This window comes from Mytilus californianus, unplaced genomic scaffold (genome assembly GCF_021869535.1).
Source record: "Mytilus californianus isolate M0D057914Y unplaced genomic scaffold, xbMytCali1.0.p SCAF_48, whole genome shotgun sequence".
Classification (NCBI taxonomy): Eukaryota; Metazoa; Mollusca; class Bivalvia; order Mytilida; family Mytilidae; genus Mytilus; species Mytilus californianus.
The window spans coordinates 1,155,579-1,227,667 of record NW_026262699.1 but is presented as its reverse complement, the minus strand read 5'-3'; the positions used below and the strand labels follow the sequence as shown (position 1 = coordinate 1,227,667).

Genomic DNA, 72,089 nt, shown 5'->3' with positions numbered 1-72,089 from the left:
AAACACCGGGTCATTAAAATGTAAATAAATACAACAGCTACAATGCATACATAGAAATTTTGTTTACAACAAAATGTATTTAAAAAAAATGAAAATGTGCGTAAACTATCTGTTTGGGTAATGCTGATGTTTATGCATATGTTAACCAAAATTTATGGATGAAGTGGCCATTTTAGGACTTATACGTTCTTTCGGGATGTTTATGACAAAGTGACATTACAAGGTACCTTTCTGAATTGAAGTAATGGCTTTTGTCATACTTCCTCCTTTAAAAAGGTTTGAGTAGAGGTGAGACACTAATAAAATATTAGTTGTTGTGGCAAACTGTGCAGGTCATTTGCGTGTATTTCAAAAATATCTTAAATTAAACACCATTCAATTTTCAATAGATAAACTAGACACAATGAGAGTCTTTGTTTTTGTAAGATGTTTTTCTGCCTTGTATCTATCTGATGGGTAAAACCCTTTTCAACTGATTTTAATAGTTTGTTCTTATGTTAACAGTTACACCATTGCCCAAGGTCACGCAGTGGGTTTGACGCCAACAAACTAGTTTAACCCCGTTCAATTCTATATGTGCATGTCCAAAGTCAAGAGCCTGTAATTCAGCGATTGTCTTTTTTTGCTGTTTACCATATTTGTTTTTCGTTCATTGTTTATTGTTTTGTTCATAAATCAGGCCGTTAGTTTTCTTGTATGGATCGTTTACATTTGTCATTTCAGGGACTTTTATGGCTAACTATGTGGTTTGGATTTTGCTCATTGCTGAAGGCCGCACTGTGACCTACAGTTGTTAACTTCTATGGCTTTTAATTGCTGGTTGAGAGTTGTCTCATTGCCAATCACACCACATCTTCTTATATTGATAAAGGAAAAACTAAGGTGATGTAAGATAAGATATTGAGGAAAAGAGAGAATATATAACATATGTAGAGTATAGTTAACTTGCAATTGAAAAATCGTACTCAACTATTTAACCGAACATCAAATACATAGCTTACTATTTGTCGTGTTTGCATTCGATTCCATTGTGACGGCACATAAAACTGGCAGTTCTTCATTGCATTGCCTGACATGTCTAGATACCTGCGGATCACCTTTTTGTGTGGAAACAGCAATACAGTATTTAGGTTCAAATTCTGTAAAGTAAGTACTTGTTATATTATATGCTTGGATGTTTGTTTTGGTGATTGTATATTTTGAAAGGATAATTTATTTCTATTCTCATTTATAGTATTTTACTAACAATGTGATATGCTCTCCTACGGATAAGCTTTCACCAGTAACATCCTGAACTAACTAACAGTTTCGAAAAAGAGTAGTATACTCATTGGAGGTCGATTACTGTTTTGCCATATTTGATACCGTTTAATACACTAGAATTTACTTAAGCAATCATCTGAGGTCTGGAGCTGGCATGTCAGTAACTACTAGTAGTCCTTTGTTAATTTATGTATCATTGTCATTTTGCTTAGTTTCTTTTGTTTCCTATCCTGACATCGGAATCGGACTCCTTTTAAACTGAGTTTTATTGTGCGTATTGCTGTGTGTTTGTTTATTCTACATTGGCCAGAGGTATAGGGGGAGGGTTGAGATCTCACAAAACATGTTTAACCCCGCTGCATTTTTGCGCCTGTCCTAAGTCAGGAGCCTCTGGCCTTTGTTAGTCTTGTATGGTTGTTAATTTTAGTTCATTTATATGTTTTAAAGTTTAGTGTGACGTTCATTTTCACTTAACTAGTACACATTTTTGTTTAGGGGCCAGCCGAAGCCTGCCTCCGGGTGCGGGATTTTCTCGCTGTGTTGAAGACCCATTGGTGGCCGTCAGCTGTTTTCTGCTCTTTGGTTGGGTTGTTGTCTCTTTGACACATTCCTCATTTCCAGTAAGGGGCCTCGGTGGCCGAGTGGTCTAAGTAGTTACTACTGTAAACACTAGCCAGTCAACACTGAGGTTGTGAGATCGAACCCCGCTCGTGCGGGTGCACTCGACTCCAATCTTAATTGACTAGGATTGTCAGTTTTCCTATCGAAGGTCGGTGGTTTTCTCCGGGCACTCCGGCTTCCTCCACCAATAAAAACTGGCCGCCACGAAATAGCCCAAAAGCGGTGCTTAAAAGTGGCGTTAAAACACCAAAAATCAAAATCAAATCATTTCCATTCTCAATTTAATTTGACAATCCTATCTTTATGTGTGTAATTCAGACTTCATATACAGGATTTTTTATGCTTTCTATAAAACTAACACTTGAAAAGTCATACATAGTGTGAATCAGTTTTGGACATAACATTTTTAATTGATAAATTCTCCTTCTTTAAAGAGACTTTTTTGTAAAAGTGTCATGGAAATAAAAGGTATACCATTATGGAACATTAATCAAACAATAACTGCGTGTACTGGGTCAATACCTCTGGTAGCTGACTGTTAATTTTCAGGGGTTTTATCAGCACTTTAGTCAGTGATTTGGTACTGTCACGATTTATAACGTTGATAAATTAAGAAATTACTTAAAAAAGAGTTCTAAATTTACTACTTTGAAATATTTTAATTGTCGTTTAGAATAGTTGTAGATTTATCGTCATACTTCATACTAAAAACAGTTCATAACTTATAACAGGTAGAATAACTATCGACAACTTCCCTATACATATAATTACCCCTAACAAGTTGTTCTTTGAATGCGACATCTTTTTTGAATTACGAAAATGTAGAAAATATACTCTCAGTCCTATCCATTCGATTATCATATTAACAGGAAACCATTATACATTTTACCTTATGCATAAAACGATCACTGCAATAATAACCACAACAACTAGTACGGCTGTTATAACCAGTGCTATCAGCAGAATATCTGAAATGCATTATATACATATGAACGTATATATCCCCTTGGTTATGTTAGTTGTTAATTTGATCAGTTACAATATATTTTTGTTAAAAACTGAAATAATAGTTACTGTAATAATAATAATAATAATAACAATAATAATAATAATAATAAAAATCTTTTAATTAGTGCCAAACATTCACCACAGTTGTATTAATCGATTGATTATAGATTTCTGTAGGGGTTGAATCCATGCAAGTACTGATCTTTTTATCACTTCAATTGTTTTTTTCCAATTTATGCAAAAAAAAAAACCCAAAGATGTATTTATTGGCTCCGCTAACCTAATAGATCAACACCATTTTGGAAAATGTAAAGAAAATTGCACTTTGTTTCTTATAAATTTGAAAAAAGAAACTCACTTTACATATTGAAAATATGATTATTTAAATAAAAATATGAAATAATAAATGATTATCCTGTGATATATACTATATATTGAAATTAGATCAATATTTTAGGAGCTATTTCCTATAAAAAAACATATTATGCACATTTCACATGACGTACAATTGATTTCACGTGGAAAGATGGTGCTTCAATACATCTATACAACAATATGGTTATAATGTAGCATGAATGTCAATCAGACAACTATCCACCAGAGGTCAATGACGTGGATGAAGGCATTTATATGTCACCGTACGGCCTTCAACAGTAAACAAAAAAACAATACCGTGCGGTCAGATATAAAAACCCCGACATAATAAAAAATGCTCAAACCAATAAACCAACGGCCTAATCAATGATAAACGATGAACCAAAACAAAAGATGACAGACTACAACCAACGGCAATCATTGATTTGAAAGCGTTTCAACCTTCTTCTTACTTGGAACAGTAATGGATCAGCAAAATTACAAAAACAATCTGTAGATATCAGTTGGACACAGGAAGATAGGCAAGAAGCCAATCTAAGTACCTACATGTATGTAAGAATACACCCATTTACTAATACTTATATCTTGTTCAAAGACTATGACGACTAATAGATAAACCATGTTCTACATAATTTAACTACACACATTTCTGCTTAACGTTAACTTTCAGATTTAAAATGTTCATTAAATTTTATTTCATTTTTAAGATCTGTAAATATAGAAATTGAATGCTGCTTTTTTGTGGAGATGAAAGCAAGTAGCAATTGCAATCTAAGCAAGCAGTACATCCGTTGTTTATTATTTTAATGTATTGAGAAGGTATATGATCAGGCCACTCTAATAGGCCCATTGAATATGAAATTTTAAGCTATTATAAATATACCAAACAACATCATTCAAATGTTAATAAGACCATAGTCTGTCGGACATCGGTTTTTATATCTTTATAATTTTGTCTCGCATATTTTCATTATCATAATTAAGGCATTAAACTTCTTACATTTAGTAAAAAAAATGAAATATGCTATAAAACAAGTCCCCCTTTAAACACCGGGTCATTAATATGTAAATAAAAACAACAGCTACAATGCATACATAGAAATTTAGTTTACTACAAAATGTATTTAAAAAGAAAATGAAAATGTGCGTAAACTATCTGTCTGGGTAATGCTGATATATATAAATAATTTATTTCAATTCTCATTTATAGTATTTTACTTACAATGTGATATGCTCTCCTACGGATAACCTTTCACCAGTAACATCCTGAACTAACTAACAGTTTCGAAAAAGAGTAGTATACTCATTGGAGTTCGATTACTGTTTTGCCATATTTGATACCGTTTAATACACTAGAATTTACTTAAGCAATCATCTGAGGTCTGGAGCTGGCATGTCAGTAACTACTAGTAGTCCTTTGTTAATTTATGTATCATTGTCATTTTGCTTAGTTTCTTTTGTTTCCTATCCTGACATCGGAATCGGACTCCTTTTAAACTGAGTTTTATTGTGCGTATTGCTGTGTGTTTGTTTATTCTACATTGGCCAGAGGTATAGGGGGAGGGTTGAGATCTCACAAAACATGTTTAACCCCGCTGCATTTTTGCGCCTGTCCTAAGTCAGGAGCCTCTGGCCTTTATTAGTCTTGTATGGTTGTTAATTTTAGTTCATTTATATGTTTTAAAGTTTAGTGTGACGTTCATTTTCACTTAACTAGTACACATTTTTGTTTAGGGGCCAGCCGAAGCCTGCCTCCGGGTGCGGGATTTTCTCGCTGTGTTGAAGACCCATTGGTGGCCTTCGGCTGTTTTCTGCTCTTTGGTCGGGTTGTTGTCTCTTTGACACATTCCTCATTTCCAGTAAGGGGCCTCGGTGGCCGAGTAGTCTAAGTAGTTACTACTGTAATCACTAGCCATCAACACTGAGGTTGTGAGTTCGAACCCAGGTGCACTCGACTCTAATCTTAATTGACTAGGATTGTCAGTTTTCCTATCGAAGGTCGGTGGTTTTCTCCGGGCACTCCGGCTTCCTCCACCAATAAAAACTGGCCGCCACGAAATAGCCCAAAAGCGGTGCTTAAAAGTGGCGTTAAAACACCAAAAATCAAAATCGAATCATTTCCATTCTCAATTTAATTTGACAATCCTATCTTTATGTGTATATTTCAGACTTCATATACAGGATTTTTTATGCTTTCTATAAAACTAACACTTGAAAAGTCATACATAGTGTGAATCAGTTTTGGACATAACATTTTTAATTGATAAATTCTCCTTCTTTAAAGAGACTTTTTTGTAAAAGTGTCATGGAAATAAAAGGTATACCATTATGGAACATTAATCAAACAATAACTGCGTGAAGTCGATTTTCCTTAACTCGATAATGATACACGTACTAGACGTTTTTGCTTTTGAATACAAAATTACTAGATATAGATGATTATCTGTTTATTATCAGCCTTTACTCTAACACAACCGCGACAACAATGATTCGTGACTGACTTGAATAGGTACGTTTATTGTTAATCAGAATCTTTAGTATTCGTAGAGTCATTGGATTCATGTAGTGAAACATGTGAAATAGGTTAACAGTTTTCCCTGCTCGCAATGCTGTCTGAACTCGTTTTTGTCTTCTTACTTGATTTCTTACTATCAGACGTTTACCGCAATGAGATTGACAGGTGTCGGAGTGCAGTTAAAGTTGCTAATCCCTCTGTATAACCTAGCATTGTTTCTAGTATATTGAGGTATCAAATGGTTGACACTTGTTACCACTAAAGTTTCGAAGGAAGTTACAGATATATTATATCAAAAGGCGACATAATTTTTGCGATGTTCAAATCTCGTAAATCGATTTCGAAGAGATAAATCGAGGTAACAAAGAAAACTCGGCGAGTACAAGAAATCCAAAAAGAAGCAAGACTGGGTGCGTTGACAGGGTAAGGCTCTCCTGCTATTTATGCAGGCACCACCCTCCTTAGAAATTCACACTGAGTCAAAATGTCACAATTTGGAATAGGACACAATGGGTATAGTTACCGGTCCGACGAAGTTCCTGGTACCCAAATATTTAAGAAAGAGAAATCGTGTCGTTGGTGAGTTGAGACACCGACTCATCGATTAGGTCAGCACCAATATTGATGGTGACCGTGAAAATTATGTTGTGTCGATTTTAATATTGTCCGAGTTTGATCAAGTACGAGATTGTTATAGCTCATATCATTAGGGAGCCAAACAAAAGCAGAAGGCATAAATTCCGAAACCGATGGTAATGACGGGAATAAAACTTTGAAATCATTATGTTTTCGAAATTATTCCACAACTTCACCAAAATAAGTAATCATTAAGATCACTTAGGGAAGATACAAAACTTCAGTTTGCATACTACTTTTAGATTAGGGAGCTATTTTAATTGAATTGATGTAAACGACAGAGAAGCAACACACAAAATAGTTCTTCTAAATAGTATTATGAATGTGCTTAAATTCTTATCATATATCAGTTGTCGCTTCTCAAGACAATTAGAAGAGAACTAGCGTTAAATTTTAGATTCTCAAATTGTTTTGGAGACGGTAAATAAAACTTTTATTTATAACCGATTGGTTAGTTTGTCCGATAGCAAATCAAATCTCGAAGGTACAGTGAAAATTGATTACTATTAATTTTTTTCATTTAAAGACACGCGAGCATGAAACTATGCAAAAACGCTCTGTCGGTTTTCTTAAAACCATACGGATGTTGATGTGAACAACAAAGACGAGGTTTCATAGTACGAAGATATTGGGTTAAACTCGTTATTACATTTATTTACGGAGTGAAAACAGAAAAAAAAGCAAGTAACTGGAGGCCTGTAAATAATTGTATCAATTGACAAATTATGATATAAATAGATGACAGAAGTGAGTTTCATGCCAACATAGTCATGTTGAAAACTCTTCATTAGGTACGAATACACTCGCGTCCAAAATTTGAAAAGACAAACGAATAAAATATGTGAGAGTATGCAAGCAAAATGGTCTAAATGAAGCATAAAAAACTGGCTAAGGTCAACTTTGCTTTAGTGGTTGCAACCTTAGGTAAATTACAAGATCACTATTTCCTGAACTTTTAATTTAGAGAAAAAACATTTCAGGATACTCAAGCTGTATGAGTATATGTCAACAAATGAAAACAAATGTTTATTTTTTCTCATAATTGTATAATGGAATTATTCATTGTTAAGAGTTGTCTAGCAGTAAAAAAAATCAAGAATTACATATAATTCTAGAATGTTTTAGTTTAAGATTGGTTTTAATCAGTTTTGTTTTTAACTGTTAAAATTCAAACAGTAAAGAAATTTAAAAGAATTTTCCAGTTTTATGGAAAATAAAGCTTATTTGCGTAGAGGCTTGATCTATACATATCAAAAAAGATAAAAAACTTAAAAGTTAGTACATTTCTTTGTATGTCATTTGAAAACTGATGAAATGGTACAAGATAAATGTTACGGTCACCATCACGAATTGCCCAATTAGTAGACCTATACGATATGTCTGTGTCTCAAGTCACTAACGACATTCTGTCGCAGTCTTATTTCTTTAGATAAAATACCAGAAGAGTGCTCTCATCTATAATTTAACAGATTGTGACATTTTGAATGAGAGTGGATTTGCATGGCGGTTAATTCATGTATAGAAGTTGACGCTTATCCTGTCATCGTATCCAGACTAGCTCCCTTTGGAGTTCATTCGCGTCCCACATTTTTTGTTTGTTATCTTTATTTGTCTTCTTAATCGATTTATGAGGTTTGAACACTATATCAATTCAATGCTATGGGAGCGATTTTTTGGATTTACGCCCATAACTAAACATTTGAAACCAACGGCATATAAATACATGAAAACACGAGGAGCTTTATGAATAAAAAGACCTACCACGTTCATGCAGGCGATTCGAAACTTGACCCAAGGTCAATATGAGACATACCTGTAAGAATTTACCGTGACAGATATTGTATATAACGATATTTCATTTCCATCTATCATTATTTTAGTACCGTTCATCAGGTCAAAAGAAGAAAACGTGAACCCGAGACCGCTGCCTGGTCACAAAATGTTGTTTCTGAATTTGTTTGCTTTTGATTTGAAATAATTGACTGTGATTAGAATAAGGTATCGTAATGATGATGCTAAAACACCTTATTGAAAATATGTAATTGTGTGTAGATTTTTGCACTAGTCATTTGATACCAAATTTGGATTTAAGTTGTGAATAGAAAAGTGTATATATACAGCTATACTATTTCAATTTACCTTTTAAGGCTTGGTTATTCTATTTATGACATTGGAGTGTACATGATTTTTTCTTAATCCTGTTGCAAATCACAGTTTCTGCAATCAGGATGTCACAGGCAAATTGCACCAATCGTAACATAAATTTAAGCAATCAGTTTGCTTTATAATATTGATAAAATGGAGAATGGAAATAGGGAATGTGTCAAAGAGACAACAGACCGACCAAAGGGCAGAAAACAGATGAAGTCCACCAATGGGTCATCAACACAGCGAGAAAATCCGGAGGCTGGCTTGCATTTATTTAATCTTTCATATCTTCTTTTTTTGTTTCCTGGGTGCCTTCTTGAGATTGTCTGTAATCATGGTAAATGTTGTTTAGATAAATTTAAAGTCAAATTTCCATGTGAAGTTAAAACTGTGGTATGCAACTTATAAAAAGGTTTATTTTTCTTGAGAGTAACACAGAGGCTTCATTTCGGACCTCTTATATACTGGCAATTTATTTTGGTCTCATAAAACATCTCAAATTTTAAGGATTTCTTGAATTTACGTTAATCAATCCAAATATTCCAAAGGAAAACTTGATTTTGAAGAATAACTTATTTTCATAAGTTTTATGAATACGTGAACATACTCTCAAAAGAACCAATTTATGTAAAAAAATACGTAGATATATAAAGTTACCAGCATTGAAATGTTGTACGCCAGACGCGAGTTTAGTCTAAAAAAAAAGACTCATCAGTGACGCTCGAATAAATACGAATGTGTAAGACATTGAGGACCCAAAATCTCAAAACAAAGGTTATGCCATATACATCTAGGGTTATCTATTCCTGCGGAAGAAAATCCTTAGTATTAAGAAAATTTCAAAGTTTACAATAGGTCGGTCATTAAAAAAAAAACGAAAAGAGAAACAGCTAGAGTACGGAATACATTAAGTAAAGATCACCATGCTTGAAAGTTACACGTAAAGCTCTTACTGTCGTTTACTGAATTTAGATAAGAAATGCGAAAGTTCACATTCGCGAAGGAAATTAATATTTATGCATGTACCTGGTTTCCTTGCTCAAGAAATAGTAAATAGAAAGCATAGGCACTGATACTCTAGATAAGAATACGCATTTTCGTATTTCATTCTAGACTAAAATCTAATGTTTAATAGTTGAATTCAGATGTCAAACTACCTACTTCGAGTGTTTTGATTCCGGATTCATTGCCATTTAATCCGGAATTTGTGAGAACGCAAAGGGTTGTATATAATGTAAATGAACTAAGACGTGTGTATGATAGATGGTCAACACAATGAATACAAATTTCCAAATAGTACCATATTGTAAAGATTTAGATCCATAAGGTTGAACTATAATAAAAAAAAAGAAGAACAATCTACATTCATTCCTGATAATGAAACTTTTCCGAAAATTTGAAATATACTGTCAATAAACACAAACATCAAGTATTTACTAGTGGACATTTTATTTGTAAAATTAATCTCTACTAAAAGTCTAACTTTCCATTATATGAGTATATTTATCTACAAATTTAAATATAAGCAGAGACTTAAAAAACCCCATAATAACCATAATAAAACGTACAGTATAACATAATTAACGTAGTAAAAAAAAAAGGATTATTGTAAAATGTTAATTAGGTTTTTTTGTGAGATGCAAGAACTTAAATTTCTGTGAAATGAAACTATATATGAAAGTATTTTTTTTCACTCACTACCGTTCAAAATTTAGATACTAACTTATGTGTACACATCTCTGCTTATTGGTGCTCATATGTTGCCTATAATTTTCATAAATGTATTCACTTTTCAAACCTCTTCGACCTAATACATGTATAACAATTTAATTATATTCTGTTTCAGTTTAAACTTAAATAATTTTGATGAATATTCTCTTATTAAATATCCTTTTGTTTATGTATCTTTCTGCTTTCAAAGAACTGTGTTTCTGACTTAAGATAAATATTTATAACAGAAATATCGTTTTGTTAATTTTCTTCTGCATGCTTTCCGATCTTTTCTCAGCCTATGATTGAAATTCAAAATATCATGTAGTAAACGTTCCGAAATAATAAGTTTATTCTGGGACATTATATATCATGTATATTAATAAACTATTCTCAGGTTTATTGTCACAGTTCACATTAGCACGTTGTATTAAATACTACACACACATCGCGTATAGGGATCGTCTCAAAACATGAATAATATAATTGTGTTATCATTAAACTTGATATTTAATAATATCTAATAATATGCGCATTATTAAAAACACGTATGCTTTGTCAAAAGTCAAATAGGTTTCAAAATAGAAATGATTTTTTGATTGCAATCTAGTCTTTTTTTTTTACTGTCCGATCTACAAATGAAATGTGTTGGAATATTCAATGTCACTTGGTAGGCCATCCACAGAGGGACCGTATCAAAGACATAGAAAACTATCTGTATTAATGATCGAAAATTTTTTAAAGGTTCCGAGAATTTTGTTTCCAAAGGCATCCGAATGGCCCATAGAAGCTACCAAAACTCTAACTCGAATAATTCTGCATCCTCTAGCGGCCTTTAGCAATCGGAGATTAGTCGGAGATCGGCGAAATATAACAACTGAAATTATTCGGGTTACCAAAAGTCACCAATTTAAATGCCTCATATCAACAGTAATGTTTTCAACGTAGGTTTTATTGATTAACTCGAGATCTATCCTAGTTCTCTTGATAATGTAAATATGAATATTATAAAAGCAATGATTTTGCATTAACCATAGTACGTTTTATTTGTTGTGATACTGTGTGTTTCATTTGCTCACTGCTAGCATAAATAGATTGAAAGTTGGCCCTCATCCTACCTAGTTTGGAGTATAACAGTAGACTTCTGAAAAATTTATTGTATTGTATTGTACAAAGAGCAAATTAATAAACTTTATTTAAATTGGTACATGTATGTAAACCTTTTTTTCAAGAAAAAGTTTTTTCCTTTAAAACAATTTGGCCATAATCTTTTTTTAGTTTATCACACAATTCTTTTAGTTTATTACACAAGGAACTAGCATTTTTGTCTATTCAATTTGATTATTTGCTAATATAATTTTTCATACTTAAATACTCTTCAATGTTTGTAAAAAGTCTTAGATTTTTTAAATAGATTTGCCTTAATTAATTATTGAAATTCGCAATCACCTTAATGGAATTGAATTTTTAATATTAATTTTTATATTTTAGATCTATTTGAAAAAGCCGAAAACAAACCTTGTGTCAAACTTTGATATAAACAAAATTTTTGACACCATCATTAATGACGGTTTAAATCAATGTTTGATTTTAAGAACATCTTACGGCTGACGAAGTCATATTTTCCGTTTATAAAATCCAAAACGGAAAGTCTCTAATCAAATGACAAAATCGAAAGCTTATACACATTAAACGAAATGGATAACAACTGTCATATTCCTGATTTGGTACAGACACTTTTTAATGAAAAAAATGGTGGATTGAACCTGGTTTTACAGCTAGCTTAACCTCTCACTTGTATGACAATCGCATAAAATTCAATAATATTGACAAAAGTGTGTGAACAAAATAAACAGACATAATAGGTAAAAATGTCAAAAATAAGGGTACAGCAGAGAACATTGTGTTATAATCTTAATCACTATAAAAACAAACAAATATGACAAAAAAAAAAAAAACAAACACAAAAACAAAAAGGCATAAAGACAAAGCACATTAGCAAAAACGAAAGACAAGAATTACAAAATTTTACCATAGCACAATTAAATAATGACGGGACGTATAAGTATAGAGCCACGTTAAATGGGTTCACTAAGTGCCCCGACTGCTACACGAAAATACAAACTGTTAAAAGTAAAATCAAATTAAAAACAATCAATAATCTTTTTCTTGTCATTATAAACAAATACATGAATTAATTTTACCACATTACAAGACTAAAAAACACTTATTAATGATCTAAGTTAAAATAAACTAAAAAAGTTAACATGGTAAATAAGTTAAACATTACGAATATGTTGAATATTAATATATATAAATATGAAATGATTATATCTTAAAATTGTCTGATTAAAAGCAAATACGGAAACAATGGCTGAGCATAGGAAACAACTGAACGAGTAATGTAAAACAATTTTTGATTCATTATTTTGAAATGTGACTTTTCAAACAAACAACACAGAATGATGCTGAAAATGGCAAATATATCATTTCCTGGAGACTGATTTGATTACGGCAATTATAATTTAACAAATTTATAAAAACTACAAATTTTGTGAACCGGAAGCGCTTTTCTGAATGTATTGTCATCAGGAACACTTAATCCCAAATATGTTAAAGCCAGGGATGCGTAAATAAGCTGAATATATATGGAATATAAAATAAAGTAAAATATTCGTTAACATTTCTTGAACTTCATTGTATCACAAAAATGTCTAACGTACTAAGCATTAGAAACATGAACAGATATGTCACGCTGAAAACATATGCACATGAATTCTGCTTGTAATGTCGTTCAGATTTTTACAAAGTTACGAGCAAATGAAGCAGCATTTCATATGTAAACAAATGACAGAAACACAAAATGCAAACACGATTTGAAAATGTTAACAAAATGAATAGGATATTTCGTTAAAATAACTTTGTTATGGTATATTGATGTACGAATTTGAGGTTAGATTTGTGGGACCCTTAGATTTTGTTTCGTGCAACAAGGGCGCCGCATATTTATTATATTTTAACGTCGTCTCTTTCTTGTTGAATCATTCATTATCTTAGCCAAAGCCCCTTTCAAAAGTCAACCAAAGTAAAAATGTATTTCAATTAGCATGATTAGCACTCGTTCTAGGTTTTTATATGGTAATAAATCACTGAATTATAAGGATTTTAACCTTCTAAATTGAACTTTAAAATCTGTTGTCTTTTTAAGTTATTATTAAATGTAGAGTTGCGGGTACTCTAAAAAAACAAATACTGCTTGCAAATCTTCTCTGTGTTTGCTGTTTGCATCCAATTTTGCGCAGTATTTACTGCACTGCATCTATCAACTAGATTGATGGATGTACTCGTGTTGTTTCAGCAGATGTACAACCACAAACTTTTCGTATTACAAATAATGCGATAACAAAAAGCACTACAGCAGCACCAGTAACTGTTCCGGCTATAATAGCTGAATTGTCGTCTTCTGAAAAAGAACGATTCTATAAGAAATGATAATTTGTTTTTTTAATTGCACTGCTAGGCAACATTTTGTTTCAAATAAGAATTTATATTTTAAATCTAAGCTTATATCTAAACACAAGAAGCTAATATATCACGTCTTTGTGCAAAGTCATTCGATTAAGTAGATATAGTGGTTGGTCCATATCATATAGGACTTGTCCTTCTCCGTCGTGCGAAAAATAGATTTATGTCTAACGTGACCAGTGTTATAAATGTATATCAAAGCTGAGGATACCAAATACAGAAAACCATCCTATATGACTGAATTGAGTGCACGAATATTCATGTCAGGACGCACGTTCTCGTTTTTTTTTTAATGCAAATTATTAACAAGGAGAAAGATTCCAATCAAAATGTCATTTATTAAAAAAACGACGATCAAAATTTTTACAACAACAGGGTAACACAATTATACAAAGGGTAACATTTAAATGCCTCTGATTTAACTCCCCTAATAAAAAGCAAGACTACAAAAAAGGTGGCGTACAAAAAGGCCTATTTATATATAAAGGCAACGCAACCATTTACTAATTTTAACTTTTAATCCCCAATTTACATTCGAAAATACCATAAGACATCGAATATCTGTGACTTCTTAAATGATTTATTTTTTTCGGTTCCCAGGGCAATCAGTATTTGGTGTAATCAGAGTTTCCCGGATTTTTACGCTTATGAACAGATACATTCATTAACTGTCATGAGTAATCATATGAAGTTGTTCTGTTGGTTTTGATAAATTTGATAGTCAGCTATAGCTCCTATCACGATTTTGTTAGGTAAAATAATTCGATCTTCAAGTTATCAAATTCTTTTATAATCTTCAAAAATAAGCAGATCTGTTTAATTATGACATAGTAACTCATTGCTTTCGTTTACGTTAAATTGGAATGATACCAGCATACTAAGACTGTTATCCAGGATTGCACACACTCTTTTTACCTAAAAAACATAAGTCAATGTTTTTTTTTCGTAGAAGTAATAACTATTTCGAAGTATGAAGACGAATGATTTGTAAAGATTCACAAATTTTTGAAGACTGCACGCTTTTAAAAAATGTTTAAACTATGTTTTTTACGAACAGATTGTGAAAAGGTTGAACACTTGCCCATGAAACCTTTCAAACCTTCATTTCATTGCTAAAAATACTTGAACTCGTCCATTGTTCAATGTCTGGTCAATTCAATTACTGTACACGTGTGTATAAGAAAAAATGCAAATTATAAAAATAAGAAGATGTGGTATGATGGTCAGTGAAAAAATTCTACGCCAGAAATGACGAAGAAATGAAAATATATAGATCACCGTACGGCTTTAAACAATGAGCAAAATCTATACCACATAGTAAGCTTCAAAAGTCCCCGAAATAACAATTGTTAAACAATTCAATCTAGAAAACTAATGGTCTGACTTGTGTAAAAAACGATATAAACAAAAAATGAATATTATATACTACAACCATTGAATTACAGGCTCCTGACTTGGGATAGGCACACACAGAATGTGGCCGGGTAAAACTTGTTTGTTAGCACCAACCTCTCCATTAACTTTGTATAGTGGTGTAACGGAACATCTTAAGAAAACACCATATAATAAGCTTATTTTAATTAGTAAAAATGTGTTATGGACAGAGTATGTAAATATGCTAACACATAAAACAGCATTATCATCCCAAATCGTCAAGATATTTTCAACCATTCCTAAATATGTAAGGTCCGTTTTGAATTTTCATTTTTGTGTATGCTGTTCTAAAACACTTAGGGGAGACTAAATTTGCTGATGTGCATTATATGGCAGTTAAAAAGAGCCTTTCCCATTAGATCGATTGAAAGCACACAAACTAGCAAAAAACAAACAAACAAAGATACAAAGTACATATCTTAGGGTACTCACAGTTACTGAAAGATAGTTCAAAGGCAATAACACATACAATGGATTAAGTGTTAAGACGTCTTTGACATTTAGAGAAAAACACGACATTGTGGAACGTCAAAATAAAGATATCGATAGATAGTAGGACCGTAAATGTACATATGTATATACCAATTATATTAAGTTGGGTTTTAATTTATTAATAACAAATCAATATCTATATCGATAAAACATTTTCAAAGAACTTATTACAGCGTTGAATTGGTAGCCTTTACTACAAAGTTTATTTAAGATATCAACAAAATTAACCCGGAGCGTACCTAAATTTAGGATTATTTCGTTTCTGATGTATTTCTTACAAGAACAGCCAAACTTCCAAAGCAACTCGTTGTATCCATTAAAGATTGTAAGTAATATTCACATATTCAAGTGTTCAAAAGCCAGCAGAGTGTACCAAAGAAACACCACCGTCCAAAAAAGTAAATCAATAAAAGTACGTAAAAGTTTGTGTTGAGTTTCCCGTATCAAACTGATGTATCCAAACCTAGGATTGTTATTGCTTTTTCTGTTTGATTAAATAGAAATCAGTTCCTTTTGGGTATTTGCGGCATCATATTTACAGAATTCTTTATTTTGTAATGAAAAATGTAATCAAGGTAAATGTTGTTGTTCAATTTATCAATCATATGGAAAGAGTTGATAAGTCAAAACTGTTTATCGAATTAATAGAACCGTAAAAAGCACATAGTTAATTGAAAACGTCCATAGAATTGTTTGCAACCCGAATATAGTGTATTCCACTAAATTCATATGCTTTATGCAATCTGTTTTCAGATACTATTATGTTTAGAATAAAAAATCATATCATAATTTTATTATTTCCTAAATAAGTTTCAACTTTATTCTTGTCATTTGTGTCTTTGAGGCATTTCGCTTGTCCTGTTTTGATTATTTTTCAGATATCCTGAGACTTCTGGTGGTACGCATGTGGTGCTATTAAACCTTTTGCCAGCAAACCTCTACTTTTCTTTTCATAATTTTAGTACATATAATTTAATAAGCTTTTTTTCAAAATCTTTTAATATCCTTGTTATTTCCTCATAGTTTTTGAAGTCTTCATATAGGAACTTCTAATTATGGAAGAATGAAAAAAAGGTAACAAAATGTTTGCAATATAGGTGATGTACACTCACTAAATAATTCAAAGTTTGGTGATAAAGTTAAACTCATCTATCGTATCGAACTTGAAATAAATGATTACAACATATACAGTTGTATCAGCCTCATAGCTTTACTTAAATCTAGTAATTGACAATAAGGGTAGATTGAGAACAAAAGTCTACGACAAAAGAGATGATTGCACCGTCCAAATTGTGAACTTGCAGTTTCTATATAGCAACATTCCAGCAGCGCCTGCATATGAAGTATATATCTTCAGGTTGATACGATATTCCGAGGCTAGCGTTTACTATCATGATTTCCTTGATAGAGGATTGCTGCTTACAAGGAAACTATGAAAGTTCCAAGTGGTCAAAATGAAATCATTCCATTGAAAATTTTACGAATGACACCGCGAGTTAGTTGACCGTTATAGAATATCTGTTGTACAAATAACGACGGATGTGTTCCTATCGTCGTAACCACAATCCCGTCCTCCTTTTCCCTGAATGTTACCTACCGAATTAGACTTATTACCTGTTTGGTATTTACATGAGCAACATGACGGGTGCCACATGTGGAGCAGGATCTGCTAACCGTTCCGGAGAACCTAAGATCACCCCTGGTTTTAAGTGGGGTTCGTATTGCTCAGTCTTTTGTTTTCGAAGTTGTATTTTGTATAATGCTGTTTGTCGTTTGGTTTTATTTCTTTATTTGACATGGCGTTGTCTACGGAGTCCTGTTGGTCTCACACAGATTATAAAGTGTCTTTTAAAGTCCTGGGCTGAAGATGTGTAAAGTGTAGCGCTGGAGATGTAAAGTCTAGCGCTAGAGATGTAAAGTCTAGCGCTGGAGATGTAAAGTCCAGCGCTGAAGATGTAAAGTCTAGCGCTGGAGATGTAAAGTCTAGCGCTGGAGATGTAAAGTCCAGCGCTGGAGATCTAAAGTCTAGCGCTGGAGATGTAAAGTCAAGCGCTGAAGATGTAAAGTCTAGCGCTGGAGATGTAAAGTCAAGCGCTGAAGATGTAAAGTCTAGCGCTGGGGATGTAAAGTCTAGCGCTGGAGATGTGTAAAATCTAGCGCTGGAGATATGCAAAGTCTAGGGCTGGAGATGTAAAGTCAAGCGCTGGAAATGTAAAGTCTAGCGCTGGAGTTGTAAAGTCAAGCGCTGGAGATGTAAAGTCTAGCGCTGGAGATGTAAAATCAAGCGCTGGAGATGTAAAGTCCAGCGCTGAAGATGTAAAGTCAAGCGCTGGAGATATAAAGTCTAGCGCTGGAGATGTAAAGTCAAGCGCTGGAAATGTAAAGTCCAGCGCTGGAGATGTAAAGTCCAGCGCTGAAGATGTAAAGTGTAGCGCTGAAGATAAAATGTGTAGCACTGAAGATATAAAGTCAAGCGCTGGAGATGTAAAGTCTATCGCTAGAAATGTAAAATCGTGTTTTATAGCGTGTTGCAAATAAGGATGCAAGAAAGGGATCAACTTATTTTTGTGTATTTTCACCTTGGACGTAATTACAAGGAAATATTATAAATCCTTAATGAAAAACACAGGATTGGCATTTCTTTGTGTCACCTAAAAAGGCTGTTGGCTAGCTTTGGATTATACAGAAGGAAAAATTACTCTGATCTACTAGACGTAGCCATGTTTATTCATGAACAAGTACAAGAGTCCGGACAGCTGAATGGATACCGCTGGATGCACCTAAAATGTTTGCACAGTGGACTGACCGTAAGAAAAGAAACAGTGCGACTTTTAATGCGTGCTTTAAATCCTGGTGGTGTTAATAACAGATTGAAGCGAAAACTTAAGAGACGGGAATATAATGGTCAAGGGCCAAACTTTATATGGCATCTAGATTCTTACGATAAACTGAAGCCTTTCGGATTTTGCATTAATGGATGCATTGACGGTTACTCCAGATTTATTGTATGGCTACATGTTAACAGAACAAGCAGCAACCCTCGGGTAATTGCCGGATATTATATTAAAGCTGTTATAAGAAATAATGGCGTACCGTTGAGAATGCGCGGTGACCTAGGGACAGAAAACACACACACAGCTCAGATGCAAACGTTTTTCCATCGAAATGATCATAGGAATACATTCATATATGGTACTAGCCAACACAACCAGCGTATAGAAAGTTGGTGGAGTGTACTTAGAAGAGAAAATACAGATTTCTGGATCTCACTGTTTCAAACTTTCAAGAAGGATGGATTTTATACCGGGGATTTCATCGACAAAAATCTTCTCCAGTTTTGTTTCATGAAACTTTTGAAGGTATGATAAACATATACCATGTACCATTACTATCTTTAATGTTCTATTTGCTGTTCAATGGACAACCAACCATTACATATCCTACTGAGTACATGTATTATTACACAAAATGGCAAATGTATCTATAAATGTAATTTTTCAATCCGTTTACATAACCAAAATGGATTGTCTCTAAAATTTAAAAATGTTATAATTAGATTGTACAATTTTTTATTTTATAGAGGGAATTCCAGAATGTCGTAGATACTTGGAACCATCACAAAATCCGACCGTGTAAGTACGAAGGGAATGTACATGGCCGTCCAGTAATACTCTACAACTGTCCGAGAAATGAAGACACCCTTAATTTCCTATGTCCTGTTCGACCAGATGATGTTGAGGCTTGTCTGGAGGAATGTTTATTTCCTGAAGATATTTGTGACAAAAATGTTTTTGATCTCTTGTATTGTTATGAGAGAAAATCATTTGGATAAACCAGAAGATCCATATGCTGCTACCAACTTGTATATTGAGCTGCGAAACATATTCCGCATTATAATGGAGCCATGATTACTTCAATACACTGAACAATAATTAAAAACTTTTAATTTGTTTTCTCCATATTATTTCGAGATGAATTAGGCGGGTTTATTTGTTATTGTCATATAAGGATAAGTATCATAAAACAACGAGTTTCCCATTTCTTGCCCTTCAAAATGAAAAGGTATATGACGTAGATAAGCTGGTTCTCGGCTGACAACCACACTTCCATCGTCATAGAATACAAGCCAACACCAGTTTATGACGTAGACTGCTTCTTGTGATCTGGATAACACATACTTACCGCGCCGGGGCATAACAATTTGTTATCGCCGTTATCCCATGATTAATGGTGTCCCATCGTTGAAAGCTAAATTCTGATCTTTTTTATGGTAGTGATATTAAAAATAATTGAAGGAATTTGATACACAATTTTAGAGTGTCATACTAGTGTTCCATTATCAATTTTTTACTTTGATGGGGTTCAACATAACTTTCCATAATTATTTTGGTTATTTCATGACGGTTAGTTTTATTGGTCAGAAACCCCGAGTACCCGGAGGAAACCGGCGACCTGCGGTAAGCAACTGACATAAATCATCACATAACCACATGAAAACCTAATCTACATTTTTGAGCCTGCCAAAACTCCGACTGGAACACCTAGAAATGATAGGTTAGTGCTCATATACACTCTTTCTACTTAGACGTGACAGTTAGAGCCGGAACCCGTTCTAGCTATTCTGACCCAAAAGAATTTCTAAGCTTATGCCATCACTTTGTGTCCGTCCGTTAAACTTTTTAAATTTTAATTTCTCCTCTGAAACTACTCACCATTAATCTCTACAAAGTTCCCTCATTTTTCAAACATGACTCCATGACCAATACTTGTTTCTGATTGGTCGGAATTCTTTCCGCCAGGAATGTTTACAGACTTATCATTGCGAAATCTGTGGACTGGTTGTTCCTGTAATTGCAGGGTGGTTTCATTCCGAGATTCCATAATGTGGATTTTTTGCCTTTCCCCAACAGGTAAGCAACCGTTGTATCTGGGTCGACTCGACTTGATATATCATTGTCCCAGTCAGTTTCCCCCGTTTTCTGTCCTGATGGCTGTCCGGCCTGCCACTGACGCATTTACCCTGTACGTGGGTTTGTATTTTCCCCTTGGGTTTATCCTCATATTGCCAGAATGACACACATATACATACCACAATTGTTTTTACAAACACTTATCCAAAAACTTAACATGACAACTTGACCATGAAAATGAGGTCAAGGCTATGGGAAAAGCAACTTGTTGACAAGCCATTTCATACCCAATATGGTTGTCCCAGGTGTCTGAGATAATCAAGTTAATAAAACGTTTACATTGTAACCATCGCCTTAACACTTGGCATTGCTACATAGTAGCTAAATGTGTCCCCCGCCAGTGGGTATATGTATATATTTTCGGGATTTTGACAGCTAGATATAGTAAAATATCATCCCTTGAGCCAGAATGTGAAGTTTGGAGGCTAGTGAGCGTAGCAAACGAGCCACAAAGCTTTATATTCTGTCGAGCGGGTTGATATTTTACAATATCTCAGTGTGAAAAATTCAGATAATATGTTTATCACCCTTCATAGGTGATATTTCTGGGTAAAATCTAACAACGATCAAATTCTCCCAACGTTTTTGCGCGGGAAGCGGCACGATGTTATTTTGCATATCAATACTGGTTTCACCAACTGTATCATCATCCATATTATGACATTTTAATAAAATTGACCAATGATCTTTCTTTTTCATTTTCCACAGGTATTTTACATACTTGTATAGGGAAACGGTAGCGTTCGTTTTTGCAACGTTGAGCAGAACTGATAAGAACGACGTCCAGCTAGTTTTTAGAACGTTTCATTCGGGAAGTCTATATAGTTTCGTTTTAATTGAAATCAAAATATGTAAATGAACATTTTTTAAATAACATATATATTTTATCAAAATTTTGACGTAGTAATTACTGTTTAAACGTTTTGAGAATCGCTTGATAAGTTCTGCTCTTGCTTGATAAGTTCTGCTCTCTGCACGTGCCATTTCGAGACAACTTTTACGGTTGCTCTCAGCAAGTAGATATGGCCGTAGGAAAGGGTGATGAATTTCAATAGGGGGTTAAAAATGTTGGTTTAATTAATCCAACAACAGTAGGAAAATTGATATAACCTACATAAATGCATCAATTATACAATTACTCTGAAAATGTTCTATTCATGAGCACAAACTTGCATACCAAATATCAGACCTATTGGTCAAAAGATACGGAAAAGGTTTTTGAAATGGACAATGTCTGATAAGTCTGAATAAAGTCCGATGATCACAAAAAAAATTGCAGCAGTTTCTTTTCTGTTCATCAGGGCAAACTTGCATACCAAATATCAGACCAATCCATCAAAGGACTACAAAGAAGAATCATGCACGGAAACGGTTTGTTTGGCAAAACAAAAGACAAAGTTTGATATTTGGCAAGAAAAAACAAGAATCACGACGCAAATGCAAAATATTCTTCTGTTCATTGAGAAATCTTCCATACCAAATTTACCAATCGCCAAAGGACTTCAGAGGAGAAACACAGAAAGGGGTGGCGGACAGACGCGTGTTATTGCTTATTAGATCAATAAAATACTGGGACAATAAAAAACAATCCCTTTGTCTCGCCTTATATAAGTGACTTTGATCCAGGCGAGACAAAATCATAAAACAGGAATTTAATCCTCCATTTTACACAAAGAATTGGGGATTTGACTTTTCAGACTCACGAAGATGTCTCGCCTTAATATGGACGTGGACACAGATGTAAGCTTATCAGAAATCCAAAACTGGATCCTTAAATGCATCAAAATAAGAAAACTTGACCAAAGTAAATGGATTGTGAGAATGAGGTCATTATCAGTTGACACCTGTCAAACTGCGACATGTACACCTTACAAGGAATTAACACACCAAATATTATTGAACTATCATACCTAATTACTGAGAAACTGACTTATTCACGGACGCTTGATCCTAGTCACTGGACGATGACAATGACCTTAAGGTCAGTACCTTACAACACATTCGCAAACCACATATTATGGACCTATCATATCTAGTTACTAAGAGTCTAACCTTACAACGAAAACTTGACCCTGGTCACCGACAATGAGGTCAAACTGACCTAGTCGACACATGTTAGACAGACATGTACACCTTATGACAAATTCATACAGCAAATATTGACCTACCATACCTAGTTACTAGCGATGAAACTGACATAATCACAAAAACTTGATTGTGAGGTCAAGGTCAGTTGACATATGTAAGACTGACATGTACACCTAACAATGATTTCACACTCCAAATATTATTGGCCTACCATACCTTGTTACTGCGAAACTGACCTAATCATGATAACTTGACCCTGGTCACTGGACCATGACAATGAGGCCAAGGTAAGCCGATATGTGACCGACTGACAAGCTTATGCCTCAAGTTACATTGGCACCAAATTTAATGGTCCCAGGTCAAAAATTTCGTGAGATATATGCATTTAAACCAGAGGCTCTAGCGAGCCTGGTTAAAGAAGTAGTTAGTATGTTTTTCTTATAGGGTTCAATGTTAAACTATATTTGGCCATGGAATCCATGTTGGATTTGCAGTTGCCATAAAAATCATAAAATTGTCAAATTCAGGACAATCATTTGATCATTCCTGCATAAAGTAGATTCATTGTACCATACGGATGCTCAACGAGAGCAGTTCACATGTTTTCCCTTATGGTTCTTTGTTAAACTGTCTCGGCCTGTGGCGACCATCTTGGTTCTCCAATCAGCACCGAATTCATTAAAATTATTAAGGACTATTATCTGATCATTTATCCATAAACTGGAATCGATATGTCAAAGTTTCTTTGTAAAAGTTGTTTGTACATTTGTTTTCCTATATGTTTCTATGTTAAATTGTATTTGACCATGGAAGCCCTCTTGGATTTACAGTCGACACCAAAATCATAAAATTTATCAAGAATCTTCATTTGATCATTCATGCATATATTGGATTCATTTTGTAATATGGTTTCTAAACCAGAGGCTCTAGAGAGCATGTAATCGTTCACTTGGTTTAAAAGAAAACGGTTTCTCAGTAGAAATAGTTTGCATTTTTTCCCATAGGGTTCAATGTTAAACTATGTTCGACAGTGGCGGCCATCTTGGACTTCCGATCGGCATTAAAATCATAAAATTTATGAAGGACCATTATCTGATTATTCATGCATAAACTGGAATCAAAATATCACACAATGTCTCCGTAGACGTTGTTTGCATGCTTTTCCCATAGGGTTCTATGTTAATCTATGTTCGACTGTGGCGCCCATCTTGGATTTCCGATCGGCACCAGAATAATACAATTTATGAAGGACAATCATTCGATCAGTCCTGACATATATTGGATTCAAAATGTCAAAAGGTATCTGAAAAAGAGCAGTTTTTATGTTTTCCCATAGGGTTCTATGCTAAACTAATTCCTGCGGTGGCGGCCATCTTGGATTACGGATCGGCACCAAATGAACAATCCTTGATGAGGTCTACCCAAGGAATATTCCTGCCAAGTTTGGTTTGAATTTGCCCAGTGGTTTCAGAGAAGATGTTTACATACGACACCGACGGACGCAAAGTGATGACAATAGTTCACATGGTCCTTTGGACCAGGTGAACTAATAAAAGTTTACGCCGTCTCGACTTTAGAGACTCGGACAGTCACAGGCGAGTCAGAAACTAAAGGTATTGTTATCACAGGATTTCCACTTCTAAACATGATTAAAATATGTGAACTGTCCGCTATGTGGGACTAACACACCTGACATAATCAAGTCCAATTATCTCCATTTTAAGATGTTGGACCAGATTTGTTTTGCTTCATGCACATCTTCATATGGTGTACTAAGTTTCTTTGAAATCTATCCAACAGTTTAGGAGTTGTCAATACCATATGAATCAAATAAATGTCGAAGTCTAATTATCTCTCCTTCAAGATGTTAAACTGTCAATTATTTTGCTTTAGGCACATATTCATATGTTTTACTACTCTGTTGTGTGAGGTTTCATTAAAATCCATCAAACGGTTTAAGAGGATTTGTAATATTTCCTTGTAATTAAGTCCAAGGTGAAAATACACAAACATAAGTTGATCCCTTTCTTGCATCCTTATTTGCAACACGCTATAAAACGCGATTTTACATTTCTAGCGATAGACTTTACATCTCCAGCGCTTGACTTTACATCTCCAGTGCTACACTGTATATCTTCAGCGCTACACTTTACATCTTCAGCGCTGGACTTTACATCTCCAGCGCTGGATTTTACATTTCCAGCGCTTGACTTTACATCTCCAGCGCTAGACTTTATATCTCCAGCGCTTGACTTTACATCTTCAGCGCTGGACTTTACATCTCCAGCGCTTGATTTTACATCTCCAGCGCTAGAATTTACATCTCCAGCGCTTGACTTTACATCTCCAGCGCTGGACTTTACATTTCCAGCGCTTGACTTTACATCTCCAGCGCTAGACTTTGCATATCTTCAGCGCTAGATTTTACACATCTCCAGCGCTAGACTTTACATCCCCAGCGCTAGACTTTACATCTTCAGCGCTTGACTTTACATCTCCAGCGCTAGCCTTTACATCTTCAGCGCTGGACTTTACATCTCCAGTGCTACAATGTATATCTCAAGCGCTTGACTTTACATCTCCAGCGCTTGATTTTACATCTCCAGCGCTAGACTTTACATCTCCAGCGCTTGACTTTACATCTCCAGCGCTGGACTTTACATTTCCAGCGCTTGACTTTACATCTCCAGCGCTAGACTTTGCATATCTCCAGCGCTAGATTTTACACATCTCCAGCGCTAGACTTTACATCCCCAGCGCTAGACTTTACATCTTCAGCGCTTGACTTTACATCTCCAGCGCTAGACTTTAGATCTCAAGCGCTAGACTTTACATCCCCAGCGCTAGACTTTACATCTTCAGCGCTTGACTTTACATCTCCAGCGCTAGACTTTAGATCTCAAGCGCCTGACTTTACATCTCCAGCGCTAGCCTTTACATCTCCAGCGCTAGACTTTACATCTCTAGCGCTAGACTTTACATCTCCAGCGCTAGACTTTACACAACTTCAGCGCAGGACTTTAAAAGACACTTTATAATCTATGTGAGACCAACAGGGCTCCGTAGTTGTCAGTTTATTTTCGACTTAAGAGTTTGAATATCCCTTTGGTATCTTTCGGCTGTCTTTTAAAAGAAAAAAAGGTATCAATGTTAAACGTACGAACAAAAAAGGGAGATTTATACCCGTCAAATGTTCCATGACTTATTTCGCAAAAACAACGACACATACCTTTCTACTATTTTAGTTCTGTTGATTATATGCTATCAATTTATAACAGTCTTTTTACAAGTAACTTCTATGCCAGTTAGTCTTTGATAGAGAGTGTTCTTATTGGCAATCATGAATAGCGAATATTATCAAAAACAACGGTTGTTACATATAATCATTCAGTTTCTGACTTCATACAAACTTGGTAGATAAACGGGTATAGTTGAGGCAAAAATTTTTAAATGTTTAGTCACGTCTTGTCGGAATGGAATGTAAATTTGATATTTCGTGAAGGATGAATACCACGCGCTCTGCACACACTAAACCAATTGAGGGATCCGTGGTCATTATAGAACAAATCCATAAGGCGTTTTTTTTTTCATTTCCAACACTGAGAAAATATCGCTGATCGGGATAAACCAAGGATGACGTTAAGAGTGCAATTCTATACATTATATAAGATTTACATTTTTCAAAGAAATGATGAACATATGATTGTATTTACATTTCATATTAGTAATTTACATAAATATATGATAAAATGAGTTCTGACGGGAAAACACAGAAACACGACAAAACAAAATTGATCATTTCCTATCAAGAAATCATGGTCCTCAGTGCTGATGTCATCTTCACTTGCGGAGAGATTTAAATGTAAAATAATCAACAGCAACTCACAAATTTCCCCTATCGCAATTCACGCCCCTTTAGAAAAAAGAAAAAAAAAACCAACACATTACACATTATTGTAGACTGGAGTCCATTCTCGACAATAAAGATGAGCAATATTTTATTCAGCTGAGAATAAAATGAACGACAAATAATTTATTCAGCTGAGAATAAAATGAACGACAAAGAAAGATAAAAGGATAACATTTATTTAGTCATCATGGAGAGTCTACCAAATTCTATTTTCAGTTAGCCAAACCGCCAATGATAGAGTGCACGTGAAGTTAACAATGTGATTGTTAGCAACGTCCGATTATATGAATTAGAAACTCCCGGTGATATGTTTTACGATGCATCATTAACCAATCGAAATCCGAGAAATATATATGGGTATTAAAAAAGTATAACAAAAATACTGAACTCCAAGGCAAATTAAAAAAGTGAAGTCCATTAAAATTGACAAAATCAAACGCTATCAATCAACGCAACCAGTGTTTTGGTATTTTTCCTCCTCGTATCTTACCTATTCGGTTTCCATAAATGTGGTCTCAAACGGTCTTGATAACATTTATCAGTTTTTATTGTTGTGCACACTTAAATTAGGATTGCATGTTTATAATTTTGTCTCCACTATACCAAGTGAGAGGTTTAGCTAGCTATAAAACCATGTTTAAATCAACCATTTCCTACATAAGGAAATGCCTGTACCAAGTCAGTAGTATGACAGTCGTTTTTCGTTCGTTTGATGTATTTGAGCTTTTAATTTTGCCATTCAATAAAGGAATTACCGTTTTGAATTTTTCTTTGGAGTTCGGTATTTTTGTTATTTTACTTTTTGCAAACGTCATTACTTACTTGGAGTAACCAAAGTAACTGTTGATGTTAATTGATCATCTTGTGTTGTAATTACTGTAGTTTGAACAGTATTGGAGGTTGATGCTAGAGCGTCAGTCGTTGTTTCCGTTGTTGTTATGACGTCAGCACTTTCGCGTGCTGTAAAAGTTAGGAAAATTGATAGCTTGATTAATTTTTACTCAATATATAATAAAACGTATTAATAAATGAAGCCAAATTTTCAAATATACATTTTGATATTGTACAAAAAAGACTTCGTACGAGTAGAAACTTTCATTTAGTGTCCATACTAAGCAATATTTAGAAAAAAACGTTAAGTCTAATCAAATTCAACCATTTTATACAGTGGTTATTATTTATTATAGTAGGAATAAATTAAATGAACACATCTAAAAGAAATATAAATATAGGTTGGACTTTTGAGTGCAAAATTTGATAAATGACTTCCGCTTCGTCCAATAATTATGTGCTAATAATTTGAGAAAACAGAATGACTTGCCATTTGGTTAAACATTTATGCATTGAAAGTAAATGTATATTGTAGGTATTCCAACTTATTCTTAAGGTTGTTCACTCCTCTTGCTTTTGAATTTTTGCCAAATATTCAGAATCCTCTGGTTTTATCCATGTAGTGTCTTTAAAAATTTTGCCTACTAACCCCTACTTTTCTTTCCATAATTTGATTACATATAGTTTAAAATGTAATCTTTGAAAATCTCATAAAAACCTTGTTATTTTTTTTATTGTTTTTGAAAGAAAAAAAGGTGCTAATGTTAAATGTATGAAATATCTAGAGAGAAGTGTTTCTCGCCAAATTTTCAATGGCTTATATCTCGAAAACAAGCACATGGATCCGTCATTTTTTTCTACCTTTTTAGTTTCTTTATTTATATACTATCAATTTATAACAGTCTTTTAAAAAAGCTTGTTATTTTGAAACAGAGTAGCGAACATCCTTAAAAGTATAAAACAGACGAACATCATAATTGTTTAATTTTCTTGCTATCTGTATCAATCAGGGCATGTGACTCTTCAAACCGTAGCAGTCTAACATTTCCCCCATTTATCTTTAAGTGTTAATAGTAGCAAAGAGCACAACAACTATCAAAGGTAAACAAATCATAACCGATAAGTAATTCGCGTTGTCGTACGAATATGACTGTTGACTACTAAAACTGATGAATAAAGGATGAGCTAAATGATAATAACAACAACAGAAATTTAGTCGTCCAGGCAACCTAAACATTAGTTTACATAACTTAAAACATTTTGAGTTCATGATTTGACATTTAATCTTAAAGGTTCTTTCTGCGACAACATAGAATATTCCTAAACCGATTCACAAGTTACATGGTCTTCTAATCAAAAATAAGATACAATATTTTATTGGAATATCGATAAAGGGTAGTTTACTTAAAACAAAAATATATAAAACAGCTGTTTGGTTGATCTACAGCAGGAGATGTTTACCCACGTTATACACCTATTAAACTTTATGTGACTTATGTAGACATCTCTGTTTTCGTTCTTTACAAAGGATATCAAAATATCGAGCATGCATCTACTGTACACTTTATTGCTATTTTCCATATCAGGCTACTCGCTTGAGATGGAAAAATTATCTTCAGAAACTAAGGGCGCTCGTGACATTGTCAATGTAACTATCAATGACATCATAGGCAAAATAGCGATAAACAGATTATTAATGGTCTTTCATACTCGAGGATGTTTCTCGGTCACATCTCATTTCAGGGCTGTCGCCCTTGGACGATATTGTAGCTGAGAAACACCCTCTATCTGTATATTAAAATAGTATACTAAAATTGATACAAATAACATATAACATTCTAACATGGTTTAATAAGTATGAATTTCTAACTAGTTAATAAGGACAGTTTCAATTAGTATAATGTAACATAACATAAAAACTGAACTCCGAGGGAAATTCAAAACGGAAAGTCCCAAATCAAATGGCAACACCAAAAGCTCAAACACATCAAACGATTGTATAACAACTGTCATATCCCTAACTTTGTATCTTATTTAACATGTTATTTCTTCTACGTAATATCATTTATGTCTTATTTTCTATTTGCCCACCCTTTGTAAACAATTTATTGCTGTTTTTGATATAATTATTTCCCTTAAGTAATGTGTTCACCTCAATTCATATTTTGATAATGTTTTTTAAACATTGTATCATAATGATAAAATAGTACTTATTGTATATTCATAATAGACTAGCAGTAATAGTAATAATAATAATAATAATAATAATAATAATAATAATAATAATATTGTTGTAGTGTTTTTACTTTTACGCTAAATACTTTTCAGTTGTGCTCTTGAATTTTTATTTTAAATTTAAAAATTCCTTCTACTTATTACTTATGGTCTGTGTGTTACATCGCCACCGCTAACCAAATAACATGTTACATGTAAGGTATTTGTCGTCACATGATCACTGACTTGGTACCAAAAATGTGAAATGCGCTAACTAAAACAAACAATCCACATGGTAAATACAGGTTCAATAAACATGTAATGTCCTCTAGAATCTGTTTTGATCATTTTAATTCTAATCATTGAAACATACAAAAGCTTTTACTTCTTTTTACATTTTTGCCTTGCATATTCTGAAATACTAACATGTTGAGATTAGCAGAGATTTTTATATAACAACATTGTTCACTGTTTCTTTTTCAAATTATAATGTATTTGTAATATCGTACCTGTGCAATCTGTGAAATTAAAGTCAACTACCATTATACTTGTTCCATTACACATTGCGCCTGCATTACCAAGAGTCTGATTTTGTAGAAATAACTTGAGTTGTAACAATTCACAGTTGACACATTTCAGTGGATTGTCAGATAAATCCCTTAAAAAAGAAACAATACATTTAAACTTTGAATTCATTCTTTTCACAGCATTCACGGAGCATCAACATTTTCCCTGCGTCATAGTTTGTGAATAGGATTATCAATCAATCAATCATTGTGTTATAATCTTAATCACTATACAAACAAACAATTATGACAACAAAGAGAAACAAAATAGCTTATAGACAAACCACGTAAGCAAAAATGAAAGACAGGAATGCAAAAAATGACCAAAGCACCATAACACAATGGCTTGGATGTATGAGTACCGAGCCACCCCAAAAGGATATTCTCAAAAATGGAATAAACAGCAAATGTTAATAATTTACAAAGACAAATAAAGAACATTGAATGACCGCTAGTTGAATATACTTAATCTGAATATTTTTGATCCATCTGATTGAATAGCAGTGAGAACAAGAACTTTAGAAAGATGTTGAGTCAAACAGCTCAACGACACGGCTATATATCGTTCTTTAGAAGAATTTGTGTGAGTGGTAGTTATCCCGGATAAAAATAGGATATTTTCATCATTCTTTTTCATGTTAATATCAAAGGAGAGAAGGACAGATATTTGATTTTCTGAAATCGGCTCTTTCGAGAATGATATACTGAGATTTCCAGTTTTACTGACATTCCAAGTTCGTTGCTGAAACATTCCAAATAATAGTTTCCGCATATAAAACAATTTTTCTAAACACTTTGTTTGTTAGAAAAAAACAACATATTTTTCGTAAAGGGAAGATAAAGCATCCTAAACCTTGGACGTCGGAAAGGATCAGAAACATGTGATCTCATTGTACATCGAAGGTTTCGAATGTGCTTTTAAAAGGAAGCAATTTTAAAACAATATAAAACAATTAAACAACTGACAAATCAATATCTTCATTATGTGCACCTTTTTTTGCTTGATTATCTATAAACTACATACCAAATATTATTTGAAATAATGATATTTATATAAACACTAAAGTTTTGATTCAACAGAGTTGAATATTAAAAATAAAGGATCTCTTTCAGCCTTTTAACTCTTTTCAACATAAAAACACTTTTATCGACTTAATTGATATTTCAAATGGTGATGGAAGACAGTTACTTAATTGAAAATACGCTTTACTTAACTGTTGTGTGTTGTTTTATATTTTAAATCGCGAGATTAATTTTTGCTATTTCCGAAAAATCAGCATACAGATTCATACATTGAATTAAGAATGCTACGATACTTACCCAGATAATTCTATTAACATCAATATGCAATATATTCTTATTTCGAGAAATCGCGCCTCTTTTCTCTAAATATTTAGGACATTATCTTATAATAAGTTTCTTTTCATTTTGTTTACCCTCAAATTTGGAGACAATACAGAAAGTGAACGTATAAAACGGTTAATTTTCAACTGTTAAATGGGTTTTATAATTGTGATTCACTAAGGTCTTCTCTCCAGGTATTCCAGCTTCTCCAAACTGTGTAAAACAACTGACTTCTATGCAGTAGTCAATAATGTTGAAATAGAAGTTAAGCACTTACAATCAATCAATCCATTAATGATTTACATCGTCAGATTTATTTGTTTTAAATTTAGTAGAATCATGTCTGACATGTGCATGTATGATGAACAATATAGTAATACAAAATGCATGCTTACTTGAAAAATTACAGAACGCTTTTCAAAATCAAGAAGGAAAAAACTTAAAAAATAGTTTTTCATAAACATTTACTGTAATTGGACATCATATATTACTAAACGGAGAAATGAGATATAATATACATTTACTTACAAGGTTTGAAGCGCCGTCAGGTTTTGGAATACATTTTCTTCAAGCATGGTTAAATAATTATTTGACAGGTCTCTGCCACAAAATAATGATTTTGAAAGGTAATTTTTCATTACATTTGTCACCATAAATACGAACAGATGTACCTTGAAAAGGTTTTGTTTATGACAGTTTCATTGCAATAATATACGCAAGAATGACAATTAATCTGAAAAACTTATATCAGTGATTATATTTGCAAGAGACGTATGCAAAATTTACTTTTCTCCCGTTAGAGATTAATACCAACGTTTGACATGTTTGATAATGTTCATGAACAGCAACTTATATGATTAAGATCGAAGAGGGTTTTACAAACTGACAAATTTCATGCGTACCAAATATATTTTGTAGAAGTACTTTTGGTTTACAAATATATACTTTTTTCATTATTCTTGTGTTTCTGTAGCTTATTTGCTATTATGAAAATCTTTTCAAAATTTATATCATTATTTTATTTCAGTTTTACTTTTATTTTTCGACTCGAGCATCATCAGCACTTCATCGTTATATATTGATGTCAATTTTCAAATAGTTAATATTACATTGGAAACCTGTTGAATGTGTTAACAGATAGGACAAAAAACTAACTAGTCAAGCCGCAATTATTCAAACGTGCAATTTTCAAATACTCCTAAAAATGCAATATTTAAGTCGAAAAAAGAAAAAAAAAATTTGCGTCCAAAAACGTTTTAGGATTTCCTTTCACTCTACGTTGCATTCGATACTTTTTCACACCTATCAGCACCTTATATTAAAAGTAACGGTCATTACGAATGTGTGCGACAGTTCATTACAACAAATAACCTAAAATTCTCAACAACAACAACGACCTAATCAATTTGATATCATCAATATGTGTGTTTTAAAATAACAAAATGATATCAAAATCAATCGGGTCCAGGACCAATCCAGTATATCTTATTATAATCCTTCGTAATTAATTCCATTTTCTATGTGCATTAGAGTAATTTAGAGCTGGTAAACTCAGTGTATGATAAATATTTCTGGTTATGGAATACATTCTTCTGCATTTATTTTCATATTTTTCTAGAAATTCACACTTGCATGTTTGTAGTAAAATTATTGTGTGTGTATTTTTAGAATAGGAAACCAGATCAGTTCTGGGTTTCTAATACTAAAAAAGGTGTTTCGGTTATGGTCATGTAGACCTAGGCCTATCCTCATCAGGTATCCCTAGCCTATATGTTTCCTTTCTTGTAATATGCAGAATAGTTTCAATTTGATTTCTCTTATGGGGATACGACACCTGTTTATACAATCGTTTTTTATCTTTTTTCTTCTTCTATTTTTTTATCTTATGTTTGATTCCGTCTGTTTATATGATTTTTTTTTTATTTGAATTCGTTAAATACTCTTTTAGATTTTTATGTCTTTTGTATGTAAAACGTTTGCTCATTGCTTTTAATACTCTATTTGAGAGATTAAATATCTTTTTTTGATATCCTATTTGAGTACAAATTAGTTATTAAAGCAGTCTCTATTTGAGAGATTACTTCATTTTTGCTATTCTATCAAAGCAGTCTCTATTTGAGAGATTACTTTATTTTTGCTATTCTATTAAAGCAGTCTCTATTTGAGAGATTACTTTATTTTTGCTATTCTATTAATAGCAGTCTCTATTTGAGAGATTATTATATGTTGTTATTCTATTTGAGAATAACTTGTATGTATTATCAATTTCTATTTGAGAGATGACTATTACTTTTTCTTTACAAAAACAAGACAAAATAGTCCTTTACTTTCTATGTTATAGCGTTAAAATAGATCCTGCACTGTGTGATAGATAAGTATGTGTATTTTATCAGTCAAATATTTCTATCTAATTGCCTCCACGTGATTACAAGACCTCGTATGCTGATTGGTTGATTCTATATCTATATCTCTAATATCCCCATAAGAGAAATCAAATTGAAACTATTCTACATATTACAAGAAAGGAAACATATAGGCTAGGGATACCTGATGAGGATAGGCCTAGGTCTACATGACCATAACCGAAACAAGGCACGTTAGGAGTGGGGTTTGTTGAGAGTTAATGCAATTAACCATGTATGTTGCTCTGTGAGGCAGAGTCGACACCCCTAAATCCACATCTGCATATGACCCTGTTTAATTCTTGAATTTGAATTATTGGGAGATATTTTTTTTACATTTTCATTTTAGAAATAAATCAAAATTTGCTCGGGGTTCTTTCTCTTGATTACGGAGAAGCTTCTGTCTAAGTTTTGTAAAACTCCATGAAGGTTTGACAAAGTTATTTAAATTCTTTCACAACAGAGTATACCTAGATGTTGACTGCCAAAAAAAGTATTGTTTGTATATTACGGAAGAATTGTTTATTCTACATGTCAGGTATTTATCGAATATGAGGAATCTTTTTTCAAAGTTTCATCAAATTCCTTGAAGGTTTGGATTTATTACTAGTAACTGTAACACTAGGTTGTACCTAAATGTTTATTGAACAAAAATAATTATAATCATCAATAAAATACAGGAAAGTTTTTTCCTCAGTTGATATGTTTTTGATCAAGAAGAAACTTCTGTCCGTGTTCTAAAAAAATCTAAAAAGTTATTGATGTCTTAAAACTTTAACCCAAGACTATATCTAAATATTAACTTCACAAATGCTTTTTATCAGTAAGTAAAAAAAAAATGAAAGAGCTATTTTGATGTTTTACTCTTGATCTTGTAGAAGCTACTTATATCATTCTAAGGGCCTCGGTGGCCAAGTTGTCTAAGTAGTCGAACTACTGTATCACTAGCCTGTCAACACTGAGGTTGTGAGCTCGGAACCCGCACTTGGCAGGTGCGCTCGACTCTGATCATAATTGACTAGGATTGTCAGTTTTTTCACCAAAAGTCAGTGGTTCTCTCCGGGCACTCCGTCTTCCTCCAAAAATTAAAACTGACTACCATGAAATAGCACGATGGTGCTGAAAGTGGCGTTAAACACCAATCAATCAATATATCATTCTATGATGCAGCTACAAAGTTATTAATGTAAAAACACTAAACCATCAGATTTTATTCAAATAAACATATCATAGATAATAGGCTTAAGATTGTTTACGCCAGACGCGGGTTTCGTCTACAAAAGACTCATCAGTTATGCTCAAATCAAATAAGTCAAAAGGCCAAATTAAGTACGAGGTTGAGGAGGTGGGGTCCAAAATTCCAAACGGTTTTGTCAAATACAGTTAAGGTTATCTATTCTTGGTATAAAAAACCTTTATTATTTCAATAAATTCAAAGTTTCATAAACAATGTTAGTGCATAAAAAACTTAGTTAATAAATGTGTAAAGTTTTGAAAAAAGAAAAAAATCTCTGAAAGCTGTCAATGTAAAGAGGAAGCGTCTGTCATTTAAGCAAAATTTCATGACGATTTAAGAAACTTATTGATGTTTACACTTAAAAAAAAATAACCAAAGAATGAATCTAATTTTTTACGGGACGAGAGAAAATAATTGCTATGTCTAGCTTTGGCGACTTTAAAAGCAGGCTAGACAAATATTGAATTGTAAAACAGAATATATTGACAATATCAGATTATTTTTTCTTTTGTTTATAAATTTTTAATTACTTTATTTTTTTTGAAACTCATGTTGAATTTTGGAATCATTGTTTAGAGAATAAATTTTAAAGTTTGCACTTGATACGGGAATATTGCATTCAATATCAAAAGTTTCATTCCAGTACACAATAAAAATATTTCTGAAAATATGTTTATTCTTAAAAATCAGTATTTCTTATTCATATTTATCTTACTTATCTTAGATATATGCTTTAATATGAAAATACACTGTTAAAAACTAAACACAAATACTTCATTTTTTAAAATTTCACATTGCCTTGTATTTATTAAAAAAAGGCGGGGGGGGGGGGGGGGTATCTTGTGCATGTAAATTCAAAAGTAAGTAATTTCGTGCTGTAAAGATATATAAACAAGTGTTTGATTGAATGATGTACATGTATCAATAAGCTGTTAATTGGTTTATGTTCTGGATATTAAGCTCTTAAGGAATTCAAAAATCTGGCGTTTGTACGGAAGCGTATTAGCGCCACAAAAACTTTTTTTTCATGTTTCTTCATATGTTTGCGTTAAAACGCAAAACTTTGGAACCTAACGAACCTTTGCGAAATAACGCAAACATAACTCAAACCATTGCGAAAAAAAGCAAACCTTTGCGTTATACCGCAACCATTTGTTTAATCTTATTTCATGAGAGTCAGCTGTTATAGATGGAAGGGACTGCATGTATTTTACATGCTACACAGTCTAACAAAATGGGGTAACAACCGTTACGTTTGGGGACGGCAGAACTCCATAAATCGTAATCATTGATAATAGTAAACCTAGTCTGATACTGCTTTAGTTTAGATTCAGTTTTCATTTTCGTCTTGATCAATATTGTAAAAATGTATACATACTGACGGTTTAGCGCTGGTAGGTTTTGAATTGCTCCTACTGTTTTGTAGTTATTTGATTGCTGTACAAATTCGAATCAAAAAAGTTCAATACCTTATTGAGTAAAAAGCAACAAACGTAAAATTGGCTAATATATGAGCGGTGTTGGATAGAAATTTACCTTATGCAAGTGCAGGTTTACATGTACATGTACATGTATAAGATTTTTATCATTTCTGGAACATTCAAATACGAAATAAAAGATGAATTGTGGTGTGTTTTGTTTCTTATATCAACTCAACACCAAACAGTTACAACTTTGCATAGAGATTTGGTCAACCCGAAATAAGTTAACAAAGATATTTATATTAATTTGCATATGGTCGATTTCTATCCAACGCAGCTTATGTATTACTTTTAAGAAAATTTTATATTGTATTTGATATACGAAGATTTATCTAGTTTTGATAAATATTGTATATTTATATCGATGCGACAATGACACCAGTCAGTTAACAATTTTCAATATAGGCAACAGCAGTTTACAGATGTTCAAAAAGGACCCAATGACAGGTTATTTTCTAATGGACTTTATGATCATTCTTCAATATTTAAAAGCAAAGTGTTTTTATAAAGGTGTTTAATATAAACTCGTCATAGATACCAGGATTCAAATCTTAGACGCCAGACGCGTTTTTTAACTGTATAAGACTCATCAGCAACGCTTGAACAAAAAAAGTTCAATTCATTATTGAGTAAAAGGCAACTTGCCAGACGCGTTTTTCATCTGCAAAAGACTCATCAGCAACGCTTGAATAAAAAAACGTTCAATTCATTATTGAGTAAAAGGCAACAAACGTAAAATTGGCTACGACAACACGTTATTTGGTAACGTTTGGCAAGTGCATTTTTTTTATCCATATGCATGATTATTAATTCGGTATTCACTATGTTTTATCGACATAGTATTGTTACACTCTTCTACTTATTAAAACGTCATGGAATGCAATTAGATTAGCGTTATTAATTTCAAACCCGTATTAAACAATTTACCGAGCAATTGCACTAAACCGTGATTTTACTCCGCCAAATTAGCCTTACGACAATGTATTTATTTCCATTAATTTTCCCAAACAAAGTATACGAAAATAAATAAATTTTTCGAAGACCTATGAATGCTATGGACAATCTCAAATTTACCAGCATGTGTCATATTTTCGTTTCTTCCGTATGAGATTTGAAATTTGTTTTGACATTCTCGCTTATTAATATAAGCTACACAGTTGAACCAACTGGAGCAACAACCGTTACGTTTGATGACAGTAGAACTCCATATATCGTTTTCATTGATAATAGTAAACCTAGCCTGACACTGCTTCAGTTTAGTTTTAGTTTTCATTTTCTTCTTGATAAAATATTGTAAAAATGTATACACACAGAAGGGTAACTGCTGGTAGGTCTTGAAATGCTCCTTGCTGTATTGTAGTTATTTGATTGCCGTTCAAATACCCGAAACAAAATAGGGGTAATGTTTCATATATTTTACAGAAAGGAAATTGTTTATTATCATTGATATGTGAATATTTATCTAGTTTTGATTAGTATTATATAATGATATTGGTTTGACCATGACTCCAGTTGATCAACAACTTTAAATAGAGGCAACACCAGTTAACATATGTTAAAACAAGCTACATCGACAGATTGTTTTGTAATGAACTATATGATCTTTTTTCAATTTTTCAAAGCAAAGTTTGTTTAATACGTTGTTTAGTATAAAATCATCATAGATTAAAATTGTGTGCGCCAGACGCGCAGTCCAATGTTAAATGCCTTTTTTATCCTTATTAGTAATGGCATATAACTTTATTATCTACTATAGATTGTCTATCTAGCTTTATTACACTCGTCTTCTTATTAAAAACTAATGGAATACAACCCCATTAGCGTTTTAAATACCTAACCGTTTACGACAATCAATGTATTTCCAGTCATTTTCCAGAACAAAATATGTGAAAATAATAAACACTTAATATAAACGTTGCTAAGCTGATATAACCTAAAGTATATCCCAAAACCGGACAAGGAATGAAAGCTCTGTATGAGGTAGATGACCAACATGTTTTGTGTTCGAATTATATTGCTCAGATTTAAGATTTTTTTTTATCCTGGCATCAATGATTAGTTTTTTCCAACCACTTGGTCGATGACACCTCTTATTGGGGTTTTCCTCCTGAGGAAATCATCAGCCTAGAAGTCAGCACTTCTATGTTGACATGAACGATTGTTGATATGGTCTCGATTATAAATTGACTGTTTACAAAACCTTTATTTTTTTCGAAAAACTAAGGATTTTCTACCAAAGGAATAGAGTACCTAATTAGCTTTATTTGGCATCATTTTCGGAATTTTTGGTCGTCAGTGTTCTTCAACTTCTTACTTCATTTAGCCTTTTTAACATTTTTAATTCGAGTGTCTAATGTATTTTTTTGGGGGGACAAAACGCGTACAAAATTTTAATTCTGGTGTCTGTGATGTGTCTTTATACTATGTCATGGTTTGTAGACAGTTGCTTCTCGTTTTTGTCATGGTTTTGTCGTTTTTTTTTACGACCTATGAATGCTATGGACAATCTCAAATTTACCAGCATGTGTCATATTTTTGTTTCTTCGGTTTGAGATTTGAATTTGGTTTGAAATTCTCGCTTATTAATATATGCTACACAGTCTAACCAACTTGGGCAACAACCGTTACGTTTGAGGACGAAAAAACTCCATATACTGTAATCATAGATAAAAGTAAACCAAGTATGACATTGCTTTTGTTTAGGTTACGTTTTCCTTTTTCTCTTGATAAAATATTGTAAAAATGTATACATACAGAGAGGTTAGCGCTGGTAGGTCTTGAAATGTTCCTTCCTGTATTGAAGTTATTAGATTGCTGTACAAATCCCTGAAACGAAATAAAGGTAATGTTTCATATATTTTACACTAAGGAAATTGTTCATTATCACTGATATGTGAATTATTATCTAGTTTTGATTAATATTATATGATGATATTGGTGTGAATTTGAACCTAGTCGATCAAGAACCTGAAATATAGGTAACAGCGGTTTACAGATGATAAAAAAATCTACATTGACAAATTGTTTTCTAAGGAACTATATGATCCTTCTTCAATATTTAAAAGCAAAGTGTTTTTATAAAGGTGTTTAATATAAACTCGTCATAGATACCAGGATTCAAATCTTAGACGCCAGACGCGTTTTTATCTGTATAAGACTCATCAGCAACGCTTGAACAAAAAAAGTTCAATTCATTATTGAGTAAAAGGCAACTCGCCAGACGCGTTTTTCATCTGCAAAAGACTTATCAGCAACGCTTGAATAAAAAAACGTTCAATTCATTATTGAGTAAAAGGCAACAAACGTAAAATTGGCTACGACAACACGTTATTTGGTAACGTTTGGCAAGTGCATTTTTTTATCCATATGAATGATTATTAATTCGGTATTCACTATGTTTTATCGACATAGTATTGTTACACTCTTCTACTTATTAAAACCTCATGGAATGCAATTAGATTAGCGTTATTAATTCCAAACCCGTATTAAACAATTTACCGAGCAATTGCACTAAACCGTGATTTTACTCCGCCAAATTAGCCTTACGACAATGTATTTATTTCCATTAATTTTCCCAAACAAAGTATACGAAAATAAATTAATTTTTCGAAGACCTATGAATGCTATGGACAATCTCAAATTTACCAGCATGTGTCATATTTTCGTTTCTTCCGTATGAGATTTGAAATTTGTTTTGACATTCTCGCTTATTAATATAAGCTACACAGTTGAACCAACTGGAGCAACAATCGTTACGTTTGAGGACAGTAGAACTCCATATATCGTTTTCATTGATAATAGTAAACCTAGCCTGACACTGCTTCAGTTTAGTTTTAGTTTTCATTTTCTTCTTGATAAAATATTGTAAAAATGTATACACACAGAAGGGTAACTGCTGGTAGGTCTTGAAATGCTCCTTGCTGTATTGTAGTTATTTGATTGCCGTTCAAATACCCGAAACAAAATAGGGGTAATGTTTCATATATTTTACAGAAAGGAAATTGTTTATTATCATTGATATGTGAATATTTATCTAGTTTTGATTAGTATTATATAATGATATTGGTTTGACCATGACTCCAGTTGATCAACAACTTTAAATAGAGGCAACATCAGTTAACATATGTTAAAACAAGCTACATTGACAGATTGTTTTGTAATGAACTATATGATCTTTTTTCAATTTTTCAAAGCAAAGTTTGTTTAATACGTTGTTTAGTATAAAATCATCATAGATTAAAATTGTGTGCGCCAGACGCGCAGTCCAATGTTAAATGCCTTTTTTATCCTTATTAGTAATGGCATATAACTTTATTATCTACTATAGATTGTCTATCTAGCTTTATTACACTCGTCTTCTTATTAAAAACTAATGGAATACAACCCCATTAGCGTTTTAAATACCTAACCGTTTACGACAATCAATGTATTTCCAGTCATTTTCCAGAACAAAATATGTGAAAATAATAAACACTTAATATAAACGTTGCTAAGCTGATATAACCTAAAGTATATCCCAAAACCGGACAAGGAATGAAAGCTCTGTATGAGGTAGATGACCAACATGTTTTGTGTTCGAATTATATTGCTCAGATTTAAGATTTTTTTATCCTGGCATCAATGATTAGTTTTTTCCAACCACTTGGTCGATGACACCTCTTATTGGGGTTTTCCTCCTGAGGAAATCATCAGCCTAGAAGTCAGCACTTCTATGTTGACATGAACGATTGTTGATATGGTCTCAATTATAAATTGACTGTTTACAAAACCTTTATTTTTTTCGAAAAACTAAGGATTTTCTACCAAAGGAATAGAGTACCTAATTAGCTTTATTTGGCATCATTTTCGGAATTTTTGGTCGTCAGTGTTCTTCAACTTCTTACTTCATTTAGCCTTTTTAACATTTTTAATTCGAGTGTCTAATGTATTTTTTTGGGGGGACAAAACGCGTACAAAATTTTAATTCTGGTGTCTGTGATGTGTCTTTATACTATGTCATGGTTTGTAGACAGTTGCTTCTCGTTTTTGTCATGGTTTTGTCGGGTTTTTTTTTACGACCTATGAATGCTATGGACAATCTCAAATTTACCAGCATGTGTCATATTTTTGTTTCTTCGGTTTGAGATTTGAATTTGGTTTGAAATTCTCACTTATTAATATATGCTACACAGTCTAACCAACTTGGGCAACAACCGTTACGTTTGAGGACGAAAAAACTCCATATACTATAATCATAGATAATAGTAAACCAAGTATGACATTGCTTTTGTTTAGGTTACGTTTTCCTTTTTCTCTTGATAAAATATTGTAAAAATGTATACATACAGAGAGGTTAGCGCTGGTAGGTCTTGAAATGTTCCTTCCTGTATTGAAGTTATTAGATTGCTGTACAAATCCCTGAAACGAAATAAAGGTAATGTTTCATATATTTTACACTAAGGAAATTGTTCATTATCACTGATATGTGAATTATTATCTAGTTTTGATTAATATTATATGATGATATTGGTGTGAATTTGAACCTAGTCGATCAAAAACCTGAAATATAGGTAACAGCGGTTTACAGATGATAAAAAAATCTACATTGACAAATTGTTTTCTAAGGAACTATATGATCCTTCTTCAATTTTTCAAAGCAAATTTGTTAAATAGCTTGTTTAATATAAAGTCATCATAGATTAAATTTGTGTACGCCAGACGTTCCGTGTACAGAAGACTCATCAGTAACGATCAAATAACAAAAGAGTTATAAAGCTCAATATATCATTCTGTAAAAGACAACAAACGTAAAATTGGCTACGACAACACGCCATATAGTATCGTATGGTAAATGCATTTTTTTTATCCTTATCAATGAATGATTACAACTTAAATATCTGCTATAAATTGCCCACCTAGCATTGTTACACTCGTCTACTTATTAAATTATAATGGAACGCAATCAAATAACCGCTTTAAATACCAAAACGTTTACTACAATCAATGAATTTTTAATCATTTTCCCGAACAAAATATGTCGAAATAATAAACACCTAATTAAAACGTCACCAAGCTGATATAACATAAAGTATATCCCAAAACCGAACAAGGAATGGGATTTCTGCCTGAGGTAGATGATCAATATGTTTTGTGTTTGGTTAATTTGCTAAGCTTTAAGTTTTGTTTTATCCTGGTATCAATGTATTTTGTTTTTCTTCCACTTGGTCGATCCAACTATTGATTGAGGTTTCCTCCCTAAGGTTATCATCAGCCTAGTAGTCAGGACTACTGTGTTGACATGCACTATTGATGATATGGTTATCATTATAATGTGACTGTTTAGAAAACCTTCAATTTGTCGAAAAACTAAGGATTTTCTACTAAAGGAATAGATTACCTCAGCTTTATTTTTCATCTCTTTCGAAAATTTGGGTCCTCAGAGTTCTTCAACTTTATATTTCATTTGGTCTTTTAACATTTTTGTTTCGAGTGTCACTGATGTGTTTTTTTCACAAAACGTGCGTCTGGCGTACACAGATTAAATCCTTGTGTATGTGATGTGTTTATTTACTATGTCATGAATGCAAATCGTGTGGCAAATTTTGAATAATGAATGATTATAACTTCCGTATCCCATATTCTTTGTCAGCCTGTCATTTTAACACTCGTTTTCTTAAAAACTCTATATATTTTAAACATTGATAGTAAACCTAGTCTACCAATGATTGAGTTTAGATTTAAATCTAATTTTCTTCATGATAGAATATAAAAACAATGTATACATACAGACGGTCTAGCGCTGGAAGGTCTTGAAATGTTCCTTGTTGTATTGTAGTTATTTGATTATTGTACAGATATCTGAAAAAAAAACTCTAGTACTGTTTTATATATGAGCGGTGTCTGATAGAAATTGATCTTCTGCAAGTGCACGTTGACATGTACATGCATAAGACTTTGATTGCTTTTAGAACATTCAAATACGAAATAAAAGATGAATTGTGGTCTGTTTTGTTTCTTAAATCAACTCAATACAAAACAATTACACACTTTGCATAGAAATTTGTTGAACCCGAAACTAGTTAACAAAGGTATTTATATTTATGTACATAGGGTCGATTTGTATGCAACGTAGTTCATATATTACTTTTACAAAAAGAAAATTGTATATTGATTTTGTGTTTCTGATATATGAAGATTTATCTAGTTTTTATAAATATTGTTTATTTATATTGATGTGCCAATAACGCCAGTCAGTTAACTATTTTCAATATAGGCAACAACAGTTTACAGATGTTCAAACAGACCTCATTGACAGATTATTTTCTAATGAACTATATGATCATTCTTCAATATTTAAAAGCAAAGTGTTTATAATAAGTTGTTTAATATAAACTCGTCATAGATATTAAGATTCAAATCTTGGACGTCAGACGCGTTTTTCATCTGCAAAAGACTCATCAGCAATGCTTGAATAAAAAAAGTTCAATTCATTATTGAGTAAAAGGCAACAAACGTAAAATTGGCTACGACAACACGTTATTTGGTAACGTATGGCAACTGACTTTTTTATCCGTATCAATGAATAATTATTAATTCGGTATTCACTATGTTTTATCGACCTAGTATTGTTACACTCTTCTACTTATTTAAACCTCATGGAATGCAATCAAATTAGCGTTATTAATACCAAACCCGTATTAAACAATTTACCAAGCAATTGCACTAAACCATGATTTTACTCCGCCAAATTAGCCTTACGACAATTAATTTATTTACATTAATTTTCCCGAACAAAATATATGAAAATAATAAACACCTAGTTTAAACGTTGCCAAGCTGATATAACCTAAAGTATATCCCAAAAGAAGACACGGAATGAGAGCTTTGCATGAGGTAGATAATCAACATGTTTTTGTTTGTTTCATTTTGCTCAGACTTAAGTTTTTTTTACTACCACTTGGTCGATGACACTACTGATGGAGGTGTCCTTCCGGGTTAATCATCAGCTTAGTAGTCAGCACATCTGTGTTGACATGCATTATTGTTGATATAATCATATTTATAAATTAACTGTTTATAACACTTTTAATTTTCGAAAAAAGCTAAGGATTTTATACCCAAAAAATAGAATACCTTAGTTTTATTTGGGATCCCTTTCGGAAATCTTGGTTGTCAGCGTTTTTCAACCTCGTACTGTATTTAGCCTTTTTACCATTTTTAATTCGAGTGTCAAATGTGTTTTGTTTTTTTGACAAAACGCGCGTCTGGCGTACAAAATTGTAATCCTGGTGTCTGTGATATGTTTATATACTATGTCATTTTTGTAGACAGTAACTTTTCGTTCTTTCAATGGTTTTGTCGTTTTTTCGACGACCTATGGCCAATCTCAAGTTAAATAGCATGTGTCATATTTTCGTTTCTTCCGTGTGAGATTTGAAATTTGTTTTGACATTCTCGCTTATTAATATAAGCTACACAGTCGAACCAACTGGAGCAACAACCGTTACGTTTGAGGACAGCAGAACTCCATATATCGTTATCATTTATACTAGTAAACCTAGTCTGACACTGCTTCAGTTTAGTTTAAGTTTTCATTTTCTTCTTGATAAAATATTGTAAAAATGTATACACACAGAAGGGTAATTGCTGGTGGGTCTTGAAATGCTCTTTGCTGTATTGTAGATATTTGATTGTCGTTCAAATACTCGAAACAAAATAGGGGTAATGTTTCATATATTTTACAGAAAGGAAATTGTTTATTATCATTGATATGTGAATATTTATCTAGTTTTGATTAGTATTATATAATGATATTGTTGTGACCATGACGCCAGTTGATCAACAACTTTAAATAGAGGCAAAATCAGTTAACATATGTTCAAACAAGCTACATTGACAGATTGGTTTGTAATGAACTATATGATCTTTCTTCAATTTTTCAAAGCAAAGTTTGTTTAAGAAGTTGTTTAATATAAAATCATCATAGATTAAAATTGTGTGCGCCAGACCCGCAGTCCGTGTACAGAAGTCTCATCGGTAACGCTCGAATCACAAAAAGTTATTAAGCTCAGTATATTATTGTGTAAAAGGCAACAAACGTACAATTGGCCACGACAAAACGTTATTTGGTATCGTATGGTAAATGCCTTGTTTATCCTTATCATTAATGGAAAATAACTTTAGTATCTGCTATAGATTGTCTACCTAGCTTTATTACACTCGTCTTCTTATTAAAAAACTAATGAAATACAACCCGATTAGCGTTTTAAATACCAAACCGTTTACGACAATCAATGTATTTCCAGTCATTTTTCAGAACAAAATATGTGAAAAAAATCAACACATAATTTAAACGTTGCTAAGCTGATATAACCTAAAGTATATACCAAAACCGGACAAGGAATGAAAGCTCTGTATGACGTAGATGATCAACATGTTTTGTGTTTGATTTATATTGCTCAGATTTAAGTTTTTTTTAACCTGGCGTCAATGATTAGTTTTTTCCCGACCACTTGGTCGATGACACCACTTATTGGGGTTTTTTCCCTGAGGAGATCATCAGCCTAGTAGTCAGCACTTCTATGTTGACCTGAACGAATGTGATATGGTCATAATTATAAATTGACTGTTTACAAAACCTTTAATTTTTTCGAAAAAACTAAGGATTTTCTACCAAAGGAAAATATTACCTTAGCTTTATTTAGCATCATTTTCGGAATTTTTGGTCGTCAGTGTTCTTCAACTTCTTACTTCATTTAGCCTTTTTAACATTGTTAATTCGAGTGTCTAATGTATGTTTTTTGGGTACAAAACGCGAGTCTGGCGTACAAAATTTTAATTCTGGTGTCTGTGATGTGTCTTTATACTATGTCATGGTTTGTAGACAGTTGCTTCTCGTTTTTGCCATGGTATGTCATTTTTTCGACGACCTATGAATGCTATGGACAATCTCAAATTTACCAGCATGTGTCATATTTTTGTTTCTTCGGTTTGAGATTTGAATTTGGTTTGAAATTCTCGCTTATTAATATATGCTACACAGTCTAACCAATTTGGGCAACAACCGTTACGTTTGAGGACGACAGAACTCCATATACTGTAATAATGGATAATAGTAAATTAAGTTTGACACTGATTTTGTTTAGATTAAGTTTTCATTTTCCTCTTGATCAAATATTGTAAAAATGTATACATACAGAGAGGTTAGCGCTGGTAGGTCTTGAAATGCTCCTTCCTGTATTGAAGTTATCTGATTGCTGTACAAATACCTGAAACGAAATAATGGTAATGTTTCATATATTTTACACTAAGGAAATTGTTTATTATCACTGATATGTGAATTATTATCTAGTTTTGATTAATATTATATGATCATATTGGTGTGAATTTGAACCTAGTCGATCACAAACCTTAAATATAGGTAACAGCGGTTTACAGATGATCAACAAATCTACATTGACAAATTGTTTTCTAAGGAACTGTATGATCCTTCTTCAATTTTTCAAATTAAATTGGTTTAATAACTTGTTTAATACAAAGTCATCATAGATTAAGTTTGTGTACGCCAGACGTGCGTTCCGTGTACAAAAGACTCATCAGTAACGATCAAATCACAAAAAAGTTATCAAGCTCAATATATCATTGTGTAAAAGACAACAAACGTAAAATTGGCCACGACAACACGCCATTTAGTATCGTAAGGTAAATGCGTTTTTTTTTATCCTTATCAATGAATGATTACAACTTAAATATCTGCTATAGATTGCCTACATAGCATTGTTACACTCGTCTACTTAATAAAACTAATAGAACGCAATCAAATTACTGCTTCAAATAAAAAAAACGTTTACTACAATCAATGTATTTACAATCATTTTCCCGAACAAAATATGTCGAAATAATAAACACCTAATTTAAACGTTGCCAAGCTGTTATAACCTAAAGTATATCCCAAAACCGAACAAGGAATGGGATTTCTGCCTGAGGTAGGTGATCAATATGTTTTGTGTTTGGTTTATTTGCTAAGCTTTAAGTTCTTTTTATCCTGGTATCAATGATGAGTTTTTTTTTCTACTACTTGGTCGATCCAACTATTGATTGAGGTTTCCTCCCTTAGGTTATCATCAGCCTTGTAGTCAACACTTCTGTGTTGACATTCACTATTGATGATATGGTTATCATTATAATGTGACTGTTTACAAAACCTTTAATTTTTCGAAAAACTAAAGATTTTCTACTAAAGGAATAGATTACCTCAGCTTTATTTGTCACCCTTTTCGAAAATTTGGGTCCTCAGAGTTCTTCAACTTCATACTTCATTTTGCCTTTTTAACATTTTTGTTTCGAGTGTCAATGATGTGTTTTTTTCTCAAAACGTGCGTCTGGCGTACACAGATTAAATCCTGGTGTATGTGATGTGTTTATTTACTATGTCATGAATGCAAATCGTGTGGCAAATTATGAATAATGAATGATTATAACTTCCGTATCCCATATTCTTTGTCAGCCTGTCATTTTTACACCCGTTTTCTTAAAAACTCCATATATTTTAAACATTGATAGTAAACCTAGTCTATCAATGATTGAGTTTGATTTATATCTAATTTTCTTCATGATAGAATATAAAAACAATGTATACATACAGACGGTCTAGCGCTGGAAGGTCTTGAAATGTTCCTTGTTGTATTGTAGTTATTTGATTATTGTACATATATCTGAAAACAAAACCCTGGTACTGTTTTATATATGAGCGGTGTCTGATAGAAATTGATCTTCTGCAAGTGCACGTTTACATGTACATGCATAAGACTGTGATTGCTTTTAGATAATTCAAATACGAAATAAAAGATGAATTGTGGTCTGTTTTGTTTCTTATATCAACTCAATACAAAACAATTACAGACTTTGCATAGAAATTTGTTGAACACGAAACTAGTTAACAAAGGTATTTATATTCATATACATATGGTCGATTTCTATCCAACGCAGCTCATATATTACTTTTACACTAAGAAAATTGTATATTGATTTTGCGTTTCTGATATATGAAGATTTATCTAGTTTTGATAAATATTGTTTATTTATATTGATGTGCCAATAACGCCAGTCAGTTAACTATTTTCAATAAAGGCAACAACAGTTTACAGATGTTCAAACAGACCTCAGTGACAGATTTATTTCTTATGAACTATATGATCATTCTTCAATATTTAAAAGCGAAGTGTTTATAATAAGTTGTTTAATAAAAACTCGGCATAGCTATTAGGATTCAAATCTTGGACGTCAGACGCGTTTTTCATCTGCAAAAGACTCATCAGCAATGCTTGAATAAAAAAAGTTCAATTCATTATTGAGTAAAAGGCAACAGACGTAAAATTGGCTACGACAACACGTTATTTGGTAACGTATGGCAAGTGCCTTTTTTTATCCGTATCAATGAATAATTATTAATTCGGTATTCACTATGTTTTATCTTCCTAGTATTGTTACACTCTTCTACTTATTAAATACTCATGGAATGCAATCAAATTAGCGTTATTAATACCAAACCCGTATTAAACAATTTACCAAGCAATTGCACTAAACCATGATTTTACTCCGCCAAATTAGCCTTACGACAATTAATTTATTTACATCAATTTTCCCGAACAAAATATATGAAAATAATAAACACCTAGTTTAAACGTTGCCAAGCTGATATAACCTAAAGTATATCCCAAAAGAAGACAAGGAACGAAAGCTTTGCATGAGGTAGATAATCAACATGTTTTTTGTTTGGTTCATTTTGCTCAGACTTAAGTTTTTTTTTACTACCACTTGGTCGATGACACTACTGATGGAGGTTTCCTTGCGGGTTAATCATCAGCATAGTAGTCAGCACATCTGTGTTGACATGCATTATTGTTGATGTAATCATAATTATAAATTTACTGTTTATAACACTTTTAATTTTCGAAAAAGCTAAGGATTTTATACCCAAAAAATAGAATACCTTAGTTTAATTTGGGATCCCTTTCGGAAATCTTGGTTGTCAGCGTTCTTTCAACCTCGTACTGTATTTAGCCTTTTTAACATTTTTAATTCGAGTGTCAAATGTGTTTTGTTTTTCGACAAAACGCGCGTCTGGCGTACAAAATTGTAATCCTGGTGTCTGTGATATGTTTAGATACTATGTCATGTTTTGTAGACAGTAACTTTTCGTTTTTTCAATGGTTTAGTCGTTTTTTTCGACGAGCTATGGACAATCTCAAGTTTACCAGCATGTTTCATATTTTCGTTCCTTCCGTGTGAGATTTTAAATTTGTTTTGACATTCTCGCTTATTAATATAGCTACACAGTCGAACCAACTGGAGCAACAACCGTTACGTTTGAGGACAGCAGAACTCCATATATCGTTATCATTGATAATAGTAAACCTAGTCTGACACTGTTTTAGTTTATTTTTAGTTTTCATTTTCTTCTTGATCAAATATTGTAAAAATGTATACACACAGAAGGGTAACTGCTGGAAGGTCTTGAAATGCTCCTTGCTGTATTGTAGTTATTTGATTGCCGTTCAAATACCCGAAACAAAATAGGGGTAATGTTTCATATATTTTACAGAAAGGAAATTGTTTATTATTATTGATTTGTGAATATTTATCTAGTTTTTATTAGTATTATAGAATGATATTGGTGTGACCATGACGCCAGTTGATCAACAACTTTAAATAGAGGCAACATCAGTTAACATATATTTAAACAAGCTACTTTAACATATTGTTTTGTAATGAAATATATGATCATCTTCTATTTTTCAAAGCAAAGTTTGTTTAATAAGTTGTTTAATATAAAATCATCATATATTAAAATTGTGTGCGCCAGACAAGAAATGGGAGCTCTGCATGAGGTAGATGATCAACAAGTTTTTGTATGGGTTAGTTTGCTCAGACTTAAGTTTTTTTTTATCCTGGTATCAATGATGAGTTTATTTATCACCCCTTGGTCGATGACACTACTGATTGAGGTTTCATTTATGGGGGTGTGTAGTAGTCAGCATTTCTGTGTTGACATGCACTATAGTTGCTATGGTCATAATAATAAATCAACTGTTTACAAGACCTTTAACTTTTCGAGATACTAAGATTTTCTACCCAAGGAATAGATTACCTCAGCATCATTTGGCATCCCTTTCGAAAATTTGGCCTTTTTAACATTTTTGTTTCGAATGTCACTGATGTGTTTTTAGACATTTTAGACGAAACGCGCGTCTAGCGTACACATTTTAAATCCTGATGTTTGTGATTTGTTTGTTTACTATGTCATGATTGTAAATCGTGTGGCAATTCTTTTTATTAATCTTATCAATGAATGATTATAAACTCCGTATCCCACGAATGTGTTTAATTCCGATGCAAAGACCCTATAAGTGAATTAATATTAAAGCCAAAATATGCAATCTTTAATGACCTGACAACAGTATCGTAACTATATCCTTTCTTAATAAGTCTGTTTAAAGGTTTTGTTAGCAGCTTTTGAGGTGAATACTGACATTTTTGTGCTTTGTAAAGAATATTACCATAAACGATTGGATGTGAAATACCCGAACGTATAAGATGTCTGCATGTTGAGTTATATTTACGAATGTTGTCCTTATACCGATGATAAAATTTAGTAAATGTTTTGACTAGTTTATGATATCGAAAACCCTGGTGTAATAATGTTTCAGTAATACATAAATTTCTCTCGCTAAAATCTAATACGTTGTTCCATACACGAGCGAATCGAAGTTGAGATATATAAATACCATAAGATGGTGACAAGGGAACGTCACCATCAAAAAATGGATAATTAACGACAGGAAATGAAAAATCATCTCTTTTATCATAAATTTTTGTATTAAGCTTCCCGTTAATGATATAGATATCAAGATCGAGAAAAGGACAGTGGTCATTGTTAGTATTAACTTTATTTAAAGTAAGTTAAACAGGATCAATTTCTATTGTATACATACTGAAGTCGTCATTATTGAGAGCCAATATATCATCCAAATATCTAAAAGTATTGTTAAATTTTTGTATCAGATGTTGTTTCGATGGGCCTTTGCTGATTCTAGTCATAAATTGTAACTCATAACAATACAAGAACAGGTCTGCAATAAGTGGTGCACAGTTAGTCCCCATTGGAATTCCGATAACTTGACGATATACGGAATCTCCAAAAATGTTATCAAGTAAAAATTCAAGGGCAGATATAGTATCAAAGCATGTCCAATTGATATAGTTTTTTTGTTTGTTGCTACTAAAAATACATACAGACGGTCAAGCGATGGTAAGTCTTGAAATGTTCCTTGTTGTATTGTAGTTATTTGATTGTTGTCCAGGTATCTGAAAAAAAACCGGTACTGTTTAATATATGAGCGGTGTCAGATAGAAATTGACCTTATGCAAGTGCATGTATACATGTACATGTATAAGATTTGGTCGTTCTTGGAACATTCAAATACGAAATAAAAAAATGAATTGTGGTGTGTTTTGTTTATTATATCAACTCAGTAGTACAAAACAGTTACAGACTTTGTATAGAAATTTGTTCAACCCGAAATTAGTTAACAAAGGTATTTATATTCATTTACATAGGGTCGATTTCTATCCAACGCAGCTCATATATTACTTTTACACTAAGAAAATTGTATATTGATTTTGTGTTTCTGATATATGAAGATTTAACTAGTTTGGGAAATATTGTTTATTGATATTTATGTGACAATGACGCCAGTCAGTTAACAATTTTCAATATAGGCAACAACAGTTTACAGATATTCAAACAGACCACATTGACAGATTATTTTCTAATGAACTATATGATCATTTTTCAATTTTTTAAAGCAACTCGTCATATATACCAGGATTAAAATCTTGGACGGCTGACGCGGTTTCGTGTGAAAAAGGTTTATCAGTAACGTTCGAATCAAAAAAGTTCAATACCGTATTGAGTAAAAGACAACAAACGTAAAATTGGCTACGACTGCACGTAATTTGGTAACGTATGGCAAATGCATTTTTTTATCCGTATCAATTAATAGTTATTACTTCGGTATTCACTATGTTCTGTCTACTTAGTATTGTAACACTTTTTTACCTAATTAAAACTAATAAGATGAAAGCAAATAAGCGCTTGTTATACCAAATACGTATTGAACAATTTACAGAGTAATAGCATTAAACCATGATTTTACTCCGCCAGATAAGTCTCACGACAATTAATTTATTTACAGTCGTTTACCAGAACAAAATATGTGAAAATAATAAACACATAATTTAAACATTGCCAAACTAATATAGCCTTAAGTATATCTCAAAACTGAACAGGAAATGGGATATCTGCATGAGGTAGATGATTGACTTTTTTTTGTATGGGTAATTTTGCTCAGACTAAAGTTTTTTTTTAATACAACTTGGTCGTTGACACTACTGATGGAAGTTTCACTCCTAGGGTATCATCAGCCTAGTAGTCAGCACTTCTGTGTTGACATTCACTGTTGTTGATATGGTCATAATTATAAGTTGACTGTTTACAAAACCTTTAATTTTTTCGAAAAACTAAGGATTTTCTACCAAAGGAATAGATTACCTTAGCTTTATTTGGCATCATTTTCGGAAATTTTGGTCGTCAGTGTTCTTCAACTTCTTACTTCATTTAGCCTTTTTAACATTTTTAATTCGAGTGTCTAATGTATTTTTTGGGACAAAACGCGCGTCTGGCGTACAAAATCTTAATTCAGGTGTCTGTGATGTGTCTTTATACTATGTCATGGTTTGTAGACAGTTGCTTCTCATTTTGCCATGGTTTTGTCGTTTTTTCGACGACCTATGAATGCTATGGACAATCTCAAATTTACCAGCATGTGTCATATTTTTGTTTCTTCGGTTTGATATTTGAATTTGGTTTGAAATTCTCGCTTATTAATATATGCTACACAGTCTAACTAACTTGGGCATCAACCGTTACGTTTGAGGACGACAGAACTCCATATACTGTAATCATGGATAAAATTAAACCAAGTATGACACTGCTTTTGTTTAGATTAAGTTTTCATTTTCCTCTTGATCAAATATTGTAAAAATGTATACATACAGAGAGGTTAGCGCTGGTAGGTCTTGAAATGCTCCTTCCTGTATTGAAGTTATTTGATTGCTGTACAAATACCTGAAACGAAATAATGGTAATGTTTCATATATTTTACACTAAGGAAATTGTTTATTATCACTAATATGTAAATTATTATCTAGTTTTGACTAATATTATATGATGATATTGGTGTGAATTTGAACTTAGTCGATCAAAAACCTTAAATATAGGTAACAGCGGTTTACAGATGATCAGCAAATCTACATTGACAAATTGTTTTCTAAGGAACTGTATGATCCTTCTTCAATTTTTCAATTTCAAATTGGTTTAACAACTTGTTTAATATAAAGTCATCATAGATTAAGTTTGTGTACGCCAGACGCGCGTTCCGTGTACAAAAGACTCATCAGTAACGATCAAATCACAAAAAAGTTATAAAGCTCAATATATCATTGTGTAAAAGACAACATACGTAAAATTGGCCACGACAACACGCCATTTAGTATCGTATTGTAAATGCGTTTTTTGTTATCCTTATCAATGAATGATTACAACTTAAATATCTGCTATAGATTGCCTACCTAGCATTGTTACACTCGTCTACTTATTAAAAACAAATGGAACGCAATCAAATAACCGCGTTAAATACCAAAACTTTTACTACAATCAATGTATTTACAATCATTTTCCCGAACAAAATATGTCGAAATAATAAACACCTAATTTAAACGTTGCCAAGCTGATATAACCTAAAGTATATCCAAACACCGAACAAGGAATGGGAGTTTTGCCTGAGGTAAATGATCAATATGTAATGTGTTTGGTTTATTTGCTAAGCTTTAAGTTTTTTTTTATCCTGGTATCAATGATGAGTTTTTTTTCTACTACTTGGTCGATCCAACTATTGATTGAGGTTTCCTCCCTGAGGTTATCATCAGCCTAGTAGTCAACACTTCTGTGTTGACATTCACTATTGATGATATGGTTATCATTATAATGTGACTGTTTACAAAACCTTTAATTTTTCGAAAAACTAAAGATTTTTTACTAAAGGAATAGATTACCTCAGCTTTATTTGTCACCCCTTTCGAAAATTTGGGTCCTCAGAGTTCTTCAACTTCATACTTCATTTGGCCTTTTTAACATTTTTGTTTCGAGTGTCAATGATGTGTTTTTTTCTCAAAATGAGCGTCTGGCGTACACAGATTAAATCCTGGTGTATGTGATGTGTTTATTTACTATGTCATTAATGCAAATCGCGTGGCAAATTTGGAATAATGAATGATGATAACTTCCGTATCCCATATTCTTTGTCAGCCTATCACTGTTACACTCGTCTTCTTAAAAACTCCATATATCGTTAACATTGATAGTGAACCTAGTCTATCAATGATTGAGTTTGGTTATATTTATATTTCTTTATGATAAAATATAAAAACAATGTATACATACAGACGGTCCAGCGCTGGAAGGTCTTGAAATGTTCCTTGTTGTATTGCAGTTATTTGGTTGTTGTACAGATATCTGAAGAAAAAAGTCCCTGGTACTGTTTTATATATGAGCGGTGTCCTGATAGAAATTGATCTTCTGCAAATGCACGTTTACATGTACATGCATAAGACTTTGATCGTTTTTGAAACATTCAAATACGAAATAAAAGATGAATTGTGGTTTGTTGTGTTTCTTATATCAACTCAATACAAAACAGTTACAGACATTACATAGAAATTTGTTGAACCCGAAACTAGTTAACAAAGGTATTTATATTCATTGACATAAGGTCGATTTCTGTCAAGGAATGAAAGCTCTGTATGAGGTAGATGATCAACATGTTTTGTGTTTGGTTAATTTTGCTCAGATTTAAGTTTTTCTTAATCCTGGCATCAATGATTTTTTTTCTACCACTTGGTCGATGACACTACTGATTGAGGTTTCCTCCGTGAGGTGATCATCAGCCTAGTAGTCAGCACTTCTGTGTTCACATGAACTATTGTTGATATTGTCATAATTATGAATTGACTGTTTACCAAGCCTTTAATTTTTCGAAAAACTAAGGATTTTCTACTAAAGGAATAGATTACCTCAGCTTTATTTGGCTTCCCATTCAAAAATTCGGGTCCTCAGATTTCTTCAACTTCTTAATTTATTTGGCCTTTTAATAATTTTTTTCGAGTTTCACTGGTGTGTTTCTTAAGACAAAACGCTCACATGGCGTAGACAGATTAAATCCTGGTGTATGTGATGTGTTTATTTACTATGTCATGAATGCAAATTGCGTGGCAAATTTCGAATAATGAATGATTATAACTTCCGTATCCCATATTCTTTGTCAGCCTATCACTGTTACACTCGTCTTCTTAAAAACTCCATATATTGTTAACATTGATAGTGAACCTAGTCTATCAATGATTGAGTATGGTTATATCTATTTTTCTTTATCATAAAATATAAAAACAATGTATACATACATACGGTCCAGCGCTGGAAGGTCTTGAAATGTTCCTTGTTGTATTGCAGTTATTTGATTGTTGTACAGATATCTGAAGAAAAAAAACCCCTGGTACTGTTGTATATATGAGCGGTGTCCTGATAGAAATTGATCTTCTGCAAATGCACGTTTACATGTACATGCATAAGACTTTGATCGTTTTTGAAACATTCAAATACGAAATAAAAGATGAATTGTGGTTTGTTGTGTTTCTTATATCAACTCAATACAAAACAGTTACAGACATTACATAGAAATTTGTTGAACCCGAAACTAGTTAACAAAGGTATTTATATTCATTGACATAAGGTCGATTTCTGTCAAGGAATGAAAGCTCTGTATGAGGTAGATGATCAACATGTTTTGTGTTTGGTTAATTTTGCTCAGATTTAAGTTTTTCTTAATCCTGGCATCAATGATTTTTTTCTACCACTTGGTCGATGACACTACTGATTGAGGTTTCCTCCCTGAGGTGATCATCAGCCTAGTAGTCAGCACTTCTGTGTTCACATGAACTGTTGTTGATATTGTCATAATTATGAATTGACTGTTTACAAAGCCTTTAATTTTTCGAAAAACTAAGGATTTTCTACTAAAGGAATAGATTACCTCAGCTCTATTTGGCATCCCATTCAAAAATTCGGGTCCTCAGATTTCTTCAACTTCTTAATTTATTTGGCCTTTTAATAATTTTTTTCGAGTTTCACTGGTGTGTTTCTTAAGACAAAACGCGCACATGGCGTAGACAGATTAAATCCTGGTGTATGTGATGTGTTTATTTACTATGTCATGAATGCAAATCGCGTGGCAAATTTCGAATAATGAATGATTATAACTTCCGTATCCCATATTCTTTGTCAGCCTATCACTGTTACACTCGTCTTCTTAAAAACTCCATATATCGTTAACATTGATAGTGAACCTAGTCTATCAATGATTGAGTTTGGTTATATTTATTTTTCTTTATGATAAAATATAAAAACAATGTATACATACAGACTGTCCAGCGCTGGAAGGTCTTGAAATGTTCCTTGTTGTATTGCAGTTATTTGATTGTTGTACAGATATCTGAAGAAAAAAAAAACCCTGGTACTGTTTTATATATGAGCGGTGTCCTGATAGAAATTGATCTTCTACAAATGCACGTTTACATGTACATGCATAAGACTTTGATCGTTTTTGAAACATTCAAATACGAAATAAAAGATGAATTGTGGTTTGTTGTGTTTCTTATATCAACTCAATACAAAACAGTTACAGACATTACATAGAAATTTGTTGAACCCGAAACTAGTTAACAAAGGTATTTATATTCATTGACATAAGGTCGATTTCTGTCAAGGAATGAAAGCTCTGTATGAGGTAGATGATCAACATGTTTTGTGTTTGGTTAATTTTGCTCAGATTTAAGTTTTTCTTAATCCTGGCATCAATGATTTTTTTTCTACCACTTGGTCGATGACACTACTGATTGAGGTTTCCTCCCTGAGGTGATCATCAGCCTAGTAGTCAGCACTTCTGTGTTCACATGAACTATTGTGACATTGTCATAATTATGAATTGACTGTTTACAAAGCCTTTAATTGTTCGAAAAACTAAGGACTTTCTACTAAAGGAATAGATTACCTCAGCTTTATTTGGCATCCCATTCGAAAATTTGGGTCCTCAGATTTCTTCAGCTTCTAAATTTATTTGGCCTTTTAATATTTTTTTTTCGAGTTTCACTGGTGTGTTTCTTAAGACAAAACACGCACCTGGCGTACACAGATTAAATCCTGGTGTATGTGATGTGTTTATTTACTATGTCATGAATGCAAATCGCGTGGCAAATTTGGAATAATGAAAGATTATAACTTCCGTATCCCATATCCTTTGTCAGCCTATCACTGTTACACTCGTCTTCTTAAAAACTCCATATATCGTTAACATTGATAGTAAACCTAGTCTATCAATGATTGAGTTTGGTTATATTTATTTTTCTTTATGATAAAATATAAAAACAATGTATACATACAGACGGTCCAGCGCTGGAAGGTCTTGAAATGTTCCTTGTTGTATTGCAGTTATGTTATTGTTGTACAGATATCTGAAGAAAAAAACCCTAGTACTGTTTTATATATGAGCGGTGTCTGATAGAAATTGATCTTCTGCAAATGCACGTTTACAGGTATAGCATAAGACTTTGATCGTTTTTGAACATTCAAATACGAAATAAAAGATGAATTGTGGTATGTTTTGTTTCTTATATCAACTCAATACAAAACAGTTACAGACATTACATAGAAATTTGTTGAACCCGAAACTAGTTAACAAAGGTATTTATATTCATTGACATAAGGTCGATTCTATCCAACGCATCTCATATATTACTCTAAGAAAATTGTATGTTGTATTTCTGATATATGAAGATTTATCTAGTTTTAATAAAAATTGTATATTTACATTGATGCGACAATGACGCCAGTCAGTTAACTATTTTCAATATAGGCAACAACAGTTTACAGATGTTCAAACAGACCTCATTGACAGATTATTTTCTAATGAACTAATTGATCATTCTTCAATATTTAAAAACAAAGTGTTTTTAATAAGTTGTTTAATAAAAACTCGTCATAGATATTAGGATTCAAATCTTAGACGCCAGACGCGTTTTTCATCTGCAAAAGACTCATCAGCAACGCTTGAATAAAAATAGTTCAATTCATTATTGAATAAAAGGCAACAAACGTCAAATTGGCTTCGACAACACGTTATTTGGTAACGTATGGCAAGTGCTTTTTTTATCCGTATCAATGAATTATTCTTAATTCGGTATTCACTATGTTTTATCTACTTAGTTTTGTAACACTCTTCTACTTATTAAATACTCATGGAATGCAAACAGATTAGCGTTTTTAATACCAAACCCGTATTAAACAACTTACCGAGCAATTGCACTAAACCATGATTTTACTCCGCCAGATTAGCCTTACGACAATTAATTTATTTACATTCATTTTCCAGAACAAAATATATGAAAATAACAAACACCTAGTTTAAACATGTGTTAAACGTTAACAAGCTGATATAACCTAAAGTATATCCCGAAAGAAGACAAGGAATGAGAGCTCTGCATGAGATAGATAATCAACATGTTGATGTTTGGTTCATTTTGATGACAGAACTCCATGTATAGTAATCATTGATAATAGTAAACCAAGTCTACCACTGCTTTTGTTAAGATTCAGTTTTCATTTTCATCTTGATAAATATTGTAAAAATGTATACATACAGACGGTTTATAGCTGTTAGGTTTTGAAATAATCCTTGCTGTATTGAAGTTATTTGATTGCTGTACAAATACCTGAAACAAAATAATGGTAACGTTTCATACATTTTACACTAAGGAAATTGTTTTTTCTCTTATGGTTGTGGCTTGTTATCTATTTCTTCCTTGAAAAAGATATTTTTCTTATCAAACTACACGGAGTGTGATACGAAAGAGTGATACGAAAGCTGCTTTAATTTGATTGGCTTATCCAGCATCACGACATTTCCATTGTCTATTCATTGGGTCATAGATGGTTTTCAATGGTTAAGACGATGTACATTTCATCCATGGCAACGGATATATGCGATTTCTTCAACGATACACAAAACACTTACACTTTTCACCTGAAAATCTTCTTTTTGAAATATTTCATTACATTCTGAAGCGTACAAAAAGTTTTAAAATGTCTAGTGTTAAAGTTTGACGCTGGAACAGGACATATGACGTCATACTGATATGTGCAAAAGACTAGATCAATGATTCTAGGATTTTTTAATTCAACACAATAAAAGTGTCTACCATAAGAGAAATAGGTGATAATTGGATATCGCTTGATATCATCTGTCGTTATTTAATTTTAAATATTAATAATAAACTCTCCGAAGGCTCGTTTATTATTATATTGAAATTAAATAATTTGAGTTGATATGAAGCGATATCCAATTCTAACTCATTATGAAACCTATAAATATTCATTGGTATGTGAATATCTATAAATATTTTATTAATATTATATAATGATATTGGTGTGACTATGACGCCATGACGCCAGTCAGTTAACAACTTAAATATAGGCAAGAGTAGTTTACAGATGATTAAACAAGCCACATTGAAAGATTATTTCAAATTTTCTATTTGATCATTATTAATTCTTTTAAAGCAAAGTTTGTTAAATGAGTTGTTTAATATGAACTCATTATATATACCAAGTTTAAATTGTGTTCACCAGACGCTCGTTTCGTCTGCAATAGACTTATAAGCAACGCTCGAATCAAGAAAGTTATACCAGGCCAAATACAATACAGTGTATTATCGTGTAAAACACAACTTACGTGAAATTTGCTACAACACGTTATTGGTATCGTAACTTATGGATTTAAAATTTTTTCTTGATTGCAAAATGTGTGGCAAATGAATTTCTTGTCCTTATCGAAAAATTATTATAACTTCAGTATCCACTATTCTATGTCTACCTAGAATTATGACACTAATACTAATGAAATGCAATCAAATTAGCGCTTTCAAAACCAAACTCTATTTAACAATATCATAAAACAAGGAATGAGAGCTCTGCATGATGTAGATAATCAACATATTTTTGTGCATAGTTCATTTTGCTCACACATAATTTTTTTGTAATCTTGGTATCAATGATGAGTTTATTTTCAACCACTGGGTCGATGCTTTGTTTTGTAGACAGTCGTTTTTCGGTTTTGCAAAGGTTTTGTCGATCTCTTTTACAGCCTATGGACCATACTATCTGAAATTCATTAACATGTGTCACAGTTTTTGTTTTCTTTGCTCTTTCGTTTTGAATTGTATTGACATTCTCGCTTATAAATACATGCTGCTTAGTCTAATCAAATGGGGCAACAACCGTTACGTTTATGGACGGCCGAATTCAATATATCGTATTCATTAATAATAGTAAACATGGTTTGTCACTGATTGAGTTTAGATTAAGTTTTCATTTTCGTCTTGATAAATTATCAAAACAATGTAAACATACAGGTAGTATAACGCTTGTAGGTGTTGAAATGCTCCTTGTTGTATTGTAGTTATTTGGTTATTGTATAAATATCTGAAAAAAATATAATGTTTATGATTAATATATTATATATTATATGCAAATTGTTTATTATCATTGATATGTGAAGATGTATCTAGTTTTGTTAAATATTGTATAATGATAACGGTGTGATCATGACGCCAGTCGATTAACAACTTAAATATAGGCAACAATAGTTTACAGATGTTCAAACAGGCTACATTGACAGATTGTTTTCTAATAAACTACTTGATTATTTCGTCCAACAACTCATCATAGATACCAGGATATAAATTTTGAATTCCAGACACGCGTTTCGTCAACAAAAAGATTTGTCGAATCGCAAACAAAATTATAAAGGCCAAATGAAACACAATATATTTGTGTGAAAAAAACGACTTGCGTGAAATTTTCTACGACAACATGTTCTTTCGTATCGTAATCTATTGGATGAAACAGTATGCTTGAAAGAAAAATGTGTCGCAAATGATTGTTATATCCTTACGAACGGATGATTATTACGTCCGTGTCCACCAAACATTTTCTATGTTGCATTGTAACACCCATCTTATTAAACATAGTGGAATGCACATGGATTTGTATCTACTGCCTTTTTTTTTAGTAGATATTAAAATAAGTCAAATGTATCGTATTTTAGTGGATTGATTGTATCCTTTCATCCTTTGCCAAACACATGTCTTCAGTCCCTATGAGTCTATGTATTTGTTTATTTTAATAGTCACTCATAGCAGCAGATTTGTTTTCTGGAATACTATTAAGTTATAAGAGGTTATGGTTTGACAGATATTTAAGTATAAGCTTGGTTATATGTTGTTGTCTGTTACGACGCCAATTAAAACGGAATTAGAAACCGAAATACTCAAGACGTTTATTGTTCTTTTATTTGTCTTTGTAAATTATTAACCTTTACTGTTTAAGCCTTTTTTGGTAATATCCTTTCGGAGTGGCTCGGTACTTATACATCCCGCCATAGTGTTATTGTGCAATGGTTTTTTTTGGTATTTTTGTCTTTCATTTTTGCTTATGTGATTTGTCTTTATGCCATTTTGTTTTTCTTTGTTGTCATATTTGTTTGTTTTATGGTGAGTAGAATTATAACACAATGTTGACTATTGTACCCCTATTTTTGACATTTTAACCTATAATGTCTGTTTGTTTTTTCACATATTGTTGTCAATGTAATGGAATTTTATGTGACTGTCATACAAGTGAGAGGTTAAGCTAGCTATAAAACCAGGTTTAATCCAACATTTTTCTACATAGGAAATGCCTATACCAAGTCAGGAACACCACAGTTGTTTTCCATTCGTTTGATATATTTGAGCTTTTAATTTTGCCAATTGATAATGGACTTTCCGTTTTGAATTTTTCTTGGAGTTCGGTAGTTTTGTTATTTTACTTTTAACTGATTTATGGTTTATTTCTAGATTTCGGTATTTTTGTTAACATACTTTTTACCTTATCCTTTTACCACCTCAACTATGATAACCAAACCCTTTAGATTATACACACAAAAAACAATTAAAAATTCTGATCACATATGGTTATTTTTCACCAGTCAAAGCAGACTCGCAAAAAGTCTGCCTCATTTGTTTTAAGTAATCCCTATAAAAGCGAATCAAAGAATTCTAGGAAGTACTTAAAGTAATCCTAACGTAGATAGTTTACTAATACAAAAAAAAATGCCGTCCCTTATGTTTGCATCGGCAATTATATTTTCGAGTGAAATTTATACAGCAACGTCAAAACATTGATGGTAGAGTGCATTACACAGAAAAATGGTATAAATCTTGAAATGCACAAATGTATAAAGCAATCATTTATATCATATTTGTAACTGTGAACCTGAGTGGTCATTATCAACCAAATGTTAAAGTAAATGATAACAATAAATAAAAGTAATGTATGTGTTACTTGATCATGTGGATTTCAAACCAAACAAATGTTTTACTTATGGATAACATAACAAGATCGATTTGAAATTCGGAATTATTATAATGATCCTATATATATTTTTTATAAAAATTCTTCTAAAATCTGATACCTTGCGGATATCTATATTCCGATTGTAAAATTTTATTAATAGCATAGTGATTATATAATAACATTATTTTTGATTTGATATGCAATTATAACTCTTGATAGAACTACCGTAGCCAATATTAAGGAAAACCATTACACAAACTGTATGTTAACACTGAAATCTCTTTGAAGTAGAATTCTGTTAATGCAATTTGTTAAGATGTGGTATTCGATAAAATGTTTATGATCTGATTTTAATTTGAAAGCGTGTAGGTATGCATATTCAATAAACAAGCTCTGAACAACGACAGGTTTAAGTATCTGTCATGAATAATAAACCCCACACTAACCAACAAATTAGTCAATACAAACTTTAAATCTATTAATATCATAATTAAAGACGACGCAGAAGAAATATGAAAATATCAATATTTTATACCGCGTCATGAAGTGATTTGTAAAAACGACGGCAATTGCTCATTTTAAAGAGAAACACATAAGCTACATTATATGTGAAGGGGTCTAAGAATATACAGAACGCGTAAGGGGATGCAAGGTGTCCCTCTCCGGACAGGAAATGGGGTCATGTAGTCTCGAATAAGACTTTTTGATGTATACATAACGTATTTACATTACCTACTTCAAATATAACATGTATAAGGAATTCTCTAAAATATGAAATCATTGCTAATATTTGTACTTACAGATATTTTAAGTTAGTAAGATTTTCGAAAGTGTCGTTTCTGATAAATGTCAGACTGTTATCGCTCAAACTTCTGGAAAAATATGTACACTTAAATATCATAACCGAAGTATGTATATACGTTTATCATTAAACATGAAACTTTACTACATATAAACAATAACAATTAACAAAATAAATGTCAGATGCTATGTTTAGTGGCCAAAAAGGAAAGTTCACTGTAGAAAAAAAATTGTTATTGAAAAGAAAATTAATTATTCATAATTAATTGACTGTGAGTTAAAAAAAATAATGTATGCACATCATAATTGTCTTGACTATCGGCGAGGTTTCTATAAACAGTTCATATACATTGTAGTTAAATCGACTGTAAACAGTTGTAAATAATGATTTATAAATAATCCGAATTTCATATGTGCCAACTGAACATATATCCCATCTTTTCCCTGAAATTAATACGAACTCTGGTAGTTTTGGCAGAATATTGTGTCAATGGGAAAAAAGGGAAATTAAGCATCTATGTATTTCAAAATCCAACCTTTACCAACTGAGGTTTAGTGCATGACCACAACAGCTAGTTAATTGTCACTATTAGTACCAGTCACTCAATTAAAAATAATGACTCATGACCAAGTCATATTCATTGATATTTTAGGTATGTTGTTGAGAATTATCAACGAAAAACCTGACCAGTTGCTATCCCTATCAATTCATTCACTCCATTTCTTATAACATAAATATGGAAATCGTTTTTTAGGATACATTAGCTGACGGGGAAGTATCATTTTTTATTCAAGTCTTAAAAACGTTGAAGTAAACTGGTATGATCAGTTGGTATGGTAATATTTCATATTATCAGAACATGAAAAAATACTAAAAAAACAGACGTTACTTTACATTTAACTGTATTTCTCAATATCAATGAGATATAGAGATAAAATAACTTATTATCTTTCTAATGCAATTCAGTGAACTCCTGCAACTTGTTTAATTTTGTTCGGTTAATTTTGTTATCATCTGAAAACAGAATTTTACTGTACAACAGATTTTAAAAAATCCAATATAGATGTAAAAAAACAGTCGTCTACTTATTAAAAACATAGTGGACTGCAAATGGATTTGTATCTACTGCTTTTTTTAATAGATATTAAAATAAGTCAAATGTATGGTATTTTACTGGATGGATTGTACAATTGCTAATCATAATTATCTTCATCACAATATTTTCTAGAAATATCCTTAAAATGTTTTCGAATTTTAACACATGTTCGTTATCATAATAAAACGTGCAGTGTATATATATATATGGGTCGTCTATTTGCAGAACGCTTTGATTTTGCAAAGGGCGATGAGGATTACATTCGCGATTATAGGCCTATCGATTCTTTTCTTAGAATAATTGTTTGCAATAAAAGTATAATTATACTCTGTCAAACGAACAGGGTCGCCAATGGTTATACTTTTTGACGGCGGAGCTCCAGAAAGTCGTTATCATTGATTACAGTAGACAAATTCTGCAACTGATTGACATTTAAATTTTGTTTTCATTTGCGTCTGGTTAAAAGTTGTAGCAATATATATACATACAGAAGGTTAAGCGCTGGTAGGTCTTGAAATGTTCCTTGCTGTATTGTTGTTATTTGATTTATACGCAAAGATCTGAAACAAAATTCATTAAAGAAATGAGCAAAAGAAACAATATAAGCAATTCTCTAAAGAACAATACATGCGCATTAATTAATTTGTAGCTGTAAACAGGTCATCATACTTATCTTGTCACAATAATTTAGTAATTATAAATTCTTAGAACGTACCGTGTATACAAATTTCTTTTCTATATTTTCCACAACAAAAACCAACTAATAATTACACTGTATGTTAATATAATATTCGGATATTTCACAATAAACGGAATGCCTAACGCTTGAAATTGTATATGTTTTTGACATATTGGTTTTAATTTCTAAAAATACAATAAAATGAGATAAAGGGAGGCTATTCGGAAATACATGTTCTCTTTGATTCGGGCACATTGGACCGCAATTACATAAATTACAATATCGCTGCTTCATATAATTATGTAATTTGTGATCATGATCAAACGAACATAAAATATTTATATGCACAACGCTACTTAATTTCTAAAATATAATACAACCCCAGACCGTATACGCTATCGTTCTTGCGATGAGAAGACACATTTTTTATTTTGTCTGGCAAAATAACCATGTCATTTTATTAAAGATACATTTATGTGCCGTGATAAGGATTCAAACACAAGGGAATAACTGAGGTTTACACAAGTCTCTACCAAGTTTCGACCTTTTTTTGGTCAGGAAACGAATATATCCATCAAACAAGAGGTGATATACTAAAATATTTCTCCTACATACACCAATTTATGTTTGCCAATATATCAGTTAAAGGCGCCATGGGCCATTTAATAAACATTGTCAAGGTAAACAAAATGTTGTCATAAAACATGTCCGTGTAGTAATGAAATTCTTTTACAAAATTTTGTTAATCAATTACAAAAGAAAAAGTCTTGCCAACAATTTTTATCTGAAACTGCTACATTATGATTGCAACGTAATATACATGTATAGTGGCAATTGTTATTCCTTACATATTGGTAGTTGAAAACTGCGGTTAATAGTGTTCATTAAAAGGTGTAGAATGGAAATATTCTTTCTTATACGCGTTTAGTTTTTTGCTGTTATTATCTGAAAAAAAACAAACTAAGGAACTATATTCGTGTCACAAATTTGTGTTCTTTTCCAATGTTCATGTTGGCTGATCCATTACAGTAAATAATTACCTTTTTAAAAAAAATAATAACAGTATCCCTCTTATTTCAGGAAAACAAAAAAAAACATGTTATCTTTATCGCAAAACTGTATAGAAGTATATTTCAAGTTCATACGTTCTGTTAATATATGTTTGTTACCATTATGAAATCTGCAGTGTGAACATTTGGTTAATCGATGTCAATTTGCAGAACTCATTAATCATTTGGAAGGCGCCTACTTTAAAATTTGCAACTATCAAATCGTTTCTAAGATTTATTATTTTCAATAAAAGTATAAGTAAATCCAGTCCATTCAAACCGAACAGGTTCACTAATGGTCACACTATTCGACGACAGAAAATTGATAATAGCATACATATTCTGCCACTGATAGACTTTAAATTTCGTTTTATTTGCTTTTAGACAAGATATTGTAATTATGTTTACATACAGTCGGCCTAACGCTGGTAGGTCTTGAAATGCTCCTAGCTCTATTGTAGTTATTTGATTGCTGTATAAAAATCTGAAACAAAACAATGATAATGTTTAAAATATTTATCAGGTTATGCCTACCCTTGCGGAGCATCTGATATTACCCCAGTTGTGGTCGGGTTCGTGTTGATCAGTCTATGTTTTTTTATGTAATGTTTTGTGTACTATATTTGTCTGTTTATGTTTTTCTGATTTAACCATGTCGTTGTCAATTTATTTTCGTCTTATGAGTTTGAAAGTACCTTTGATATCCTTCGCCTCTCTTTTATTTGTTTTGTTCACACGTTGTTGTCAATATAATGGAATTTTATGCGACTGTCATACAAGCGAGAGGTTTAGCTAGCAATAATACCAGGTTTAATTCATCATTTTCTACATCAGAAAATGCCTGTACCAAGGCAGGAATATGACAGTTGTTATCCATTCGTTTGATGTGTTTGAGCTTTTGAATTTTCTTATTTGAATTTTCTGTATTTTTTTTATTTTACTTTTTGCATTAAACAAATTGTTTTATCACCATAGATAGATGTCGATTAAGCAAATTTTGATTAATATCATATAGAGATTTAGACGCAAGTCGATTAACATCTTTCCATATAGGCAACAGTAGTTTACAGGTGTTCAAACAAGTGACATTGACAGATTGTGTTCTAATAATTTACTTGATCATTATAATTTTTCTAAAGAAAGTTTGTAAAAAGTTTGTAGAAATTTGATAAAACATAAAAAATTTACCATAGTTAAGGGACGATTCCATGAGAAGAATTAACAAGTATAAGTCAATCAAACATTGTCACCAATGGTCAACGGATGAACTTTAAAATATCGTAATCATTGATAATAGTAAACATACTCTGCCACTGATTAACCATATATTTTGTTATCGTTGGCATTTTGATGAAATATAAGTATATATACTTCATATTAGACTCGGCAATCCCTGAGTTTCTATTACAGCTATTATATGTCGTTTGAGTTATAAAAATCTTTAAGAAATAAATTAAAACTAAAACCACATACATGTGTAGTATATGACATCAGCAGACATTTAGTTGTCAATAGCTAATTCACTCACTTATGAATACATGGACCTTGACACTGTGCTTTCCATAAACATCTAAAGTATGCTGTTTAGAATTATGAATAGAACATATATCCGGTTTCTGTCACTATCAATTCATTCACTCAATCACCTTTAAGGATGTTCAGTCCTCTTTTTTTGAATTTTTGTCAGATATTCGGAAGCCTGGAAACATCGTATCAATTGGTATAATCCTCGACTGAATCCATCAGTATTTTAAAGTTGTGTTTCCAATTGATGGATTTAGGCTCACGATACTTCGGACCTTTGGATAACACATTTCGCAGGGAAGTGTTATTGACAATGTTGTTACCGTGGATAACTTACTAATAAGCAAAAATTCCGACATTGACATATTGTTTTCTAAATAAAGTAGTATACCAATGTTCAAAAGTCATAAATCGATTGAGAGAAAATAAATCCGGGTTACAGACCAATAGTTTTATGAAAATTTACTTGATAATTATAATTTTTTCAAAGAAAGTTTGTATAAAGTTTGTAGAAATATGATAAAACATACCAAGAATTAACATAGTTTAGAAACGATTCCACGGGAAGATTTAACAAGTGTAAGTCAATAAAACATTGTCACCAATGGTCAACGGAAGAACTTTAAAATGTCGTAATCATTGATAATAGTAAACATACTCTGCCATTGATTAACCATATAATTTGTTATCATTGGCTTCTTGATAAAATATTGTAATAATGAATACATACAGTTCGTATAGCGCTGGTAGGTTTTGAAATGTTCCTTGTTGTATTGTAGTTATTTGATTGCTGTACAAATGCCTGAAACAAAATAATAGAAATGTTCAATATATTTTACACTTAAGATATTATTTGCTATCATTGATAGATTTAAAACGACAACAGTAGTATACCGCTGTTCAAAAGTCATAAATCTATTATGACAAAACAAATCCGGGTTACAAACTAAAACCTAGGGAAACACATCAACTAAAAGACGAAAACAAGATAAAGATTTATAAAATTTTAGATGATATCATATCCAGATATTGGTTGTGACCCTGATGCCGGTCAATAAAGAAGATTTATGTAGGCTTGTATATATAATATATACACATATTTATATATAAGCGTTTTTTATCATTGACAAGTTAGCTAAATATTTGTTTTTAGTTGAATTGGATTTAAAAATGTTTAAAGGGAAACTCCGCAAAAAAATGAAAAATTGATATTTTGTTCTTTAAACATAAAAAACCACATGTTCATAAATAAAAAACTTTTATTCTCTATGTAAAGAGATCAAAATCGATTTTTGAAATTCACTATCAGTTCTCGACATATCGCCATCTTGTCGGCATGTTCGATCTAAAAAGTCACGTGATATCTATAAACCACAAAGAACTAAAAGAATCGGGAATTTACCGACCGTGCGTTAAAAACTCCCATCATCAATTGGGGATTACCGTAGACGGCTATTCAGTGTCAATATGTCTTGCCAAGCGTACGGTTGTTCTGTCAGACAAGGTTATGACAAAAGTCTACATAGTTTTCCCAATCCCACAAAAAAAGAAAGAATTGTATCGGACATGGTTGTACAACCTGAAACTAACAGCAAATAGTTGCATCTATAGCAAGCACAAGTTGGTGTGTGAAGACTATTTTGAACAATATTGTGACGTGGGAGATTCGATGGTTATTATCCTTTTTTAATAACAAAATAACCTAGCAGTTCTGATAGCTATAAAAAAAAATATAGATTTGATGAGGAAGAACAGCTTCAATTGTAAGAAAGACAAATGCAGTGTTCTTGTAACAATCACTGATTTACAGAAGATTCATTAGTATGCCTCTTTTATATAAAGTGCATTGATTTATATAAAGAATAATTCCGTATTTAGACAAGAGAATTTTTCAATCAATAAAGTTATATATACGATATAAACTAACATTTTTTTAATTATGATATTTAACGGCTATTGACAAGGAGCAATGTTAGGAAGAGGTTTTAGCTGGGACATAATATGTTGATATAGTATAATATTCCCAGGTTATAGATATGTAAATATCGAAATATCGGACATCTCAATTTTTTTTATTAAAAGTGTTTTTTTTTTAACTAATCTTTAAATTATATCAAATTGATACGGAATCAATTCGGAACGATCACTTATAAAGACACTAAGCTTTACAGTTAAATGTGTGACTCTATCTGGTATGTTTGGTGAAAAATTTATAGTTTTTTTTTCTTTTTAAATTTTATTTACGTTATCTTATATATATATTTTGGCTTCCTCCCGAATTGATAATAAGTATATCAGAATTATTGATAGATGTCGTGTCAGAGCGACACATTCAGTTAGGTATTCCAAGGACGTATATTAGATACACGTCCCTGGGTATTCCAGTGACATCCTGTCAACTAAAAATTCGTATTACACAATTATATAATACAGGTTCATGCATGGCCTCTTTATTGAGGTACCCTGTGTGCACAGGTAACATTTATTGAACCATATATTTGTGTCTAACGTTGTTTATCTTGTGTGTGTTTGAAATTATAATTCCACCTTTTAATGAATGATGTTCTGATAATAATATTATCCACTATTTTTGCTGATAATAAGTTTAAAAAAATTATAAAGATGACCTTTGAACATTTTGGTAAAATGAATATTGTTTTGTCATGATTCTGGAAAATTCTTCACGCAAATACAAGCTTTTGTCGATTGGCAAACATGCAAATATATAAAGTAATGCAGCAGTTATAGTCACTTCAATATTAATTCATTGAAGATAAGAGAGCCCCTTCTATGTCTAATTAATATCCCTATCTTTATAAGGATTAGGACGACAGGGGAAAAGGGAGCGGAGTTAGAGTGGCATAGTGAAAAAAAAATAACCGAATAGAAAACAATATAGAGAATGATCGACGAAAAGCGAAATAGTTATTGTAAAGGAGCGGAGATAAAGAGAGGCATAATGGAAAAAATGTTTGCTTGACAAAGTTATTGCTCGCTTTGATATTTTTAGTTATACAAAATCACACATCGTGTTTTTAATTGGTATTCACGTGCACTAATTTGATGCTGGGAACAGTATATTAATATATATGTTCCTGCTTGATGTGTTAAGTTTCTGCATAGCATGGTTAAAAATAATTAGTATCCCATTTGTTATATCCTAGTGTCACGGTGTTACTGCGTTAAATTTATTTAGTTTGTTAATGATTGTGTAAATAAGAACAAATCTGTATAAAAACTTCATACCATTTTAGTGATTGCCTATAGGCGTTTGATTATTGTTACATTTAAGATATATATATATACATTTAGAACCTTTCATACATCTTAAAGTAAAAGGTGTGTTTCAAAGTTAAACGACACAAGAACCCTGTAATACTAGTACGAGAGTATAGCATGTAAAAATTCCTGCTCAATATGGTTGTATTGGAAATCTTTTCATACAGATTGACAACTCATGCCGGTCCGACATGCATGTAATATTTTCCACATGACGCTCATAGTTCTTTCTACCATCATCATCTTATTCATTAAATATTGCTGTAAACATCGATGGTCCACACCCAA

General features: G+C 32.2%; 2 long non-coding RNA genes across 3 annotated transcripts in view; both read right to left on the bottom strand.

The window, feature by feature from the left end:
- Positions 1 to 27,523: 27,523 nt before the first annotated feature.
- Positions 27,524 to 55,382, bottom strand: LOC127700096 (uncharacterized). Of its 2 annotated transcripts, none has more exons than XR_007981428.1 (7): positions 55,312 to 55,382; positions 46,946 to 47,017; positions 43,536 to 43,607; positions 42,096 to 42,167; positions 32,179 to 32,250; positions 30,250 to 30,398; positions 27,524 to 27,655 (listed from the first exon to the last, which is right to left on the bottom strand). It is a non-coding gene; the product is annotated as an uncharacterized LOC127700096 (long non-coding RNA). The 2 variants fall into 2 exon arrangements; XR_007981427.1 differs by lacking the exon at positions 42,096 to 42,167 and adding an exon at positions 39,525 to 39,596.
- A 10,376-nt stretch (positions 55,383 to 65,758) lies between these two features.
- LOC127700087 (uncharacterized) overlaps positions 65,759 to 72,089 on the bottom strand; it is a 13,081-nt gene continuing 6,750 nt past the window's right edge. Inside the window, exons 2-4 of the long non-coding RNA XR_007981425.1 lie at positions 69,253 to 69,324; positions 67,411 to 67,482; positions 65,759 to 65,830 (exon numbers count right to left, since the gene is read on the bottom strand). This is a non-coding gene — a long non-coding RNA (uncharacterized LOC127700087). The remainder of the gene's footprint in view (positions 65,831 to 67,410; positions 67,483 to 69,252; positions 69,325 to 72,089) is intronic.